The following is a 72,089-nucleotide window of genomic DNA, read 5'->3' on the forward strand; positions in this document are numbered from 1 at the left end:
TATTACTTGAGCCAAATTCTTTCACTCTCTAAGGAGAAACCCAGGACCATTCTTATCTTTGTAAATAGCCTCTTGATGAATCAGCCTTTTTCACATTAACTTAGCTTGAAAGTTGTTGCTTTCCTTTTGAACTTCAACTGAGACAGAAGGCAAATATGTTGATTAAGTTATGCTTTGCAAAGTTAAAGATGAAAAACTAAATGGTAGCAGTAAAAATAAACAGGATGATCAACCCACAAAGAAAAGGAAAACAAAGTAGATTAAAAGATAAAACTCAATCCAATAAAATACTGGAAAAGAGAGGCAAAAAATATAAGCAAAAAGTTCAAAATAACTTTGTAGAAAATAAGCAAGAATCTCAGAGCTAATCATGGTGGAGTAGCCTATACTAGACTCATTGTTTATAGATGAAAACTATAAGAATTAAGTAAAAAATAAATACAAAGAAAACCTGCCACAACACAACGAATAGAACCCTTGATTCTTTGAAGACATTAGAGAACATCCAAAGTTGGCAGAAACTGTAGGAAATACAGTTATGAGAGAAGGGAAGTTAACTAGGTGATGTCCATGTTTACCTGGGCTCCCTTTTGAGGGTACTTCCCAGTTCTCTCTGGGTCAGGGAGGCGTCTTACTGCACTAAAAACATCAGGGATTTGGGGCTGCCAGAGAGTCTTGAAATAAACAGGGAGAAAACCATGGAAAGGAGAGAATAGCAGGAGAGAGATTTGAACCAGTTCTAATGAGATGGATGAAACTGGAGCCCATTATACAGAGTGAAGTAAGCCAGAAAGATAAAGAACATTACAGCATACTAACACATATATATGGAATTTAGAAAGATGGTAACGACAACCCTATATGCAAAACAGAAAAAGAGACACAGAAGTACAGAACAGACTTTTGAACTCTGTGGGAGAAGATGAGGGTGGGATGTTGCGAAAAAACAGCATGTATATTATCTATGGTGAAACAGGTCACCAGCCCAGGTGGGATGCATGAGACAAGTGCTCGAGCCTGGTGCACTGGGAAGACCCAGAGGAATCGGGTGGAGAGGGAGGTGGGAGGGGGGATCGGGATGGGGAATACGTGTAAATCTATTGTTGGTTCGTGTCAATGTATGACAAAACCCACTGAAAAAATAAATTAAAAAAAAAAAACAAAAACAAAAAACTGCATACAAATGCCCTCAAATTGTAGGCTGAGTCCTAACCTGTGTTAAGGCCAATTGCAGGAGCTGAACGGGAATCATTATCCGAGAGGTTAAAGGGACTGAAGAGAGCAGCTAGGGAGAGAGCTTCAAATTCAAGTCCCAATGACCATTGCAACCATCTCCAGCTTTTTACGGGGGTTCCAAAAGGCCATGCACCAGAAATAAGGGAAAAATTAGAATACACAAAATATTTTAAATCCTCTACAGCAAGATTTGCAAACTATGTCTGTTTTTGTAAAAAAGGTTTTATTGGATCACAGTCACACATGGCCACTGCTTATACCTTGTCTATGGCTACTTTTGGGCTACCCTCATGGCTTAGAAGGTAAACTTTCATGCTACAGCAGCAGAATTGAGTACCTGTAGCTTCTTCCCCACAATAAACCCTAAAAGATTTGCTATCTGAATGTTTTATTGACCACTTCTGTGTGTGTGTGTGTGTGTGTGTGTCTGACTCACTGCCACCCCATGAACTGGGACCCACCAGGCTCCTCTGTCCATGAGATTTTCTGGGCAAGAATACTGGAGTGGGTTGCCATTTCCTCCTCCAGGGGAATCTTCCAGATGAAAGCTAACAGATCCACTGGGCTACATTTACCTGAAAAGGAATTACTTACACTGGAAGAAAATGGCGTCTGCTAGAACCTGCTAAAGCTGAAGCTCCAATACCTTAGCCACCTGATGTGAAGAGCCAACTCATTGGAAAAGACCCTGATGCTGGGAAAAAAATTGAAGGCAGGACGAGAAGGGGATGATAGAGGAAGAGATAGTTGGATGGCATCACTGAATCAATGGACATGAGCTTGAGCAAGCTCCAGGAAATGGTGAAGGACAGGGAAGCCTGGCATGCTGTGGACCCTAGGGTCGCAAAGAGTTGGATACGATTGAGTGACTAAACAACAAAGAGCCTTAATGATTTTTCATGCATGTGGATGCAACATCAAAAAATCCTGAGGCACGCTAAAACAGTGCACATTGACTGGAAATCAAGACAATTTACAACAGAAACAAATATTGTTTTTGTCATGGTTTAGATATTCAAAGTTGAAGTACTTAATTCTCAAAATTATTTTATTTTGCAGTATTATATAGACAAAAATTTGCAAAAATAGTATATCAGTTTTTTCTTTTCTTCACTCCTTTTCTTCAATGTTACCATGTCATCTTATATAATCACTGTATAATTTTCAAAACAAAAAATTAGCATTAAAGTAATATTATTAACTCTGGACCTTATTTGAATTTCATTAGCTGTTTCACTAATTCTTGATTCAGGATCCAATCCAGGACTCCACATTGCATTTATTTTTCATGTCTCAATTTCTTCTAATCACGAGTGCATTTTCAGTATTTTTGCCTTTTATGACCATGATACTTTTGAAGTATACTGGCTAGATTATTTTGTAAAATGTTCCCCAGGTCATGTTTGTATAATATCTTCTCATGATTAGATTGAGGTCATATTTTTTGGACAGTAATATCACTGAAGTTGTTTTACACCCTTTGCTGTGAATAATATCAGTATGCACATGATGTCAATATGCCTTATTACTGCTGATGTAAACTTTGCTTGATTAAAGGAGTGCCTGCCAGATTTCTCCACTGTAAAGTTTTTATTTTCCCTTTGTAATTAATAAGTATCATGTGGAGAAATACTTTGAGACCAAGCAAACATCCTGATTCTCATCAGACTTTCACCTACAAATCTCATCAGCCATTGAGGATTTTTATCTACAAAAATTATTATTATTTTGTTTGCCAAATTGGGATTTTATTTCTATTGCAATCATTCCTTTTGCACTAATTAACTGGAATTTTACTGCCTGGAACAGTTATCCATTTCATCATTTATTTATTGATTTAGTGATTTATGTATATCAGTATGAACTCATGGATATGTATTTTATTTTATGAGTTATTATTCATCACTATCATTATTATTTCGTTGTAGGAATTTTCTCATATTTAGCCACTGGCAGCTATTGTGACATTTTAAAGTGCTTGAAAATTTTTTGAACACTTTCTTACTTTCTGGCCCATAAACTGTTGCAAGGTCATCTAAATCCAGGGAAAGATAAAATGTCTAATTGAAAGACAACAATATTAAAATTCAGATCAGAGTTTAAAAAACATGTAGAATATGGACAAATGACTTAAAATTTATGGAACTGGAATTCCAGAAGGAGAACACAGAAAATGGAGTGGAAGAAATATTTGAAACAATAATGGTGGAGAATTTCCTAAAACAGGTTACAGAAATCAACCAACAAATTCAACAGTCAGGGTAACCTAAGCAATATAATTAGAAAGAGAATTACACTTAAACACATCATAGGCAAATTACTAAAAACCAAATAAAACAATAAAAATGTAAAAGCATTAAAAAAGATATATTACTTTTCAATCAACAAAAATTAACATCCAAATTCACAACAGAAACAATGAAAGCCATTAAACAATGGGATGACATTTAAGGCAAGTCTTGACAAATTTAAAATATTGACATATTTGAATATGTTCCGTGATACCTATTGAAATAAATTAGAAACAATTTGTAAAAAAGATATGTAAAAAATCCACACATGTTTTAAATTAAAACAGCACACTAAAAATAACCCATGAATTAGAGAAGAAATAACAATAGAAAGTAGAAAATATTTTGATCTGAACAATAATAAAAATAGAAAAATCAAAATATGAAATTATAAATGACTGCTTATAAAATGTAAAGTTAAATATAAATATTTGAATAAAATAAAGAAGCTCAATGATATAAATTCCTATCTTGATTGAGAGAAATAACATCAGATTAAACCCGAAAGAAACTAGAAGGAAGTAACCAATACGAGAACAGAAATAATTAAGCTTAAACAACAGTTATAAGAGAGAAAATGAACAAAGTTAAATGCATGTTTGGTGAAAAATATGATATAAAGTAATAAATATAAATAATGTAAAAATAAACCTTTAAAAAAAGATATTTTACTACAACAAATAGAGAAGATATCAAATTATTAATCTCAGAAATCATATAGGAGATATCACTACCAATTCTGTAGATATTAGAAGTGATAACAGGCATATTATAAACAAATGTATGTCAATAAATTCAACAATTTAAATGAAATAAACATAATTTGAAATTCACAACTTCCTAAACTAGCAAGTGAAAAGAAAAAACTTGGGTGGGTGCCATATTGGTTAAAGAAATGAAATGTATAATTAAAAATCTCCCCACAAAGAAAAACTCAAGCCAAGATTTTTTTAAAATGAAATCTCACAAACATTTAAGGAGGAAATAATATCAATCTTACTCAAAGTTCTTCAGAATAAAGAAGGAGCACTTCCTAATTCATTTTATGAAACCTTGATGCTGATGACTGACATGAAATAGTAAAAAAGAAAATTACAGATCAATATTCTTTGTAAAGGTATATGCAAAAATGCCTCAATAAAATGTTTGAAAATTGACCACAGTGAATATATATAAAGCCTAGTACATCATGATCAAGGAGGTTTAATACAGATATTAAAGGTTGATTTAACATTAAAAAATCAATCATATAATTTGTCACATTAAAGTAATGAAGGAGAAAAAATTTTACACATAGAAATTATTGTTTCTATAGATACAGAAAAAAGCTTGATAAAATTTAATACATGTTCATGACAAATTTATCAGCAAACTAAGAATAAAAGGACCTTTCTTTAATCTGATAGTTTCTAATATTTAAATTACAGCTACACTATACTTAATGGTGAAATATTGAATTTCACCTTAAGACTGGAAAGAAGACAAGAATTTGTTTCTTTTCTTACTTCTGTTTCATGTTGCAGTAGAAGATCTACTCACATGTTACAGCATGAAATAAAAGGCATAAAGATTGGAACAAAGACATAAAATTATGATTTTACTTTCAACAGCAAATGTAAAATATTCTACAAACATCTGAAGAAACAAAATTAAATTAGATTTTCATATACTATTAACAAAAACAATAGAAAATAAAATTTTAACTAAGTACATTTATAATAGCATTGAAAAATTTAGATACTTAGAAGTAAGTTTAAATATCTATTTAAATTTTAAAACATAAATTTAAAAGCCTCCCTAATGAAAACAACAAAACTTAACGAAAAAAAAAACATAAAAGATATAACTAAATGGAGCAATATGCCATGTTCATGGATTGGTAGACTTAATATCAGTAAGTCTAGAACCTTTATAAGATCAAATCAAAATGCCAGATGTTTTAAGTGTGTATGTAAATTGATGAGTTGACTCTAAAATTTATATGGAAATGCAGAGGATCTGGAATGATGGCTAAAACAATCTTGGCATATTGAAGTGAAGTTTTAGATCTTATACACCATTTCAAGATTTATTACAAAGATTTACTATATTAGTATGGCAAAATGGTAGTGTTACAAAGTGAACAAACATTTTAATGGAATAGAATAGAGAGCTCAGAAACAGAACCATACTTGTGGCCACTTAATTTATGAGGGAAACACTAATAAAATTTATTGAGGAAAGGTTTGTCTCCCCAATAAATGATGCTGAAGTATAGAAACCATATGGAAAAAAGAAACCTTGACTCCTTCTTCATACTATTCACAAAAGTTAATTCAAGATGGACCATAACCATAAATGTAAAAGCAAAAATTATAAAGTTTCTAGAAGAAAGCATTAGAAAATATTTTCAGAAGCTTGGATTACCAAATATTTTTTGAATGCCACACAAAAAAGAACTAATTATAAAATTTAAAATGGTAAATTAGATTTTATAAACATTAACTTTTCTCATCAAAAGTTTCCAATGAGAAAGTGAAAAGGCAAACCAGAGGCTACAGGAAGGTATTAGCAAAAATGCATGTAATAAAGGACTAGACTTCAGAATATACAATTTCAATTAGAGAAGGACTGAATTTTTAAAAAGGAAAGGACTTGAACAAGCACTTTACAACAGACACTAAGAGGATATCCAAATGGCCGAGAGACATACAAAGATATTCTTTACACCATTACTCCTCAGAGACAAACAAAATAAATTCACAATGAGATAACATAACATATTCACCAAAATAACTAGAATATAAAAGTATTGGCAAGAAGTGAATCAACTGGAGCTCTACTGCATCACTGCTGAGACTGTAAAATGGCAAAATACTTCAGAAAATTTGCAGTTTTTACTAAATGTAACTATGTTTTTGATATGACTTGGCAACTCCAATTATAGCTATATTAAGAAATAATAAATTCATCAGAATACATGAAGAAGAATTTCCATGACAGTTTGATTCTGAATGGCATCAAATGGAACAAGCTCAAATTTGCATCAATAGGAAAATAGATAAATTGTGATATAGTCATTACAAACACCATCTTCCAACAACACAAGAGATGACTCTATACATGGACATCACCAGATGGTCAACACCAAAATCAGATTGATTATATTCTTTGCAGCTGAAGAACCTCTATACAGTAAGCAAAAACAAGACCGGGAGTTGACTGTGGCTCAGATCATGAACTTCTTATTGCAATATTCAGATTTAACTTGAAAAAAGTGGAGAAAACCACTAAGCCATTCAGGTATGACCCTAAATCAAATCCCTTATGATTATACAGTGGAAATGACAAATAGATTCAAGGGATTAGATCTGATAGAGTGCCTGAAGAACTATGGACGGAGGTTTGTGACATTGTACAGGAGGCAGTGATCAAGACCATCCCCAGAAAAAACAAATGCAAAAAGGCAAAATGGTTGTCTGAGGAGGACTTACAAATAGCTGAGAAAAGAAGAGAAGCTAAAGGCAAAGGGGAAAGGAAAGATATACCCATCTGAATGCAGAGTTCCAAAGAAGAGCAAGGAGAGATAAGAAAGGCTTCCTAAGTGAACAATGGAAAAAAATAGAGGAAAGCAATAGAATGGGAAAGACTAGAGATCTCAGGAAAATTAGATACACCATGGCAACATTACATGCAAAGATGGATACAGTAAAGGACAGAAATATTATGGACCTAACAGAAGCAGAAGATATTAAGAAGAGGCAGCAAGAATACACAGAAGAATTATACAAAAAAAGATCTTAATGAACCTGATAACCACGATGGTGTGATCACTCACCTAGAGTCAGATCTTGGAGTGTGAAGTCAAGTGGGTATTAGGAAGCATCACTAAAAATCTAGTGGAGGTGATGGAATTTCAGCTGAGTTATTTCAAATCCTAAAAGATGATGCTGTGAAAGTGTGCACTTGATATACCAACAAATTTGGAAAACTCAGCAGTGACCACAGGACTGGAAAACGTCAGTTTTCATTCCAGTCCCTAAGAAAGGCAATGCCAAAGAATATTCAAACTACCACACTATTGCACCCATTTCATGTGCTAGCAAAGTAATCCTCAAATATTTCCAAGCTGATTTGCAACAGTATGTGAACCTAGAACATCCAGATGTTCAAGCTGGATTTAGAAAAGGCAGAGGAACCAGAGATCAAAATGTCAACATCTGTTGGCTCATAGAAAAAGCAAGAGACTCTAAAAAACAACCATCTACTTCTGCTTCATTGACTACACTAAAGTCTTTGACTGTGAGGATTACAACAAACTGGAAAATTCTTGAAGAAAATTCTTAAAGGCAGACCACCTCACTTGCCTCCTGAGAAACCTGTATGCAGATCAATAAGCAACAGTCAGAACCAGACATGGAATAATGGACTGGTTCAATATTGGGAAAGGAGTACATCAAGGCTGTATTTGGTCACCTTGCTTATTTAACTTATATGCAGAATACATCATGTGAAATGCTAGGCTGCATGAAACACAAGCTGGAGTCAAGACTGCTGGGAGAAATATCAATAACTTCAGACACATGAATGATGCCATTCTTATGGCAGAAAATGAAGAGGAATTAAACAGCCTCTTGAAGAAGCTGAAAGAGAAGAGTGAAAAAGCTGGCTTTAGACTCAACATTCAAAAAACAAAGAACATGGCATCCAGTCCCATCACTTCATGGCAAACATATGGGGAAACAATGGAAACAGTGACAGACCTTATTTTTCGGGCTCCAAAATCACTGCAGATGGTGACTGCAGCCATGAAATTAAAAGATGCTTACTCCTGGGAAGAAAAGCTATGACCAACATAGACAGCATATTAAAAAGCAGAGATATTACTTTGCTGACAAAGGTCTGTCTGGTCAAAGCTTGGAGTGTCAAGCTTTCCAGTAGTCATGTACAGATGTGAGAGTTGGACCATAAAGAAAGCTGAGCACTGAAGAATTGATGCTTTTGAATTGTAGTGTTGGAGAAGACTCTTGAGAGTCCCTTGGACTGCAAGGAGATCCAACCAGTCCATCCTGAAGGAAATCAATCTTAAATATTCATTGGAAGGACTGATCCTGAAGCTGAAACTCCAATACTTTGGCCACCTGATGTGAAGAGCTGACTCATTAGAAAAGATCCTGATTCTGGGAAAGATTGAAGGCAGGGGGAGTATGGGGCAAAAGAGGACAAGATGGTTGGATGACATCACTAACTCAAGTGGACATCCCTCTCTCTGGGACAGTGAAGGACAGGGAGGCCTGGCATGCTGCAGTCGGTGTTGCGAAGAGTTGGACACAACTGAGCAACTGAACAAGAATAACATACAAAGACATACTAAAAAGCAATAAAAAATCAACAGATTTTAATAAACCCAACCAAAAAATTACTGGTATATGGCACAATGGGAGTAAATCTGACAGGAATAATAAAGAACAAAAGGCACAGAAGAATATCTATTTTATCATTCTTTTTATAGAAAATTATGAATAGGCAAGGGCTTTCCAGGTGGCGCTAGTGGTAAAGAAGCTGCTTACCAATGCAGGTGATGTAAGAGTTACAGGTTCGATCCTTGAGTTGGGATTATCCCTTGGAGGAGGGCATGTATCCCACCCCAGCATCCTTGCCTGGAGAATCCCAAGAACAGAGCAGTCTGCTAGGCTATGTTCAATAGGGTCTCGGAGTCAGATACCACTGAAGTGACTTAGCACACATGCATGCATGCATGAATAGGCAAAACTCATTGATAATCATAATCAGATTAGTAGTTAGCATTGCAGGGAAGTATAGGCTTAGATAAGACAAGAAAGAGTCTTTTGGGGTTCTGGGTATGTCCCATATCTTATAGCTGTAACTTCATAAGATATATATTTAAAAATCAAACCTTAAACTTAAAATTACATGTTGTATCTGATACTTTTAAATGAAAAGTATAAAGATAATCACAATAAGTGTACCTGGACAAAATTCATATGTAAAAATATATTCTTGAAATATAAAACAATCCATCTATGTGCTATTTACAAGATAGTCTGAAGCATAAAGTCATTCAAATGTTGATAACAAACAGGATTAAAACTCACAGAGTCTGAGTAAACAAAGGCAATCTTGAAGAAAAAATGGAGAAGACAAGGATGGTGAAAGGAGGATTTGACTTACTACATATGAAGATTATTATAAAGCTATAGTAATTAAGATACTATGGTGTTGGTAACTAAAAAAGATTCATACAATTGAATAGAATCAGTAGCTCACATACATATAGGATAATGTATTTATGAGTACTTGTTATATGACTGAGAGGAAAAGTATTTTGTATACGAATCGTCCATAACTAAAAACAAAAAAAAATGCCATTTCTAGTTTGTAATATATATATATTTCTAAGCAAATAAAGCAGCAAAATTTGAAAAGCAGAACTGTAAATATGTTAGAATAATACATGGAAAAATATCTTATACATTTTTAAACAAGATGAACAGCAGAAACCATAAGGAAAAAATTATAAATGAGTACCTTAAAATGCAGTATGATTAAATACACAATATAAGTGAAAGTCAGCTTTACTTGTCACCATTGGGACTACTTTAGCCACAGTGGGGAAAAAATATTTTCAAGTATTATAACAAAGGATTCATTTCTAAGTTACATGCTTAAAAACTCCTAAAACCTTTATCAAAAGGGACAGACTACATATACTAAAATGGTAAGGCAAAGAACATGAAAGGAAATAAAAGAAACTTACATGTGCATACCTAATCAAAATAAAAATGATGACAAACCTCACTTAGCAGTCAAAAAACATGCAAACTGAAATAATGAGAATTCATTTACATGTATCAACTGGGCAAAATTATACATCCTTTTAACACAAAATGTGTGGAAAGAGTGAAATTCATCTAATTTTAGGGTGAGAATATTTAGAACAACCAATTTGTAAAGAAAGTTGGCAATAGCTAGTAAAGTTGGATGTGTACATATGTTACCAACTATGTGTGAGGTATGATAATGGTACATCAAAGAGGTCCACATCCTAATTTCTGGAACCTGTGAATATGTTACTCTCCATGGCAAGAGACTTCGTAGATGTGGTTAAGGATCTTGTCATAGGAAGACTATCCTGGATTATCTAGGTGGACTCATAATCAAAAAGGTCCTTGTAGGTGAAAGAGAGGACAGGAGAAACAAGAGATATGATGACAAAAGCGAGTTCAGAGTTATTAAATTGCTGGCTTTAGAGATGAAAGGGGGCTCCAAGCTAAGGAATGTGAGCTGCCTCTAAAAGCTGGAAAAGTAAGAAAATAGATTTTTCCCTGAAGCCTTTCCTCTAAAAGGAACACAGCCCTACCAATACATCAATTAAGCCCAGAGAAACTAATTTCAGACTTCTGACCTCAAAAATTGTATGATAAAAATTTTGTGTATCTCTGAACCATGAAGTTTGTGGTATTTTGTTACACAGCAATCGAAAACCAATACATTCTAGCATTTCCATGTCTAGATATCCACCTCAAAGTACCTGAAGATATATGTAAGAGATCCTTGGAAGAAAACTATCTAAGTTGGAAAATGAACTACAGTTCATTTATATTGGCACTATTGGATGACAGTTCAAAAGAATTAATCAGGTGTGAATTTGAGCAAACTCTGGGAGATGGTGAAGGACAGGGAAGCTTGGCATGCTGCTGGCCATGTGGTTGCAGAGTCGGACATGACTTGGCAACTGAACAACAATAAATATACTCAAAATGAAGACATTTCAAAAATACATTCTTGAGTAGAAAAGGAAGTACAGAAGATGATATAACTATCTTTGTAACAATTTACTACAAATATAGTGGGTTAAACTGACACAAATTTATTCTCTTGCAGTTCTTTAGGTCAGGAACCCAAAATGAGTCTTATATGGTCAACACAAAACTGTAGTCAGGGCTAGTTCCTCAGGAATCTCTAGGGCAGGATCCATTCCCTTGTCTTTTCTAGCTTCTGGTTCACGTCCTATTCAACACATCACTTCTCTTCTTCTCCCTCTGCTTCCACTGTCACACTGCCTTCTTCTGTAGTCAAATTTCTCACAGCTTTCCTTTTCTAAGGACACTTGTGATTACATTTAGAGTCTGCCTGGATAATTCAAATACTTTCCTGTCTCAAGATATATAACTTGATCACACTTGCAAAGTCTCTTTTGCTATGGAGGGGAACTTTCGCAAATACAAGGGATTAGGACCACACTATTTTTATATTCCATTTAGTCCTTCAATGTATGATAAAAATGAGCTATTTTTAAGGCCCAAAAGTTCAAGATACACACACACACACACACACACACACACATATATATATATATACACACGCATACACACACACAAACACAGTTAATAGATGTGAATATATTCAGTGAAAACAACAAAATAAAGGACTTTCTGACTAAAATGGCACAAAAATATCATCACTAGTTTTCTGAAAATGTTTTTCAACTTTCCTAATGTTTTAATATTAGTGGGCTAAAAGCAAACGGCAATCAAATCAGCTGCTCCACTACTGTATTACAAGAATCACCAACACCCCAGTCTAGAATACTAGAGCCCTTACACTATCTTCTAACTCTTCCATCAATCAGTTCTTCACATGTCACTTGTAACATATCCATGTGTAGTTTTAATCTTTCATATTGAAGTTCATTGATTAACCAGAAAATGATTTTTTTTTTTCAAATTGTACCTTATCAACTTGGCACATGAAGAATCAGATTTAGAAAAGAACAGAAACCAGAGCAATTTCAGAGAGCGAAGTAGAAGGACTGTGTGTATTAGTCATTCAGTCTTGTCCAGCTTTTTATGACCTCATGGACTATAGCCCACTAGGCTCCTCTGTCCATGGGATTCTCCAGGCAAGAATACTGGAATGGGTTGCTATACCCTTCTCCAGGAAATATTCCTGAACACAGGGCTCTAACCGGAGTCTCCTGCACTACAGGCAGATTCTATACCAACTATACCATCTGAGCCACCAGGGAATTCCAGGCGACTGCAATGCAGGAGACCTAGGTTTGATCCCTGGGTCAGGAAAACCCCCTGGAGAAGGGAATGCCTACCCACTCCAGTATTCCTGCCTGAAGAATCCCATGGACAGAGGAGCCTAGCAGGCTATCGTCTATGGCATGGAAAATAGTCAGACATGACTAAAGAGACTTAGCATGCACACAATTAGAAGGACCAAGCTGTTTTAGGGAAGCTTCCATCTGGATAAGCGAGAGGTTTGAGGAAAGTGAAAAGCTACAAGAATGGAAATATGATCATACCAACAAAATTGCAACATCACCTAGTAATACTGAATATTTAGTTCAGGCTAGCAGCCGTGAATTTGTGAGCGATATCAATTTGTTGTGTTGTACTTCTTTTTCCTAACAACACTCAGTCTTAAGATGAAGATACATAGAAACTTAATAGCTCTGTTCATTCAGGGCTAAGTTTTTTCCAAGGAAAACAACAAAAAGAAGGGTCAAGAGCATGGAGAACATGTGCAAAAGTGGTTTTACTAATATTTCATTAGAATTAAGTCCAGTAATGTGGGTTGTGAGGAGAAGAGAGGGCAGACAGATGGGATGAAAGTGATTAAGCTGATAAACTGGAGGCCTCAGTGATGTAAATTTTTGCCATACATAAGACGAGGATAGGACGATGTCGTGTTTGAATAATGATTTTCAGAGGTGGAGCAATTTTACTGATGCCAATGACAGAATATGAAAATGGAAGTAGGTGAGTTCTCAGAATTGAAGGAAAAATCCATGGAAGATGAAAAAGCAAGAATTCGTGCAAAGATATAGTATTAACAGGTCATCAGCACAGGCATTTGGTTAATTCTGATAATGTCAAAAATTTGGATGGAAAATAAAATATTACCATCTTCAACAAATCAGGTTAAGTACCAAGCAATATCTTGTGCAATTAATTAGACTGTGGTATATTCACTGAGGAAGGGATTATAAGACAGAAAGGGATATCTTTGGAGAATAAGACTATGAGTCCAGTTTTGAATACATTGAATTTGAACTTCTTATGTGGTAGCAAAAAAAAAAAAACAAACATTCTGTCCAGTAGGCAGCTGGCCATAGAGATTAGAAAGTTAGGAGAATAACCTGTATATTTCAAATTCAAAGATAGTAATTTAATTAGGGAAACTAGAATAAGATAAACCAAGTTTATACAGGCTGTTTAAATTCTATCGAAAAAGTTACTTGTTATGTGTCACTGATTATACTATTTCAATATCTGAAAATTTGCTTATAATCGCATGTGGGGTTATAATTTATGTATCCCTTACATACCCAGTTTCATCGACTTGATCAAAAGGTTTTTAATTGCCACACATGTTTCATATCTGCTTTTGTTTCTACAGTGCTAAATAGAGGAGAGTGGATATAATAGATAATATATATTTGTCTTTGTCTTAAATATGCAAATATTCAGTCTAGCTTTGAAACAAGCTTTTGAGATTTTTTAATGCAGATAGCACAGTTTACATTGCTGTATTTTGATGATATTAATGTATTTCATCTCTATTCACTCTCTTTAGGAAATAGGCTCTGATGAAGTTAATATTTAATTCTTATCTATAGGTATCCTGTGTTTTCACCTCTTGCTAGTGTAACATAGATATATTCTGTTCAGAATGGATCACATGCTGGTAGAAGAATAGCATTAAGAAGTTGGGCAGTGTCAATAACAAGGAAATATAGCTTCTATTTAGAAATTTATTCTCAAACTAATTACATTTTTATGTAAGAGACTAAGTCCTGACCATAGATTGAGAACAAATTTAAATCGCTAAAGCATGATGGAATTAATATAATCCATTTTCACAATGTATCACAAAGCCATGTACTTGGAGAGAGCAATGGACTTAAAATCAGAAAAATCTACTTTCAAGTTTTACTGCCTCTTATTTACCTGTTTCTCTGAACTTCAGGTTTTTTTTCCTCTGAAAAATGAAGATAATGAATTGAAAGATATTAAACTATATTGCTCATAAAGTCTTTCTACAGGAGTGTTGGGTTTTCCAAGGGGCGCAGTGGTAAAGAATCCTCTGGCCAACTTAGAAGAGGCAAGAGACGCTTGACCCCTTGGTTGTGAAGATCCCCTGGAAGAGGAAATGCCAACCTACTCCAGTATTCTTGTCTGGAAAATTCCATGAACAGAGGAGCCTGGCGGGCTACAATCCATGGGGTCATAAAGAGTCAGACATGACTGAGTGCACATGCACACACACAGGAGTGTTAAATATAATTAGAGCTAGTATAGAACTATAAGTTCATTCAGTATAACCACATTGTTCGGCAGTCTCTGCTGAGGTACCAGTACAGTTTAAGGAAGATCTAAATTCCTCTCAAGGGTGCTATAGAATGGGATACATGTGAGTTAATTCACTCAAAAATTGTATTCATTTATTTGACAGTAAACTAAGAGAAAAATAAATTAGATGTGAAAACTTGAGGATGCAAATAATGTAAGGGAAAGCATGATTCATGGCATTGCTCTTTGTGGTTATAGTGATTAGCTTACATTTGGTTTTTGGTTGTCACATTTTTCAAAAGTCTCAAGGAGTTGCACAAGTGTCAGTGAAGACCCTAAAATTCTTAATAAGGAAGTTCAGCTAAAAGAAAAAAAAAATCAGCTCATTCAAGAAAAGGAAGATGAGAGATCAATAAACCTCTCCCTTGATTACAAGTGTTTAAAATAAGACCAGTGCTGCTCAGTCCTGGGCACTCAATGGTTGCTGCCAGTGACAGAAGTAATTGTTGAGTTGGTTGTTCTTACAAAATACTGCTTTACCATCTGCCCTAATTATTAGTCCTGTTCTTTCTACACTCTTAGGCCAAGACTTGGTCTGTTCTTAATTTAGGGTCTGCTGCATGTGAGTACTTAGCATTGCTAATTTTGGAATAAATTACTTGAAACAGAACCTTTGACAGAAACTAAATATCAAAACCTGAATTCCTAGGTCAATTATCTAAAGTTTGTTACACCTATGTTTTTCAAAATGAAGACATTTTTGCAGGCATGCTGGGGTCCTGAATTCTGTGTCAAAAGAGATAGCTCAGCTATGCTTCATACAATTAAGTGTCAACTGTTATATATAGTAGTGACCTTTACTCTGACATTAAGGATCTTCCCTGGTCACTTAGAGGTAAAGAATATGCCTGCAGTGTCAGAGACCTGGGTTCTATCCCTAGGTCAGGAAGATCCCCTGGAGAAGGGAATGGCAACCCACGGCAGTATTCTTGCCTGGAGAATTCCATGGACAGAGGAGCCTGGTGGTCTACAGATCATGGGATCACAAAGAATTGGACATGACTGAGCAACTAACACTTTACTTCACAGTGTTAATACTTAGGAAAAGTATGTGAAAGTGAGACTGAAACTGAAACTCAAGACATTCAGCCTTCAGAATATGAATCTGCAATGGAAAATCTGTGATTTTATTCAAACTTTGACCTAGTAAGCTTCCCATAAGTGGCAGAGGTTTTGTTCTTCCTGTTTGGATGATGGGAAGCAAATCTGCTTTTTACCTGTTGATGTAATTAATACTTTGCCTACAGTAGGTGTTCTGTTCTGGAGGGGTTGAGGGCAGGGTAGAGGAAGCCCAGCTGAGCCTTCTAACTGTGTACATTTAATTAGGCCATATGTTGTTTAGTGGTTGCAGCAGTACAAATAGTTTCTTTGCTAGCCTTTAATTACAGGGTGCTGGCATCCAAACAGAGAAAGAAAAATATATGTATTTTTTTTCCATTTAAAAATCAATGTTATTCATTAAATTGGAAAAAAATGTACAAGAGTCCTATAGATCAGCCATTTGATATAAAACATTACTCTCTGATTGACTTCAAGGATTATCTACATTGTAGTTTATAACTGACAGTTTCTGGGTTACTAAAAGATTTACCAGTTGAGACCTCAGACTCCAGAATTTTCACATTTTCGATCCAGTTCAGTTGTAGGAACCATCTACTTCTTAGGCTAGGCAAGGTGTGAACTAATAGAAGCAGTACTGGGTAGAAACTCAAAGGGCCGGGGTGCTATTCCCAGTTCGTCTAACTAATCATGTGAGCAAAGACCACACTGGTAACCACATGAGATTGAATTCCTTGTTTATAGAATCCCAAGTGCAGGCCGGGAGCTCTGCCAATGGCCAGATAAGGGTCTCTGGACAAGTCACTTGACCTTCCTAAGCTTGTACTCATAAAGTGAAAATCATCAATACCAACCTTCATGAGTTGTGTGAGGTTTAAGTGAGAAAATCTACACAAAGGATCTCTCAGAAAAACCCACAACAGAGTATCTACCATTATGAAGTAGATAGTAATTAATCATAAAGATAGATAATGCAATTAAGTTTAATTTTCATAAGGTTCATGTGTTCATAGCTATTTCATATTTGCTTTAAAGTATTTGCAGTTCCCAGAAACATTTACATTAAAATGTTACTTTGGGATGGGTCTTCCTAAATTAATTCTCTACTGGATTTGACTTTTCTTTCTCAAATTAAAGCTGTTAAAGTAAGTTGGATGGAGAGAAATAGAAAATACAAATGCAAAGTGATTATGGCATCTCTGTTAACACACTTTCTTTTCAGCACAAGTTCTAGGTAGAGCATGGAACCAAGGAATGTGTTACCAACGGGATTTAATTAAATATTTCATTGAGTGTCTACAGACAGTTTTTTTTTTCACTTTTCCTGTTGCATTTTGAGAGAAAATCTGGTATTAGAGAGAACATGCTCTTTGGGGGATATACTAAAAATGTGGACACTCTTATTTTTAAGTTAAAAGCACACATCAGTCAGTTAAGAGATAATTTTGGATCTCCCCACCCCTCCCATTTCTTGGCCTTGAGTACTTTATTTTTTCAGGTAGTTGCTTTTTTTTTTTTTCTTTTCTTTCATCAGCTGTATTTTGGCACATGAAAGGGAAGGATACAGATAGAAAAGCATTTACATTCTCTAAAGCCGAGAAGCTATATGTCTTTAGGGTAATTAAATTATGATTTTGTGACTCTTTCAATATGGAATATCAAACCTGATGTCTTTAGAGCCTGCAGTAGATCCTTTGAAAGCCATGACTAACATTTCACCATTTTCCCACCTGGAGACCTACCTATCTCAGAAAAGAAAAATATGCTTTTCTACTTCAACTGTTGAATAGCACCTTCATATGTTACATCCGGAAAACAAAACATACACATTGTGGAAAGGACAAAACATGCAGTGTGAAATGGAAGCATGTAGCTTACATAGGCACATATTTTTACATATTTGTTTCTAAATGTACAAACAGGATCTGCTCTACAAAATGCTCCAGGATCGTATTTGTTTCAAATTTATGTAATCAGCCATGTTGCAAGATGGTATTCAAAAAGAAGCTGAAAGATGTGTTATCCTTGTTTCATATCTAACATCCTCTCTCTCTCTATGGACCAATAAAAAGCAGAGACAAAAAAATACTGAATGTCAAACAATACAATAAAATGCGGAAATGCCTCAGAGTTTAAAGCACATAATCATAACTACAAGATAAGCTGTAGCTGGGAGAAAACCTTTTGTGTTAGAGGAGAGAGTTCAGTTAAAGTTGAGGGGTTTCTGGCTAGTTTGTAGATCTTGACGTTTATAAGCAGATTCCAGATGTTATATTATCAAATGATAACTCAAGTTCAGCTCATTAAAATACAGCTGTTGATCAGGATCTCAATCGAATTCCCAACATTATCTCTCTTTTGGATATGTGTTTGAATGGTCCTTCGGCAGGCTGGATCTTGCAATTATAGTTTTAATAATAGGCCTCACTCTTTAACACGATTATCTGAATCCTGAACCAGTGCAGGCAAAACAAGACAAATATGTTTCTGGAAAACCAGGCCTCACCAAAGAGTGGCTGGCATAGTCTTCCACCAACAATCCAAGCCAAGAATCATTTAATTATGAAATATAGCTGGGGGAAAAAGGGCAAAAGAAAAGAAAAGAAAAAGATATCCTAGAAAACTAGGTTCTTACTGCACTCCAGTCTTATTGGTGTATCGCAAAAGGTTCCAGCAATGCTTATTCTAAATATAAATGTGTCTCTTAAATATGATTTAGAGTTTTCCAAAGACAGCGATTATTCTAAAATAAGGCCACCCCTTGATCTGACTGAGGAAGACTGATACTTCTTTTACTAAAAGAAGCCTAAAATCTTCTTTTACTAGGAAACTTTATTTTTTCTTGGGTTACTGAAGTTGTTATATAAAGTCACAATTAGCACATTGACTGACCCTGATCTCAGAGAGAGAAGATCAAATGCCTGATATAGCAACATAGAGGGTGTATATTGATAGAAAAAGTATTCTCCAGTGAGTTTATAGCTATGGTAGGAATGCTATCTGTGCTGACCAATGGTTTTAGTAGACCTCATTCCAGTTTAAATAGGCTTCATGCTCAAGTTTTGGAATAGCCTGCTTGCCAGTATGTCTACTGGATGAAATTACAAATATTTCTTCAAATCAGAGTCCAAGGCAATGTAGATAATCTTTCAAAAAGAGAAAAAAAACCAAAAACCCCCAAACCTGAATTTGCTATGTGACTCGGGGAACTCAAAATAGGGCTCTGTAATGACCTAGAGGGGTGGGATGGGGAGGGAGGTGGGATGGAGGTTTTTTTTCTTGAGGGGGTGGGGATGGAGGTTTAAGAAGAGGGAATATAGGTATACCTATGGCTGATTCATGTTGATGCTTGGCATAAACCAGCACAATGTTATACAGCAATTATCCTTAAATTGAAAAGAAATTAAAAAAAGAAATTAAAGCTATATATTAAAGCCAAGCAAAGAGTTGAACACCACTGAGCAACAGAAAACATGTACACACATTAAAACCAAATACAAAAGAAGTTTAAACCATTATCTGACACATTTGGATAATGAAGATAATCTTTAAAATGTCTATTAAAAGATTAACTCAAATGCCAGAAAGACTCATATGTGTTGTGAACTAGGAGGTATTATGTTAGATATCTTAATTGGTTCTCTTTATATTCTGAAATAAAATTCATTTTGTAAATAAAAAGATTGATATAATAAGTAGGAGAGGGACTAGTTAATAGGATAAATAGATTAAATACCCTACTCTTTTTCAATCAGTTTCATGACTTATGGAAATTTGGATCTATTCTTGTCTGCTTTCTGATTACATCTTATTTCACAAATCTTATTAGAATATACAATATAACTTTAGAAGTTAGGTACCTTTTTCACACTGGTTAGCTTATAAAATCTTATCTGAGTTAAGTCTATGAAATAGGAATATGCATTTTATTTACTCTTCATAAACTTGTATTTGAAAAAAGAATAAAGCCAATTTTAGTTGGATTAGAGAAAGAGAAAGCATATAATAGCCCTTCTATGGGAAAATATGTAAATAGGTAGCATTTTAAAACTGGGTTTGGTAAAATATAGGCACTGCCTTTTGCATACAGCCCTTGAGCTGAAAGTAGTATTTTTTTTAATGATTATTAGAGAGAGAGAATATGAAATGAAGACTATGTACTCACAAGTCCTAAAACATTTGTCCTTTTACAGACAAAATCTGTCAACACCTGCTCTACATCAAATGGTATTCCAAGATACAGTTTTTAAATTATTTTCCACCTACGTTACATAATTGTAAATATATGAATCATAAAACTGAAAACCAAGGAAAACAGAATCATTTTTCAAAAAATAACAGTAATACCTTACATATATACTGTGTGAAATTCAAACACAGGCAAAACTAATCTACGATGATACCAGTCAGATTACTGGTAACCTCTATATGGTACTACCAAAGAAGCTACATGAATGAACTTCTTGGGTGATGGAAATGTTCTATACCTTAGTTGGGGTAGTGGTTATAAAAGGGTATTATGGACTTAAAATTTCATTGAATTGTTCAGACTACAGTACAGTTTACTGAATATGTTATAACTCAATAAAAAACAAAGCAAAAATAAAAATATACATATGTTAATACTAATTACACATCTACACATTTTGTAGTATAACATAAATGATAGAAAAGGGGAGAAAATTTAACAATACCCACAAAAAGAAAAACAAAACAAATTGTGAAAAGTAACATAATTAGACTGACAACAGATTTATCAACAACAGTAGAGGCCAAAATACAGTGGAATAATTTCTTATAAATGCTGACAGAATATAAATGTCAGGCTAAAATTCTCTGACTAGATATGCTCTCATTCAAAAATATAAGCAAAATTAAGCCTTTTTCTAGAAATACAATAAGAAAACTTTGGACATACGGGTCTTCCATTAAATAACTACTCAAGAATATACTTTAGGAAGAAGACAGTAGAATCTAAGAAGAAATGGAATTAAACAATCAGTAAAACTAGGAAAGAAATATATAGGGTATAGATATAAATAAGAATTTATTATTAAAAATAACCCTAATAAAAATCATTAATTTTAAAAAGCAAGCTGAAATGCTATATAGCTCATATATAAATTCATTGAGCTATATATTTAATATTTGCACATTCTGCTGTATATATTACACTAAATTTTTTAAATGATCCTAAATAATACCTTCCCATCCTACCATATTTACCCCAAAATAAGGATAATTATTGTTTTAATGACCTCTATCCAATTATTGGTGAAAAACAGATTTCTACTCTTGGATTATGGGAAGGCCTGAACACCTAACCCCTAACACTGGACAGATGAGATCAAAAGCTTTTTAGTCATGTACCCACAGTCCAGAAAAGGCAGATACTGTTCACCATGCAGGACCACACAGGGGTTGTGTTTTGGAGACTTCTCCTTTGTAGACAAGTTTGAAATAAATCTTTGATATGTACTCACAATTAATTCACTTGAGACTTTGCTTTAAAAAGAGACAAATGAAAATTTAATTTTCATTATAAAGAAATTCGATGGTAGAATTTATGACTGTGACCACTTTCCTATGGTCAAATAAAACCCTCTTAGCAGAGAACTCTGGAGAAGTAGGAGGGATAAACTGTTAAGCTTAAAACTGCTTAAGATTAGATTTTAATTTGGGTAGCTGATCCTTGCAGAGAGGTATAATAGCATATAAATAGCATGTCCATTTGTATACATATGCAGAGAATCTTGTGTCTGCTTTGGTGACTGAAATCTTCATATGGACCTCAGAAAATGAGAAAAGCCAGTAAGGAATTTGAAAAGCTGCTAGCAGACAATCCATAGCCACCTGGGACATTTTCTCTTGGTGTATCAAACGGAGTTCCTCAACCACAAGGGTTTTCAACTGGAAGTAACTGCCCTCCTTCTCTGAACCTGAGGACATTTGGCAATGTCTGGAGACATTTTTGATAGTCAAGACGGGAAGTATGGTGGGAGTTGTCACTGATACTTTGCTGGTGAAGAGAAAGGATGCTGCTAAATATCCCCTGATTCACAGGACAGTCCCAAATGCCAGTACTGCCAAGGTGAAGACCCCAGGATCTAAAACATCAGTGGTAGTGCTTAATTATGATTGTGTCAAATGTGGCCTGGGTAGGTGTGTGAAGCAGGTAAAAGAGGCTAGGAAAAGTGATGACCAAAGAAGAACTAACAGGTATTTTTCAATAAGAAAAGTCTTATGCAAATGATGTTATCCAAACTCAGACTGAACTTTGCTGTTGTTGTTTAGTGATTAAGTCAGGTCTGACTCTCTGTGACCCCTGAACTTAAAGTACACCGGTCTTCCCTGTCCTTCACTATCCCCCACAGGTTGCTCAAATTCATGTCCATAGCATCACTGAATCAATGAACATGAATTTGAGCAAGCAGTAAATAAGATAAGAGTAGGTCAAACAAAAAGTCTTTTCTATTTTATGGAGTTAATGAATTTCAAAAGATAAATTTGAATAGGAATAAGACTGCTTAAGTTTGAAGGAGAGGGAAGGAGAAGGTAGAGAAAGAAAGAGAAAAAGGGAAAGAAGTGTTTCTAGCAATTAATAATATCCAGTGGAGAAGAGTTAGCTGGTTTCAGATTTTGGCTGCTGCTGCCTGGGGAAAAGGCTTTTCTCTCTGGGAAGAAACCAGTGACCACATTCAGGATAGTGTCAAATTAAGGTTTTATTCCAATAGAGGGGTTATGAGTGGGAGCCAGGGAAACAGATTATTGGGGAAGTTGGGGGAGGGGTGCCAAGATAATCAGCTGAGTGCAAAAAAATTAGAAGTGAAGCCAAGAGAAGCAGAAAGTCACATGAAACACAGCACAAGAACTGAGTGGTAAATTTGGCAGCAGGTTTGAGAATCCCAGGAGAAACTGTGGATAAGTCTGTGGGCACAGCCGCATTATGAAGCTTGTGCCCAAGGCCTTAATCGCACTCCTCTGGCTCATCAGACCCAGTCTAATTTTATCCCAATGAAAACTAAAAGATCTCATCTGACATTTCCTTGGATGTCCTTGTGTAATGTGTAATGAACCCGGACAGGAATAAACCTTGTTAAGGTTCAATTCTCAATGGAGGCAGCTACCTGCTCTATTCATTCCAAATCCCCAAATCTTGATGTAAAAGTGTGGTGGGTCATATGACGCAGACATTTTTTCTAAAGTAATATATTGAGAGTCATTTTATTCTGATAGTTATTAAGGCAACAAGACGACTCACTGAATGTGACTGAACCATAAGATTTTACTCTTTAATGATTTTACTACCAGAAACATCTGGGTTACCCTTGCAACAAAAAGGAAGAGAGACTTTTCCAAGAGACTTTTATAAAATAACTTTGCCAAAAGTAAATAGGAAAAATAAACAGGATTATAGAAATTGTGAGTGTAATGGCCCTTGACAAATAAATAATAATAATGAATTGAACCAGTGAAATAGATATTGTGTTATGCACAATATAGACCTTTGCTATTTTATTCAATTTTCACAACCTGTAAGGTCAGTGTTGCTTTATTGTATATACGAGAAAGTGAAGTGAAGTCGCTCAGTCATGTCCGACTCTTTGTGACCACATGGACTGTAGCCCACCAGGCTCCTCCGTCCATGGGGATTTCCCAGGCAAGAATACTGGAGTGGGGTGCCATTGCCTTCTCCGGGAGATCTTCCTGACCCAAGGATTGAACCCACGTCTCCCGCATTGTAGGCAGACACTTTACCATCTGAACCACCAGGGCAGTTCATATATGAGAAAACTGACCTACAAATCATGTAGGTGGGCATGAGAACAATAAAATACATGGGAGCAATATTTGATGTACACTGGATTGTTTGATTTCGGTCAATGAAAGACCTACAGGTGGATTTTAGATTTTTAAGAGGATAAGTGTTTCACTGTTATAGTGAGAGAACCAACCGGTGAGTAGAAATACACTCCTACCTCAGCACAAAAAGACACACTCACTAAGTAGCTGTCTGCTTAACACAGTGACCACATGTCTTGATTCCAGGATGAGAGAGTGATTCCATTCATGCAGGGGTGGAAAATGGTAAGTACCAAGGGCAATGTATACACAGTGTCGATAGGCAAAAATCAGATCTAGGCAGGCTTTTATTTCATTAAAGAATAAGAAATAGCAAAACTGAAAACTAAGTGACATGAGAAATTTGAACTACACATAGAAAAAGATATCTAAAGACACAGAAGATGAAAATATTTCTGAGAATTGTTAATTACATGAATTATGATACAGGGACAAAATATTAGTCAACATAATCTAGATTATGTGAAGTGAAAAATAGATCACCAAATATGAGTAGTTTATAACAAATCAGGGCAGTATTTGCTCATACTACATGTCAATCACAGGTCACCTTGAAGGCTCTGGTTATTTTTATGTCTTGAAGGACCTAGGCTGAGAGAACTTCCTCTTATCCTTATGCTTCCTTGATTGCAAAATCAGGAGAAGGGAGCATGGAAAACTAAACATTGACTCAAAGCTTTTACCCAGAAATGGCATGAATCACTTCCACTCATACTGCACTTTCTAAAGCAAGTCACAGAGCCAGGCCTGAGATCAAGTTAGTAGAAAACAGTTCTACTTTGTGTTTGAAATGACAGAAATGATATTTGTTAAAAATTTTTCCTAACAACTACCACAATCAACTCTTCTGGTCACAAATATATGGTTGACTTTTCTTTTAAATAACAAATTATATTTGTCCCTTCCCATGACCAATCCCATCACGAGAATGGGCTAACATTCTATAAGAAGCTCTTCTTGGTCTAGAAATCTGTAAGCCAAAATGGCGATTTGTCCTGTTGTGAAACTGCAGAAAACATCGGGTTATCTAAATAAAAATTCTAATTTAGAATGGGGAAATACTCTGTAGTCCCTGCCCAAGGAAGTTCTGAAATTCCATTAGACTGTTATTTCAAGGTCACTCTAGTCTAGAGGTGGGGAATGCTCTGTTGTTAGCACTTGATTCCATTCCAAAAATAGTTCCCAGGTCCTTCACTCCAGGATGACCCCTTGGTGATATTTTTGTTTTTACATTATCATCCTTGGACGCATGTGAAGGGATTTTGGAAACATCTCTTTTGAGACTGATCAGTTTTCTCACACTGCTTCCTAGATGTATAATTTGGGAAGAACCAATGGATATTGTTTATAACAACCACAAGTAGTAAAATAAGCAGTGACTAAACATAAATGTGCAAGATCTATCTACTTATCTATCTATCTACCTATCAATCTATCTATATCTTTGCTAGTTTAGATATAGTAATATATGAAAGAATGATATATGTATGTATGAAAGTAGGTAGGTAGATAGTTAGAGATACCTAGAGAGAGAATAAGACTCTAAAAAAAACTCAATAAATAGACTAAATAAATGCACTATTTATTTATTTATCTCCAGCTGAAATTCAGATTTTGTATATGTCGTTTCCAAATACTATAAACATATAAATACACTTCATAGTTTCCTATGAAAACAATATATATTCAAAAGTTTATGCTGATTTATTATGAAATTGAAAAGTTTAGAATAATATTCAGGTGGAAGGCAAGAACATAAGAACATCCATGGACTTTCTGAAAACAACATGACTCTGAAAAGAGGCACCCAGATATCAATATAAATAAAAGCATCATGTAGCATCATCCCAGGGATCAGTATATATTTTAAGAATAGAATAAATAACCCAGGAGGATGATTATATATAAATTTTAATTTTTTATTTAATTTTTTATTTAATTTTTTAATTTAATTGTTTAAGTGGAAAATGATCAACTATTCCAGAAATGTGGTTTGAAACAGTCTACTCATTCAAAATAATATTTGGACTTCCTATTGTACAACACATACAAAAATAACTTTTGATAGGTTAAAGAGATAAAAAAAGAATATCGTATAACTTTTAGAAGAAAACATAAGCAACTACTTTTGCAGAGTCAAATTTCTGAAGGCCTTCAAAGGGAACATTACAAATCTGGAAGATATAAGGTAAATTGAAGGATTTTATATCAGTAGATTTATAACCTTCTATATGAAAGAAAAGATTGCATTAACTAATTGAAAAAAAAACTGTTGGAACATTTAACAGAAGACAAAGAAATAATATCAAAGACTTTATACTCTCTCGAACAAATCACTAAGAAAAAATGATAATGCAATGCAAAATGGAGAGAAGATAGAGAGTTTAGAATAAAGAAATTCAAATAGACTTTCAACATTACTGGTAACCAGGAAAAGAAAAATACAAACAACTATTAACATCACTTTTATCTTTTATATTGGCAAAAATCAATGTTTAGAAATAATCAATGATGAGGATGCAATGAAATGGGCACTTTGATAGATTGTTATTTGGGTATAAATGTTTAAACATTTTTTAGGAGGCAATTTAATAAACTAATAATTTTATATTAATAAAAATTAATAGTAATTAATTTTAACAATATTAATAAAATTAGTATGAATGAATCCTTTGGTAGAAAATCAGAGAAATAACACTCATAAATATTTTATAAGTCTGTATCATTTTATATATATCTCAATGTCTTTGTACCTCTCTTTGTGTATGCATTACAATTTGGTTTCTCATATCAAAATATTACAATCAATTAATCAACAGGTCAAGTTTATAAAATACATAGAGTATATCTATAATATATAATAGTTGGCTATTTGGGGAATAGTTTTTAAAATAAATATTATTATAGAAAGATTCCTGACATATTGTTTAGTAAAAATATAAAGTAATTATCTCACTCAGAAAGTGAAAGAAAACTTAAATTTTACAAAATGTCTGTATATGTGATAGAAAAGGAAGTAGAAGGACACTTCCTGAATTCCTAACAGAAGAGATTGTGAGGAGAGTTGGTATGTTAAGAAGACAGTCATGATGGACATATTTCTGATTTTACCTTATATATTATGAATATTTTATAATAAAAGTTAAAACAAATTGACAGGGACTTCTACTCCTGTTCAAGATGGAATTTCAACAGTTACATTCCATCCTGAAACAAAAAAAATGAACAAAATATATGAAGTAGTGGCTTCAAGATATTAGACCTCATGCAATCACTGATATCAGTCCTGAGAGAGACTGATGAGAGAGAGGAAACCAGTGAGACAAGCACTGTAACTGTCCTCCAGCACCGCCTTGGAGGGATTCCGGGCCACAGTGGAGGATGGCAAGTGGAGGCTAGCGGACTCCCTGAGTTGAGAAGATGGAGCTGACAGTCCAGGCAGACTTTGTGTCTAGCGTTTGCAGGACAAAATGCTGGAGAAGAGAAAGCTGCAGAGGGACCAGCTCTAGCCCTCTGAGAAGGAGCCCTTTCAAGTATTCAGCTGAGCACTCTTAAATGTAAGTAAGTGAGAAAACTGTCAGAGTTTGGGGAAAGATCCACTCAAAAGATGAACAGTAACAGTTGTTAGTTCTCATATAAGACTGAAATAGTACCTGTTCTCACATACCAGTGTGGAAAGTGTCAAGATTCATAGGGAATTTGGTAAAGTACACATAAGGGTCTTGCCTGGGTTGGTGGGAATAACTAGCCCTAGAGTGAGCACTACTGTGCCCACTCCTAATAGATTATTAAAGCAAGGCTGAAAAGAATAAACCAGTTTTCAAGGAACATAACTACACCCTTGGACAAAACTGAGGAATATTTATGAGACTATTCCACACTGCTAAATAAAATTCACAAGATCTAGCATTTAATCAAATATTACCAGACATTTTAAAAAGCAGGGAAATACAACCCACAATGAGAAGTAGCAATTAATCAAATCCAACAGAGAACTGACACAGATGTTAGAACTGACAAAGAAATTGAAACAGTAATTATAACTGTATTCAATATATTCAAAACTTTAAGCATAAATATGAAAACAGACCCAAAGAGAAATTGTTGAGATGAAAACTACAATTTGTGATTTTTTAAATATAGTGGAAAATATTAATAAACTTGGATACATACCATAGAAACTACCAAAAAAGGATCACAGAAGGAAAAAAAGAACAAGAAAAATGGCAAAACTGTAAGCTGTGGGAAATTTTTATGCAGTTTAATATATATGGTATTGGCGTCCCTGAAAAGGGAAAGAGTAGTGACAGAAAAATATATTTGAATGAATAATGAGCAAAGTTTTCCAACTATGATAAAAATGATAAATTCATAGATCTAGGAAGGTCCATAAATTCCAAGCACAAGAAACATATTCTATATCAAGGCAAACCATATAACATTGTTCAAAACCAGTGGTAAAGAGAAAACCTTAAAAGCAGCCAAAGTAAAGGGGAAAAATATATATACAGGGAACCAAGACAAGAATGATTTCAGGATTTTCTTTCCAGAAAAAATGTCAATGAGTTGACAGTGGCGTAACATCAATCAGGTAGTTAAAAAAAAAAGTCAACCTAGAATTCCATGTTTAGCAAAAAGATCTTTCCGAAAAGAAGTCAGGAAAAGACTCTTTTCTGACTTGACCACCAGAAGACTCACCCTAGAAAAACATTTTGAAGGAGGTCTGTTAGGCAAAAGGAAAACAATACCAGATGGAAATTTAGGTCTACACAAAGAGATTAAGATCACTGGAAATGTTAACAACATAGGTTAACAACATAAACTTTTTTCCAAGTTATTTCAATCTCCTTAAAAGATAATTGACTTTTAAAGCAAAAACTAACAATTTAGTGAGGAGTTTATAGTATATAATATACAATAATATGTAAAAGTAAATATATAACAACAACACAGAAAGATCAGGAAGGGAGAAATGAAAGTCTAATGTAAGTCTCTTACACAACATGGAAAGTGATACAATACTACTTGAAAGATACTGTAATAAAATAAAGATGTATAGTATAAACCACTAAAATGACAGAGTTATAGATAATAAGCTGCAAAGGAGATATAACAGAATTATAAAAATATGAATAAACTTTTAAAAGGCAGAAAATGAGGAGACTTGGAGCACAGAACAAATGAGACATATAGAAAACAAATAAGATGATACTTGACTAATATATTAACAGTCACATTAAATGTAAATGGTATAAATACCTCAATTAAAAGGCAGAAGTTAACAGATTGGACAAAAATTACTAGAATAGTGAGACCCAATTATATCCTGCCTATAATAAATGCACTTTAAAATAAAGACAAAAATAATTTACAAATAAGAGGACGGAGAAACACAAACCATATCCTAACACTAAGTAAATCAAATCTGGAGTAGCTGTGTTAATATCAGACAAAGCAGATTTCAGAACAAAAAATATATAAAGAAAATAATTTCATAATTAAAAAGGGCACAGTAAGACACAATAATCCTAAAACTGTATTCACCTAATAATAGAGCTTCAAAATAAATAGAGCCAAAGTAATAGGACTGGATGGAGAAACAGGCAAATCTCCAACTACAGTCTAAATTTAAATATCCCTGTTACAGTAGAGAGAACAAGGAGATAGAAACTGAGTAAGGACACTCAAGTTGTGAACAATACTATTAACCAACTTGAGCTTTGACAGTTATAGGACATTCCACTGACAAGAGCAGAATGTTCATTGTTTTAAAATGCACAGAAATTTTTTTACCAATATAAACCATATTTTGTGCCACAAAATAAGTATCAATAAATTTAAATGATTCAAGTATACAAAATAGTTCACTAAACACAGCAGAATTAAATCAGGATTCAAAACAGAAAGATACCTGGTAAATGCCCAAGTATTTGTAAACTAAAAATAGATAAATTATTTATATAGTCAAAAATCATTTAAAATATTTGAAAGAAATTAAGTATCAGAGCGTTATTTACATTGCTGAAACTTTGAAAGAGTAAAGAATAGAATGAAAATCAGCTGATAACAAGAAACAAGGTCTCTAGTTCTCAAAGAACACAGAGGAAAAAAGAAAATGAAAAGAAATAGTGATAGATAAATATAGCATGATTATGAGCTAAGTTCCAATTCAAAAATAGTATTTGTGGAGAAAAAAAATTGTACATGTCTAGAAATAAGTTTTTTTAAATTTTTTTTTCATTTATTTTTAGTTGGAGGCTAATTACTTTACAATATTGTAGTGGTTTTTGCCATACATTGACATGAATCAGCCATGGATTTACATGTGTTCCCCATCCCGATCCCCCCTCCTGCCTCCCTCTCCATCCCATCCCTCTGGGTCTTCCCAGTGCACCAGCCCCGAGCACTTGTCTCATGCATCCAACCTGGGCTGGTGATCTGTTTCACCCTTGATAGTATACTTGTTTCAGTGCTATTCTCTCAGAACATCCCACCCTCACCTTCTCCCACAGAGTCTCAAAGTCTGTTCTGTACATCTGTGTCTCTTTTTCTGTTTTGCATATAGGGGTATCATTACCATCTTTTTAAATTCCATATATATGTGTTAGTATACTGTATTGGTGTTTATCTTTCTGGCTTACTTCACTCTATATAATGGGCTCCAGTTTCATCCATCTCATTAGAACTGATTCAAATGAATTCTTTTTAATGGCTGAGTAATATTCCATTGTGTATATGTACCATAGCTTCCTTATCCATTCATCTGCTGATGGGCATCTAGGTTGCTTCCATGTCCTGGCTATTATGAACAGCAAAAATATACAAATGGGACCTAATGAAACTTAAAAGCTTTTGCACAACAAAGGAAACTATAAGCAAGGTGAAAAGACAGCCCTCAGAATGGGAGAAAATAATAGCAAATGAAGCAACCAACAAAGGATTAATCTCAAAAATATACAAGCAACTCCTGAAGCTCAATTCCAGAAAAATAAATGACCCAATCAAAAAATGGGCCAAAGAACTAAACAGATATTTCTCCAAAGAAGACATACAGATGGCTAACAAACACATGAAAAGATGCTCAACACACTCATTATCAGAGAAATGCAAATCAAAACCACAATGAGGTACCATTACACGCCAGTCAGGATGGCTGCTATCCAAAAGTCTACAAGCAATAAATGCTGGAGAGGGTGTGGAGAAAAGGGAACCCTCTTACACTGTTGGTGGGAATGCAAACTAGTACAGCCACTGTAGAGAACAGTGTGGAGATTCCTTAAAAAACTGGAAATAGAACTGCCATATGACCCAGCAATCCCACTTCTGGGCATACACACCGAGGAAACCAGATCTGAAAGAGACATGTGCACCCCAATGTTCATCACAGCACTGTTTATAGAAATAAGTTTTTAAAAATTTTCTTAGTAGAAAATATTAAGGGGTGACAAAATTAGAAAAACTCTGTTCGAAAATGTTGCCAACCGGCCATAACGAGGCTTTCAAAACCTGTGGAATCTATTAAAATCGCCTCAAATGAAGTAATGAAAGTCTGAAATGAAAGCATCATGGCAAATTACCTTCACAACAGAGATGGTATACATAGGTCAGATCACGTCCCCCATGTAGAGCAGAAACCTATCCATTGGAAAACTTGTTATTATCTCTCAAAGTGATGCTGAGACATGTGACAAATAATTCATCTCTTAAGCTGTACATTAAAACTCATATAGTTAAATCTGAATGTTTTAATATATAGTGTTTTGAGCAAAAGATAAAAGATCAACAGAAAAATCACCTTTGACTAGTCTTTGGGTTTCTTAGAGGATTTCAACATTGGCCTCACTGTTAAAAGAATTACTGTCAGTCTGACCTAGAGAAGAGAGCCACCTCCAAGATATCAGAAATTGCAAATAGCATGATGTACAGAATGGTTTTCAGTCAGGGCTGTTTTGTCCCAAAGATGACATTTTGCAACGTCTAGAGATATTTTTAGTTGTCACAGCTGGCGTGAAGGAGTCCTACTGAAATCTAATAGGTAATAGCCAAAGATGCTACAAAGAACTACTTCTTACAAGAAGAATTATACACCACCAAATGTTAATAATGCTACTATTGAGAAACCCTGTGCTAAGTATTTCATTTGAAATAAACACAGTCATGAGATACTTTTTGTGGAAGTTAATAACTATAGACAAATAACTGTAATTAAATATGCTTTATAATCTAATGTATGTATTTATTACATAGTATATGTGTGTATATATTTTGCATATATATGGTATATATACATGATTATAGTTATCATTTTTTTTGTTTGTTTAAATAGAGCTTATGCACTTAGGGATAAAGCAATATCACACACAGTACAGAAAGTTAACGGCAGACAAAAGTAAATAGCCAAAAGATAAATATAGAAAGCAAAAAGTAAGAACAAATACACTGGTTAAGAAAAAAAGACAAGTATAAAACAAGTAAAACTGTTAAATAAAAAAGAAGCTGACTACTTGAAGACAACTGTGAAATATACAAAAACCCAGCAGACTTATAATAGTTTCTAAATGAAGGAAGGAATATAAAAAGAGAAAAAAAAAAAAAAACCTTAGGAATGAAAAAACATCAATCCACAGGCATGGAAGAAATTAAAAATCATAAGTGAATGCAATGTACAAATATATAACAATGATACCAATCAGGAAAGATTTGTAACACACAGAATGATACTATATAGTTTTGCAGACACCTATATACATAAGCAAATATAAAACAATGTTACACACAACTTCAGAATAGTGAGTATCCCTAGGGAATGAGAGAGGGGAAAGATAGAGGTGAAAATTTAGCTCCATGTACAATATTTTATTTTTATCCTTAAAAATAGGATCTGAAGCAAACTCAATAAAATGTTAACATCTGTTAAATCTGGGTGGTCAGTGTTTGGGTGTCTGTTATCTGAAGTTCTGACCTTTTCAGGATGTATGAAATGTTTCATAATTCAAAATAGAGAAAAAATTTAAAATAGTTCTTGCTCATAGAATTTTGGCAAAGGTCTTCTAAACAGCTAAATAAATTAAATTTGCTGATTCTTCTCAGGCCTATTTTCTCAGTCAAATAATTCAAAGGGATTAATCAGTGATGATTTCTATTTTTAAAGATATTCCCACTTGATTTCACTTTGATAAGTTGTAGGAGTAGGTTAAGCATTTTCCGGGAATACTCATACACAATAAATGTCATATATCTAAATTCTGAATCCCACTCTAGATAGTTGAAGCATTTGATCTTAATGATTATTGGACAACCAAAAACAGAGGCATTAGCCAAGCTGTTAGTTCATGGAAATTACCACCAGTGCCATTCCTTTTCTGATTAACTGGTGTTTCTGCCAAGCCTGCCCTTGCTTCAGGTGTGACATTCTGTGTCAGAACAGAGTTATCAATCCTCGTGGTCTGATTTGCCAACCCCAGATCTAATCACTGAAATCTTCACGACTATTCACAACACCTCACGATTCAACAGCTAACCTACATAGTACCCTGTAATTATCTCCCCTCTCTTCCCACTCCAGGTCCTGTCTGCCATTTGTGAAAACCACCTAAGCCCTCTTGTTTCTCTGGAGTCTTGGAGAATCTTTACCAACCTTCAGCAGATCATATATATATATATATATTTATATATATATGTATGTATGTATGTATGTATGTATTTTTTTTCTTTCTCTTACCTTCAGCTTTCATTTCCTTTTTCCTAAGGACTATTCAGTTTAACCCACACCCAGTGATCTTAGACTCTCCCCAAAGAGAATTTTGTATAGTTGTCATGGTTTGAGTTAAACTTATATTTCTTTCTGACTTGCAGAAACTGTTAATGACTACTTGGAATGGAAAACTGAGAATTCAAAGCATAAAACTTGGCTACTCTCTTGTAAAATCTGGGAGAAAGAAACAACACCTTCTATATACCAATCTATGATAGCAGCTTGAACAAAAATCTCAATCAGTAACTCGATCATATCTTATATAAATATCACATGATCCCACTCTTTTACATAGTTTCTGCCAATGTTCAGATGTAAAATCAAATGCCCTCTGAGATGAGTCCTCTATTACAGGAGAGTCTTTTACACATTTCATTTGGGAAGAGCTCTTCTTATCCTTCAGTTTCTTCAAAATACCAGGTTGGCAATGTACAAATGATCTACCTTCAGTTTGCCAATTCATTTCAGCATACCTTTGCTTTTAGCAATATTTGTTCTCTTACCTCTGACCTGATGCTGTCAAAAGACAATTTCAGAGTGGGAAACTCTGTAAGATCTTCCTCAGGAATGATTACAGCCAAGAATTAATTGAGTCTCTGTTATCTTCTCTCCCATTTCTTTGATAGACTTTTTGCACTGTATCCATCCCACTGTTTCTGGCTGACTTCCTCCCTCAAATTTATTCAAAGAACTGCATATTATGGACTTTACTGTTGCTTGTAGAAAACTGTTAATTTAGGGGGCTCTATTTACTTTTTAGTTTGTGTCTGATTGCCCATATATCCTGGGCTCCCTTATTGCTTCTCTTGGGCAGTCTTTCTTACTTTTTAAAAGATGCTTTCCCCCAGAATAGCCTCTTAGATATTTATTGCCAGTAAAGCAGGAAGCATTTTGTTTGAAATCTGAGATTTAAATATATAACACACATCTTTCCTGGACTTTTAATCAATAATTGCTATTTTTATAGTTACCAAGCTTTGCTAGGTATTTGAATTATTTATTAATTATATTCCTTTTAGTCCCCCAAACTAATGCCTACAGTTGTATTATAGTTTGCTTTTCTAAAATCGAGTAATCTAGTGATCTAAAAAATTTTCTCTTTGAAATGCTAAATTTCTTTTCTCGTGATCACCATTGAAAACATAACAGAGTGTTCCTGAATTAGTCCCCATGCATTGCTTAGAAACTAATCTAGCTGATATACCAGTTATTTCTTGCTGTGCCAGAAGCAAACCCCAACCTCATTGGATTCAAACAACAAGTGCGTATGACTGCTCACGAGTCTAAGGGTCGGTCGAGCAGTTATTCTGGTGTTGGCTGGGCTTACCCATGGATCTAGGGTCAACTGGAGGTTACGAAGGCAGCTCTAGGCTGGGTTCTTTACCATATTTTGAGGCTGGTTGGCTGTAAACTGGTCTGGGATGAATGACCTCAGCTGGGATAGCTGGATTTTCCTTACATGACCTCTCACTTTCCAGCTGGTGAGTTCTAATTTACTTAAATGATGGTGGCAGAGTTCCAAGGAAGTATGGACACAGGAAAGGCCTCTCAAAGTCAAGGCTCACAAGTGGCATATCGTCACTTTGGCCTCTTTGTATCAGTCAAAGCAAATCATACGGCCAACCCAGATTCCATGGGAAAGGACACAGACTCCAATTCTTGAAGGAGGAGCTGCAGGGTCATGTTATAAGTGGTGTAGATACAGGGAGGAGACAAATTGGAGCCATTTTTTGTATTCAACTGCCTGCCACAGTTGATTTCCTTTCCTTTCTAATTGTAAAAATCAAAGTAAACCAAAAAAGATTTACCAGGTACTCCTGTGAACAGAGTACCTTATTAGTCACTGATAGGACCCCATTTGGAAGAAATTTAAAATCTCAGATAGGACATAAGAAGGTGAAAGTTAAGCACTCCTAGCAATCTTGATTTATGACTAGGCCGTGATACAATTTCTTTTTCTGAGTTGATTATTTAAAATCTGGAATGCATTTTCCCATAGAAATATAAATGGTAATTTGGAATGCAGACAAATCCATTTTTAAGCCATAATTTATGGTATACCACATAGTACTCAATTATACCATAAATATTACATAAAATAATTACCTGTGTGAGAGGTTTATATTTAAACATTTGTTCCTTAATTAGTGCTGAGGAAACACTATTAAGTCTATTACTAGCATCCTTTCCACCCCCTAATTTGGGGGATGAAGTCAGAAAATGACTCACTCTGAAGGCAGAAAATCTACATTGCACACCTTTATATGTTACTCCCTTTTAGGTACCTTATCTGTTTAATTTTTATGATAGCCCACTGAAGACAGCTTTAGTTTACCCCTTTTCATATTTGAGAAAATTAAGACCAATAATGCTACATGACTTGCTCAAGACCACAAAGCAGGAAATAGTTGTTATGAGTATCAATATAATGCCAAAGGTCTTGCTTTCCCCACAATCCCATTGCCCCGCTGAAACAAGTATTGTAGACAAAGTAATATCAAATACATTATCTGAAGTGAAATGAAACTCATGGGATAAAACTGAAGATATATACCAAATGTAAATAAAATGTTTTCAGAGATGGCTTGTAAATATGCCACCAATATGGACATTTTGCTTCCCAAGCATCTATTAGAAAATGTGATACTCTCCCAAATAGAATTGATGGATCAGAGTTTCCTTCATTTTAATCACTGTAAACAATGTATAACATTATGCAAGGAGCATCAACCAGACTACAGAGCAATTGATGTAACCACAGAAGGAATGTTGTTAGTATGGATTATTAAAAAAAAAAAAAAGGAAGTTTGAAGAATAAGAATCTGCCAAGGAATGATCAGCCTGAAAACTACTGAGGCTAATGAAGGTGAGTTTTCTGGTCACTGACATTGGGAAAGATTGAAGGCAGGAGGAGAAGGGGTCGACAGAGGATAAGATGGTTGGATGACATCACCGACTCAATGAACATGAGTTTGAGCAAGCTCCGGGAGTTGGTGATGGACAGGGAAGCCTGGTGTGCTACAGTCCCTGGGGTCACAAAGAGTCGGACATGACTGAGCAACTGAACTGAACTGATGTGGCATATGGTGTTGCAGAATTGGGATAACTGATCAAGTTTCACAGGCAAAAATTTTCTTTTTTATAACCTAATATTCTTGTTCAAAATACTTGTTCAGCTTCCTTAAGAAACCTTGTTAAACCTACTGTGGCTTTTAAGTACTTTGGGAAGGAGAAACCCTACCTCACTTGTACTAAATCTTGAAACTCTCTCTCCTGAATCTTAATATCCAGTTTCCTGTGTGTTTTATTGGCATGTCTTAAAAATCCCTAATTGTCTTATGGTTGTGAAAGTTTGTAAGTTCATTTGTTTGAACGTGGATTTGATTTGTTTTTGTTGCAACAACATTATAAGCCAAGAGTCACAAATTTTAGTACCTATAGGAAAATAGGCAGGTTACATAAGTGACTGAGGCAGGGCCAAATCTCAGACAATAGAGGGTATGTGGAGAGTGGTGAATAGGAGAGAGCAGATCTCCATGGAAGGCACTCTAATTCTCATTAACAAGAACAACAACATTGCAAGCCAAACTTTAAATAAGACTGCAGATCAGATTTCTGCCAACATGCCATCTTAATTATTAATGCCATGTGATTGGTAGAGTAGCCCTCAAAGCCTTTCTACCCTTTAGCCATTTTAAAATAAAAGACTACTTTACTGCACCTTTAATAACCTAGATTTTGAAGTTCTCCTCTTGCAAAGTCAAGCTTTATACTCAAAACTAAAATGATCTCAACAGAATACTGTCCCCTCAGAGTTGATGTCTGAGTAGCTCCCAAACCTCCAACTTTAGACACAGATGCATTTCTTAGTTCCTCATTTTATGGGGAAAGAATTCAGTCTTTCACTACTAAGTATCAATATAAAGTTAGCTATAGGACTTTTGTAGATGTGCTTTATGACATTGAATAAGTTCTCTAGAATTAATTTTTTACATTTATAACTGAATGGATGTTGAATTTTGTCAAATGCTTTTCCTGCATCAATGGATATGATCATGTGATATTTATTCCTTATTCTATTAATATAGAGGGTGACATCAAATGATATTGAACCAGCCTTGCATTCTTGGAATAAACCCCACTTGGTTGAGGTGCATAAATCTTTGTGTATGTTTCTGAGTTTCATTTTCTAATGTTCTGTTAAAGATTTTTTTAAAATCTATAATCAATAGGAATAGCAGTGTGTAACTGTCTTTTGTTGTTTTCTTAGTATTAGGGTAATACTAGCTTCATTTGGAGAAGGAATGGCAACCCGCTCCAGTATTCTTGCCTGGAGAATCCTGTGGACAGAGGACCCTGGTGGGCTGCTGTCCATGGGGTCGCACAGAGTTGGACATGACTGAAGCAACTTAGCCTGCATGCATGCATTGGAGAAGGAAATGGAAACCCACTCCAGTATTCTTGCCTGGAGAATCCCAGGGATGGAGGAGCCTGGTGGGCTGCCATCTATGGGGTTGTGCAGAGTCGGACATGACTGAAGTGACTTAGCAGCAGCAGCTTCATGAAACAAATTGGAACCTGTATCTTTATCTTCTGTTTTCCATAGGGTTTTCAGTCTGTTTGGGCTGCTATCACAGATTGGCTGGCTTATAAACAACAGAACTTTATATCTAACAGTTCTGAAGGCTGGAAATCTGAGATCAGGGTGCTAGAACAGTTGGGTGAGCACTCTCTTCTCATTGCAGGCTTCTTGCATCTTCACAGGGTGGATGGGGCTGGGGAGCTCCATGGGATCTCTTTTGTAAGAGTATTAATCTCATCGTGAGGGTTCTGCCTTCATGACCTAATCTCATTTCAAAGAACCTGCCTCCTAACACAATCACGCTGGGCATTATGATTGCAGCATGTGAAGTATGGGAGGACACCCTGAGACCAGAGCAAGTAAAGATTGTGGAGATTAAAGAATCTAATTCTTTAAAGTTTGGCGGAATTCTCCAGTAAAACCACTTGGGCCTGGGGATTTCTATTTTGGGAAATTTTAAAATCACCAGTTCAATATTCAATAGTTAAAGGACTATTCAAATGATCTATTTACTATTATGTGAGTTTTGGTAACTTGAGTTTTCCAAGGGATTGTTACATTTTATCTAAATTGTCAAATTTATGTGCAGAGATTTGTTTGTGATATCCCTTTACTATCTATGATGTCTGCATGGTCTGTAGTGATATTTCTGTTTCATTAGTAATTTATGTCTTCTCTTTTTCTCTTGGTTAGTCTTGCTAGAGGACTGCCAATTTTATTAACTTCTTCAAAGAATCAACTTGTTGTTTCATTGATTTTCTCTACTGCTTCAGTTTTCAATTTCATGGATTACTGCTCTTGTCTTATTTCTCTGCTTCCATTGGCATTACTTTTGCTTACCTTTCTTTTTAACTTTTTTAAGTTCTTTAGATGAACGCTTAGATCATTGATTTGAAATTTTTCCTCCTTTCTAATGTATGTATGTTTTTGAGGCTATAAATTCCCTTCTGAGCATGATTTTAGCTGTGCCTCACAAAATTTTTATACTTCCATTTTCATTCACTTAAGTGTATTTTTCACAATTTCCTTTGAGACTCTTCTTGGGGCTATTTACAAGTGTATTTTTACGTGTTTGGAGATTTTCTGCTTTCTTTTTATTGTTGTTTTTTTTAGTTTGATTCTATCAATCTAATTGATTTCAGTGTACATCCATGTAGATAAGATATGCTATAGAGTTTAATTTTTAAAAAATTGTTGAGGCTTGATTTATGGCCCTGGGTATTGACTATTTTGGTGTATGTGCATTGAACACTTGAAAGGAATGCATATCATGCTCTTTTGGGGTGGCATGTTCTATAAACATAAATTTGATTCTGTTGGTAAAGATATTTAGGAATTCCTCCATATCCTTGCTACTTTTCTGTATACTTGTTCTGCTAATTGTTGATAAAGGGTTTTTTCCTTTTCTATTATAGTTTATTACTTGATAGTGAATGTAATTCCCTTTGGTATATGTAGAATCTTGTTGTTTATCTTTTTTAAATATTTGAGTATAGTTTATTAACAATTTTGTGATAGTTTCAAGTATAAAGAAAAGTGATTCAGCTATACCTTCTTCCCATATAGGATGTTACATAACATTGAGCAGAGTTCCCTGTCCTATATAGTAGGTCCTTGCTGGTTATCTATTTTAAATATATCAGTGTGTACATGCCAACCTCAAACTCCCTAACTATCCCTTCTCCCCATACTTCCCTCTGGTAACCATAAGTTCATTCTCTAAGTTTGTGAGTCTGTTTCTGTTTTGTAAATAAGTTTATTTGTAGCATTTCTTTTTAGATTATGCATATAAGTCTATTATATGATATTTCTCTTTCTCTGATTCATTTCACTCATTATGACAATCTCTAGGTGCACCCATGTTGCTGCGAATGGCATTGTCTCATTCTTGTTAATGGCTGAATAATATTCTGTTGTGTGTGTGTGTACCACATCTTCTTTATCCATTTCTCTGGTGATAGGCAATTTAGGTTGTTGCCATGTCTTGTTTATTGTAAACAGTGCTGCAGTGAACACTGGGGTGCATGTATCCTTTTGGACCATGTTTTTCTCTGCATATAACCCGGGAGTAGAATTGCAGGATCATATGGTAGCTATTTTTAGTTTTTTAAGGACCCTCCACACTGTTCTTCACAGTGGCACTACCAAGACTGTAGGAGGGTTCCCTTCTCTACACACCCTCTCTAGCATTTATTGTTTGTGGATTTTTTGATGAAAGCCATTCTGACTATTATGAGAAAATCTCTTATAGTTTTAACTTGCATTTCTCTAATAATTGGTGATATTGAACATCTTTTCATGTGCCTCTTGGCCATATGTATGTATTCTTTGGAGAAATATCTATTTAAGTCATCTGTCCATTTTTCAATTGGCTGAGAGAAGTGTTTTGATATTCTCATACATAATTGTAAATTTTATTATTTCTCATTCCAGTTCTATTTCACATATCTTACAGCTTTGTTATTTGGTACAAACACACTTAGGATTTCTGTATTTTCTTGGTGGATTGACTGATTTATCACATAATATCTTCATCTGTCTCTGGTAATTTCCTTTGTTCTAATGACTCTTTCATTCAATATTAATATATTGTTTTCCTTTGTTTAATGTTCACATGATATAAAATGTCCCCTAGTCAATTCTAAAGGAAATATATCCTGAATAATCATTGAAAGGACTGATGCTGAAGCTGAAGCTCCAATACTCTGGCCACCTGATGCGAGGGGCTGACTCATTAGAAAAGATCCTGATGCTGGGAAAGACTGAAGACAGAAGGGGATGACAGAGGATGAGATAGTTGGATGGTATCACCGACTCAATGGACATGAGCTTGAGCAATCTCCAGGAGATGGTGAAGAACAGGGAAGCCTGGTGTGCTGCAGTCCATGGGGTTGCAGAGTTGGACATGACTGAGCAACTGAACAACAACATATTGTTATACTGAGGATTTTGAAGATAACACATACGTGGGTCATGTCTTAATACACTCTACCAATCTCTGTCTTTTAATTGGTATACTTATACCATTTCATTTAATGTAATTATTGATGTCTAAGGTTCAAGTGTGCATTCTAATTGTTGTTTTCTACTTATGTCCCTGTTTTTTGTTTTTCTGATTTTCCCCCTAATTTCTTATAGGTTAAAAAATTTTAGATTCCAATTTTTGATATATTTATAGTGTTTTTGAGTGTGTCTCTTTTCATATCTTTTTGTGGTGGTTGCTTGATGCATTTTATAATATATACATAACTTACACAGTCTACTAGTGTCATCATTTTACCAGCTCAGCTGAAATATGGAAAACTAATCTCCCAACACCCTCCTGCATTTTTAACATGATTATTATAAATATTTCCTCTACATACCACAATGACAATATTATATTTTTGTTTCAGCTATCAAACATAACCTAGAAAACACAATATGAAAAAGAAAGTTGATTTTATTTACCCATAGTTTGCTTATTATGTACTTTCTTCCTAATATTTAAAGATAGCATCTTTTATCATTTCTATTTAGAAAATTTCTTTTAGGGCAGATCTTGATGGAAAATTCTCTTGCTTTTTCTTTATCTAAAGATATATTCATTTCCACCCTCATTTCTGAAGGATATTTTTACTGGACATAAAATTTTGTACTGACAGTTCTTTTCTTTCTGCATATGAAAAATTTCTGACCTCCAAATTATTGTGATGGAACTTAACTATAATTCAGATCTTCTTTTTTTTTATCAGTGGATAAGCTGTGAAAGAGAAATTATATCTTTTAAGACTTTCTTCCTAGCTTTTAGTTGTCATAAGTTTGATGTTTCTTTGTGTGGAATTCTTTGTGTTTGTGATTTCGGGTGTTTACTCGGCCTATTGAATTCACAGGTTTGTGTCATTTGCTAAATATGAGAAGCTTCGGTTGCAATTATTCAAGTCTTTTCAGTCCTGCTCTCTTTTTTTTCCTGCATCTAGGACTCTAATGACACAAATGTTTAATCTTTTGTTATAGTATCACAGGTTCTTGAGGCTATTTTTATTTTTTCAATGTTTTCTCTGTGTTATTTAGGTTGCATAAATTCTATCACTTATTTTCAAGTTTGCTGTTTTTTTCTTAAATGCCCTCCATTGTGGATTCATTCTGCTGTTGATTCTATCCAGTTTTTATTTTTCTAATTGTTATTATATTTTTCAGTTCAAAATTTCTCTTTGGTTCCTCTTTATATCTGCATATTTTTCCATTTCTTTGCTGAGATTATCTATTTTTCATGTTTTCAAGTATATTTCTAATTGCTTACTGAGGCATTCTTATCATAGATGCTTTAAATCTTTATTACAGAATTCAAGTCTCTTCCCTCATGGCTCAAATGCAAGAATTCATTCAGTTTAGAACTTCACTATGATGAGTGACTTTTACTGAAACAGAAATTTTACTATTCTGTTATAATACTCTAAATCTTACTCAAACATACTTTATCTGGCTGTCCATGATAATGCTATGCCAAAAGAAGGGAGGTGCTGCCTTATTATTGACTGTTGGAAGCTCAGGTTCCCCACTTAGCCTCTATTGACATAGAAAGGAGTGCTCCTTGTTATAAAGGGGTGGAAATGGGTGCAAAGACTTCTCATGTCATCTCCACCAACACAATTAAGGAGGATCAGGACTTTATTTTTCCAAGTGAAGATGACAAAAGTTCCAGCTGTATACTCAATGTTCTCTAATATCACCTGTGTGTGGATTTGTACAGGTTGGGAGGATTCTATTTACTTTTCATACTCTTTTTATTTTGCTTTATATATAATACCCAAGGCTTTGAATTGTACTTAGTAATAGGAATAGGGAAAAACTGGTCTACTCCATCTTCTGATGGAGGAAGCTCCTCTACTAGCTCCTTTAAGTCATGTTTTAGTCTATGTTTGTGAATTTAAACTTGTTTCTCATCTTTGTAATGATTTAATTTTGCTCTTGCAGGTCCATTATTCATTTCTCTGTTGATTTCTAATCTATATTTTGAAATATTCTGGTAATTTTCCTGGTAATGAATTCTCTTCTAATTTTGATTATGCTATCAATGTACTATTACATTTTTATTACTCAATGTTTTTATGTACAAGTTTAAGGGTCTATTATACCCACCATAATTGGTTATAATGCACATAATCCAGAACTGACAACTTGGGAGGAAGAAAAGGGGAAAAAAAGGCATCTCAACAGCAACACAATTGCTGTGAATGATAATATGTATCACCACAAGAATAAATTAAAACAGTAATAAGAATGTTAAAGAAGGTAGTGAGATCAGCAAGTTGGTGGAATAGAAAATCCCAGACATATCTTCTACCATGAGGAGACTAATTCAACACATATTGACCAATTTTCTTTGTGAGAAATCTTTAGGTCAGTTAAGAGTTTCCTTTATCCCCAGGTAAATATAAAACTGACTGTATAGAAGCTAATAGGAAAATTTCTGGTACACTTTCACCATAGTCCCTTCCTCTGGCACAGTGCCACATGATCATGGGGAAATTCCAAGTTTCTAGCTTATTCCTGGGGAGAGAAAGTGAAGACTGGACTCTTCCCCAAATGTTCTGACTCTATGGAGGTGAGGGGGGCTGCTTGAGAGACTAGGTTCTATCTCAGCTGTCCCAGAGTGTCCCAGCATACAGTGGACTGGGGGTTACTAAGAGCAAAAAATAAATAAATAAATAAATAAATAACTAGACAACTTGCTGCTACTTCAGAAAAAATAAGAAGATCACTGGTTGCCAGGAATAATGTGTAAGGGAGGGACAAACAGACGGAACACAGTGGAGTTTTACAGCAGGAGCTACTCTCTATGATACTATAATGATGGATACATGTCATTATACATTTGTCAAAACACATGGAATGTACCACATCAAGAGCAAATGTAAGCTACAGACTTTGGATGATTATATGTCAACGCAGATTCATCAATGGTAACAAATGTACCCCTCTGGTGGAAGATGTTGATAATGGTGTAGGCTGTGCATTTGTAGGGGCAGTGAATATAAGAGATATTTCTGCACCTTCCCCTAAACTTTTCTGTGAAACTTAAACAGCTGTAAAAAATTGTCTTTAAAAAGTGAAGGAGAGATACAGACTATTTCAGATAAATAAAAGCTCAAGGGAGATCATCACTACTATGATCTGCTTATAAGTGCTAACATGAGTCTTTCAAGTTGAAAGATAGTAGATAGCAACACAAAAGCATAGGAAAATATAAAGCTCACTGGCAAAGATAAGTATATAGACAAAAGATAATACTATAATGGTGATGCATAAATAACTTAATTCTGACACAGAATTTAAAAACTAAAAGTGTAAAAACAAACATAACTAAAAAAATATGTTACTGGATACATAATATGATGTAATTTGTGACACCAACAACATAAAATATGGGGGTGGGAGAAAAACAAAATGTTTTCATATGCAACTGAATTCAAGAATTTATCAGCTTAAAATAGATTGTTATGTTTTATGTAAGCATGAAAGCCCATGACAATCAGAAAATACCTATAGAAAATACAAAAAAGAGAATAAGAAAAGTATCAAAACATATCACTACAAAAAAATCAATGAAACACAAAGAAGGAAAGTGAAGAAAACAAGAACAAAAGAACTACATGACATACAGAAAACAATTGACAAATGGTAATAGTAAGTCTTTCTCTATCAATAATAACTTTAAATGTAAACAGATTGAACCCTTTCTTCTAAAGACGTAAAGTAACAGACTGGATTAAACAATAACAACAACATCCAATCATATGATATCTACAAGGACTCACTTTGGATTTAAGGATAAATCTTTACACTTTTAGTGTAAAAGTGAAAGGATGGAAAAATATTCCATGCAAATAGTAACAAAAAGAGAACTGGGGTGGACAAAATTATATCAGACAAATTTACTTTAAAAACTGTCTACATCGATCTGTTGTTGTATAGCAAAGACATGCACAAATTGTGACTTAAAAGAAAAATAAACATTTATTTGGCTCAAGGAAAAATAAATAAATAAATAAATAAATAAAAACTGTCATAAAAGATAAAAAAGGACATTTTATCATGATAAAAGGGTCAATTTACCAGGAAGATATAACAATTATAATTACATAAGTATCCAACACCAGAACAGCTATCTATGTGAAGCAAGCACTGACAGAATTAAAAGGGCTTAGACAACATAATGTTAGTAGATTTAAATATTCCACTTTCAATAATGGTTAGAATATCCAGACAGATCATTAAGAAAACAGAATAGTTAAATAACACTAGATTAAATGAACCAAACAGACATATACAGATCGTATACAGTCTTAGCTAGACCAAAAGAAAAAGAGAGGAGATTCAGATAATATGAAAAATTTTAAAAAGACCCAATACAACTAAAGTGACAGATAAGTAAAGGATCTTAAGTAACAACTATGAGCACCTATATATGTGAACAAATCATATAGAAGAAACAGATAAATTCCCAGAAACATACAACCTACCAACAAGAATCATAAAGAAGTACAAAATCTGAACAGACCTATAACTAATGGGAGAGTGAATCAGTACTCAATAATCTTTCAGCACAGAGAAGCCTAGGACCTAATGGCTTCACTGGTGAATTTTACCAAACATTTGGTGGAAGAATTAATACCAATCTTTCCCAATCTCTTCCAAAAATTTGAAGATCATGGAATGTTTCCAAATTCATTTTATGAGGACTTCATTATCTTGATAAAAAGACACTATTAGAAAAGAAAACTATAGGTTGATATCCCTAATGTATAGAGATGCAAAAACCCTCAATAAAGTGTTGATGCTAGTAAACTGAATTCAACAGCACATTAAAAGGATTATACACCATGGCCAAACAGGTGTATCCCTGGAGTGCAGATATGTTTCAACAAATCAATGTAATAAAGCACATCAATAGAATTAAGAATGAAAATCACATGATTATCTCAATAAATGCAGAAAAATCATTTGACAAAATCCAACAAACTTTCATTATAAAGAAACTCAACAAGCTAAAAATAGAAAGATGTTACCTCAATATAATGAAGACCATGTGCAGTTGATCCTTGAAATATGCAGGGGTTAAGGGGGCTAATTACCTGGACAATCAAAAATCCATATAGGTCATACCTTGGTAGCTGGGGGGAATCGGTTACAGGAACTGCTGCAGACACCAAAATCCTTAGATAGTCAAGTCCCACGGTCAGATCTCCATATCTGCAGTCCTGCATCTGTGGATTCAACCAACATTGATCATATAGTACTCTATTTATTGAAAAAGAATTCAGGTATATGTAGAACCATGCAGTTTAAATCCATGTGCTTCAAGGTGCAGCTGTATGTGAAAAGCCTATAGCTAGATCATACTTAGTGAAAAACTGACATCTCTTCCTCTAAATCAGGAAAGAGGCAAGGGTGTCCACTTTGACCACTTCTATTTATATAGTATTGGAAGTCCTAGCCAGAGCAATTAGGCAAGAAAAATAAATAAAAGCATTCTAATCATAAAGAAAGAAGTAAACTTAAACTTATGTTTGCAGATGAGATGCTGTTATATGTAGAAAAGCCTAAAGAGTCCACAAAAAGCTGTTAGAAATAATGTATCCAATAAAATTGTAGGGCACAAAATAGACATTAAAAATTTTGTTGTGCTTTTTACAAAGTACCAATAAGCAATCTGAAAATTAAACTAAGAAAATAATCTCATTTATAATAACATCAAAAAGAATAAAATACCTAGGAATAAACAAACCTAGGCAAATATTTGTACAAAGAGAACTATAAAACATTGCTGATAGAAATTAAAAACATAGATAAACAGTAAGATAGGCTGAATTTATGAATTGGAAAACTTAATATTGTTTAAATGTCCATAACCCAAAGTAAACTACAGTTTCAATGCAATTCCTATAAAAATCCCAAAAGCATTCTTTAACAAAAATAGGAAAAAAGTTCTTCAGATTCATATGGAACTACAAAAAATACCAAAGAGCAAAGCAATCTTGAGAAAGAACAGATTGACATCTCACACCTCTGATTCAAAGTATATTGTAACTTGTAAAAGGATGAAATAAGAATATTCTCTAACATCAGATACAAAAATAAACTCACATGGATTAAAGACCTAAATGTGAGATTAGATACTATAAAACTCCTAGAAGAAAACATAGACAAGACACTCTCTGACATAAACTATAGCACTATTCTTTTTGGACCCATCTCCTAGAGTAATGGAAACAAAAGCAAAAATAAACAAATGAGACCTAATTATACTTAAAAACTTTTACATAGCAAAGGAAACCAGAAACAAAAGAAAAAGATAATCTACAAAATAGAAGAAAATATTTGCAAATTATGTGACCAATAAGGGATTAATTTCCAAAATATACAAACTTCTCATATAGTTCAATATCAAAAGGACAACCCAATCACGAAATGAGCAGAAGACCTAAATAGACACTTATCCAAAGAAAACATACAGGTGGTCAAAAGGTGCATTAAAAGATGCTCAGCATGGTTAACTATTAGAGAAATGCCAGTCAAAATGGAAATGAGGTATCACCACACATCAGTCAGAATGAACATCATCAGAAAGTCTATGAATAATACATGCTGGAGAGAGTGTTTAGAAAAGGGTACCCTCTTACACTGTTGGTGGGACTGTAAATTAAGTGTTAGTTCAGTCGCTCAGTCATGTCCGACTCTTTGTGACACCATGAATCGCAGCACACCAGGCCTCCCTGTCCATCACAAACTCCCGGAGTTCACTCAAACTCATGCCCATCGAGTCAGTCATGCCATCCAACTATCTCATTCTCTGTCGTCCCCTTCTCCTCCTGCCCCCAATCCCTCCCAGCATCAGGGTCTTTTCCAATGAGTCAACTCTTCGCATGAGGTGGCCAAAGTATTGGAGTTCCAGCTTCAGCATCAGTCCCTACAATGAACACCCAGGACCTATCTCCTTCAGGATGAACCGGTTGGATCTCCTTGCAGTCCAAGGGACTCTCAAGAGTCTTCTCCAACACCACAGTTCAAAAGCATCAATTCTTTGGTGCTCAGCTTTCTTCACAGTCCAACTCTCACATCCATACATGACCACCAGAAAAACCATAGCCTTGACCCACGACCGGACCTTTGTTGGCCAAAGTAATGTGTCTGCTTTTTAATATGCTATCTAGGTTGGTCATAACTTTCCTTCCAAGGAGTAAGTGTCTTTTAATTTCATGGCTGCAATCACCATCTGCAGTGATTTTGGAGCCCAAAAAATTAAAGTCTGACACTGTTTCCACTGTCTCCCCATCTATTTCCCATGAAGTGATGGGACCAGATGCCATGATCTTAGTTTTCTGAATGTTGAGCTTTAAGCCAACTTTTTCACTCTCCTCTTTCACTTTCATCAAGAGGCTTTTTAGTTCCTCCTCACTTTCTGCCATAAGGTGGTGTCATCTGCATATCTAGGTTATTGATATTTCTCCCGGTAATCTTGATTCCAGCTTGTGCTTCTTCCAGACCAGCCGTTTCTCATGATGTACTCTGCATATAAGTTACTCAGCAAATTTGGTACTCAGCAAATGTGGAAAACTCAGCAGTGGCCACAGGACTGGAAAAGGTCCATTTTCATTTCCAATCCCTAAGAAAAGCAATCCCAAAGAATGCTCAAACTACCGCACAATTGTTACTCATCTCACACGCTGTAAAGTAATGCTCAAAATTCTCCAAGCCAGGCTTCAGCAATACGTGAACTGAGAACTTCCAGATGTTCAAGCTGGTTTTAGAAAAGGCAGATGAACCAGGGATCAAATTGCCAACATTCACTGGATCATCAAGAAAGCAAGAGAGTTACAGAAAAACTTCTATTTCTGGCTTTATTGACTATGCCACAAAACCTTTCGACTGTGTGGATCACAATAAACTGTGGAAAATTCTGAAGGAGATGGAATACCAGACCACCTGATCTGCTTCTTGAGAAACCTGTATGCAGGTCAAGAAGCAACAGTTAGAACTGGACATGGGACAACAGACTGGTTCCAAATAGGAAAAGGAGTACGTCAAGGCTGTATATTGTCACCCTGCTTATTTAACTTATATGCAGAGTACATCATGAGAAACGCTGGGCTGGAAGAAGCACAAGTTGGAATCTAGATTGCCGGGAGAAATATCAATAACCTAAGATATGCAGATGACACCACCCTTATGGCTTAAAGTGAAGAGGAACTAAAAAGCCTCTTGATGAAAGTAAATCAAGTGTAGTCACCATGAAAAACAGTATGGAGTTTCCTTAAGAAAAACTAAAAATAGAGTTATTGTATGATCCAGAAACCCCACTTTTGGGGATGTAACTAGATAAGTCAAAAGTCTAATTTGCAAATATTCATCCATCCCAATGTTCACTGCAGCACTGTTTACAGTAGCCAAAAAATGAAAGCAACCTAAATGTCCACCAAGGGATAAATGATAAAGACAATGTGGTGTGTGTGTGTGCATATATATGTAAATACACAAATATACCTACATATACCATTACATATATATGTGTGTGTGTATATATATACATGTAATGGTAGTAGTGGTGGTTTAGTCGCTGTCATGTCCAATTCTTGTGACCTCATGGACTGACTGCAGCCCACCAGTCTCCTCTGCCCATGGGATTTCCCAGGCAAGAATAATGGAGTGGGTTGCCATTCCCTTCTCCAGGGGATCTTCCCGAGCCAGGGATCAAACCCATGTCTCCTCATCACAGCAAATTCTTTATCATCTGAGCCACTAGAGAGGTCCCAGTGGAATACTGCTCAGCCATAAACAATGAAATAATGTCATTTGCAGCAATATGGGGAGAAGGCAATGGCAACCCACTCCAGTACTCTTGCCTGGAAAATCCCATGGACGGAGGAGCCTGGTAGGCTGCAGTCCCTGGGGTTGCTGTGGGTCAGACATGACTGAGCGGCTTCGCTTTCACTTTTCACTTTCATGCAATGGAGAAGGAAATGGCAACCCACTCCAGTGTTCTTGCCTGGAGATTCCCAGGGACCGGGGAGCCTGGTGGGCTGCCGTCTATGAGGTCGCACAGAGTTGGACACGACTGAAGTGATTTAGCAGCAGCATAGCAGAGATAATCATACTAAGTGAAATGAGTCAGACAAAGATAAATTTATATGATATCACTTATATATGGAATCTAAAACTATGATACAAGTGAACTTCTTTACAAAACAGAAATAGATTCACAGACATGGAAAACAAACTCATGGTGATCAAAGGGGAAGGGATAAATGAGAAGTTTGGGATTAACAGATGAACACTACTACATGCAAAATAGATGAACGAGCATTATGCACTGTATAGTATAGGACACTATATTCAATTTCTTATAATAGCCTATAATGAAAAATAGCCGGAAAAAGAATATACATACCCACACACACACTCATATACATATAAAACTGAATTATTCTGCTGTATACTGGAACTAACACATGGTAAACTGATTATATAACCATAAAGCTAAATTTAAAAAAAATTATAATTCATTGTGTGCTAATTTTTATATAGTTCAGAGTTCATATTTTTGCATAGGCATATCCAACTTTCCTACCACCAGATGTTGAAAAGACTATTTTTTCTCCAGTGAATTTTCAGTTGGGTGCATAAATAGGAATCAATTTCTAGATTCTATTATGTTCTATTAATCTATTGGTCTGTCTTTATGCAACATCCCACTGTTTTGATTATCATACAGTGACTTTAATATTTGGAGTTAGGAAGAAGTTCTCTAGCTTTGTTTTCCTTTTCAAAGTTATTTTGCCTATTCCAGACATCTTGCATTGCATTTCCACTATAATTTTAGAATCAGTTTAAAAATATCTACAGATAAATTGTGCTGATATTTTGACTGAGATCGCATTGACTCTACATGTTAATTTTAAATGGATGGACATCTGAAAAAATTGTATCATTTGACTCACAAACATCGCATATCTCTCAATTTGTTTCCATCTTCTTTAATTTCTCTCAGGGATGTCTTACAGTTTTCTATACATAGACCTTGCACAATCTTTGTCAGTTTGACCCCAAAGCATTTTATATTTGTTTTACAATCTTGAATGGTATTTTTAAAATTTTAATTTCCTATTGTTTTTTATTTATTTGTTGAATTTTGTAAGCTGACCTTATATTCCATAACCTTGCTAAATTCATGTTTTATTTCTAGTAGCTTTTTTGTAGGATTCATATTTTCTTTATAGAAGATCATGCTATTTGGGAATAAAGACTGTTCTCATCTGGTGGTTCAACTGGGAAAGAATTGCTTCCAAGTGCACTTAGGTTGTTGTAAGAATTCATTCAGAGGTCATCCTTAGCTGCAAGATGTCACTTCTAAATAAGTGGTTGCTCACTCGCTTAAGCCAACAAGCAGAATATCTAGAGCAAGTCTATCTTCATGGAAAACAGAGGCTTATATAGATAAGGTTTTTATAACTAGAGTGATGTCCTGTGACCTTTGTTAAAGTCAAGTCATTAGAAATAAGTCACAGGTTTTGCCTCACTCAAGAGGAGATTATACAAAAATGCAAATACTAGAAAGTAAGGATTACTGAGGATCATCTAGGGTCTGTCTACCACAGATTATGACATAAGATAGTAGTATTCTGGATTCTAAGTGTTTTGTGCTTAGGCATAGGAGCAAGTTTATGTATATCTTGCATGTGTCTATGCCTGTGTTTCTTAATTTCTTAAAGGGAAAATGATCAGTCCCTCTGGGTTGTAGCCATTTCTATTTGCAATTTTCATCTCCCTGCTTCATAAGTCACATTTGCAATGGCTAGCTTATGGTCAACTTGGCTAGGTTATCATACTTCATCATTTAATCAAATGCTAGTCTCAGTGATACTGAGAAAGTGTCTTGTAGATGTGGTTAAAACCTACAAATCAGCTGACATTAAATAAGTGAGATTCCACTCCATAATATGGGTGAACTTCATCCTATCAGTTGAAGGTCTTAAGAACAAAAACGGATTTCCCAAAGGAGACATTCTGCTTCAAACCAGCAGCATCAACCCCTGACTGATTTTCAACCTGCTGGTCTCTACAGATTTCAAACTTGCCAGAACCCACAACTGCATGAAACAATCCTTAAAATAAATCTCTTAATATGTAAAACATAATCATAAACATAAAACATATTGCAAAGTTTTAGTAATCAAAATAGTACAGCATTAGCATAAATAGGGACACAGGCCAGTAGAACTATATAAACAGCCCAGAAAGAAATTCATATTTACATGTAAGGTCAACTAATATTTGACAGGGGTGACAAGAATACATATGGAAAAAGAATAGTTCCTAATGGTGCTGGGAAAACTGTATACTCATATGCAAAAGAATGAAATTAGACTCATGTTACACCACACACAAAAATCAACTCAAAATGGATTAAAAACTTTAACTCAAGATCTCTTAGAAAAAAATATAAGGAAAAAGCTTTATGACATTTATCTTGGCAATGATTTCTTGGATATAGCATCAAAACACAAAAAATCAAAGCAAAAATAAACAAGTAGGAGTACATCAAACCAAAAGCTTATGCATAAGAAAGAAATCAGAGAGAAAAGCAGCGGAGTAAATGAGTGGCATGCATACTAAGTTGCTCAGTCATGTCCGACTCTTTGCAACTCCATGGACTATAGCCCACCAGGTTCCTCTGTCTGTGGAATTTTCCAGGCAAAAATACTGGAATGGGTTGCCATTTCCTTCTCCAAAATTAGTAGAGTGTAACTTCCCTGGTGGCTCAGAGGTTAAAGCATGTGCCTGCAATGCAGGAGACTTGGGTTCGATCCCTGGGTCAGGAAGATCCCCTGGAGAAGGAAATGGCAACCCACTCCCGTATTCTTGCCTGGAGAATCCCATGGATGGAGGAACCTGGTGGGCTACATTAGTCCATGGGGTCGCAAAGAGTAGGACACGACTGAGTGACTTCACTATCACTATCACTAAGGCAATTTACAGAATGTGAGAAAATATTTACAAATCATATATCTGATAATAGGCTAATATTCATAATATAAAAGGGAATCCTGCAACTCAATGGGGAGGTCCTTAGCAGAAAACAAGAAATCTAATTTAAAAAATAAACAAAAGTGTTGGACATTTCTGTGGTGAAAACATATAAATGACCAACAGGTATATGAAAGGATAGTCAACATTATAATTATCAGGGAAATGCAAATCAAAATTACAGTGAAATATTATCTCACACCTGTTAGAATAATAATTATTTAAAATGAAAATTATCTGTTGGGAAGGAAGTGGACAAACTTTAACCTGGAGCACTGTTGGTGGTGCATATGGAGAATAGTAAAGGGATTCTTCAAAATTTTAAAAATAGATTAATCCAGCAACCCTATTTCTAGGTATTTATCCAAAAGAATTGAAATCAGATTTCAAAAAGACATCTACACTTCCATGTTCATTGCAGCATGGCTCAAAAGAGTCAAAAGGTGGAAACAATCTAAATGTCCATTAACAGATGAATGGATAAAGAAAATATGGTGTTATTTATACACACACACACACGTACAGACACACATATACACAATGGACTATTATTCTGCCATAGAAGGAAAAAAATTTTGTCATATGGCCTAATGGGGATGAACCTTGGGGATATTAAACTCAGTAAAATGATTATGCTCAATCACATGATTCTACTTATATGAGATATATGAAGTAGTCAAATTCATTGAAGCAAAAAGGAGAATGTTGGTTGCCAGAAGCTGGAGGGGAGAGGGAAACGGAGAGTTGTTGTTCTAATGAGCATAAAGTTTCAATCATGCAAGATGAGAACAGTTGTAGAGATAGTCTCTAGAAGAATATAGTATAAGTAAGTCTATGCTAATTATAGTATCCATGTTAATACAAAAAGTACTGTATTGAGCCAAAGCTTGATATAATCCAGAAACACATAATTTTTTTCCTCAGTGATCTTTGCTTATACATATGTTCACAGAGAACTCTACATATACTTTTATTATTATATTTTTGTAGGAAAATGCCATTGTTGAAATGTGTGTATGACATTGCTGTCTCCCAGCTTTTCCTTCTCCCTTGGAAACACTTATTTTTTAAAACACAGTGTTTGTGTTCACAAATGTCTTTAGGACTTAGAATTTCCTGCCCCATTGTTGATCGAATGTATGGCTCAGGGAAAGTGTTTTCATCTCTCTATGCCTCAGAATGAAGTTTCCTCATATGGACACTAGAGTTAGTTTTCCATATTTTATGGGAGATTTTGGACAAATTTTATAAGACTAATCCATGTAAATGTATCAGAGAAGTGTATAGCCCGTAAAATGCACCCTGTAAATGACATTTCTAATTATGCTTCCCCAAAGTATAGTATGATAAAGTCAGCCTGCTCTGACCTCGGATGAGTACTACCAGAGAGCAGAGTGCTTGCTAAGCCAGCATCAAAGCATGAGTCATTTCATGCTTTTACTATAGATAACTTGACTGGCTCATGCTCTGATCAATACGTGGCCCAATCTATTGTGACTCAGTAACAAATGGCCTATCACTTAGAATGCTTTCACTTGCAAAAACCGTCTTTAAATATCAAGAAATGTATTGTATCACATAAAAAGATTTAAGAGGGCAGTTTGTGAGATTTATTTAGCAATTCAATGAAGTCAGCAAAGACATATGTCTTTCTGTCTTTGTATTTGACTGCGTTTTGTGCATAATCTTTGTCCTCATGTTGTTTCTCATAATCATCTCAAGATGACTGCCAGAAGCAGGGGAGCAGCAGACTTGATAGATATGTGATCCACAGGAGAGAGAGACGCTTATCTCCCAGGATGTACTTTTGTCTTTCCTTTCTGTTTGACTAGGCTCTTTTAGGGAAGGAATCCACTCTTGGATGACAGGAAAATTCAAATTGATTGACTTACTCCAATCAGAACTCCCTCTGATATTGGAGAATGATGAATATCAGAACAAAACTGGGATAGAGTCAAGCATGCAGGTTAGTCTGCCTACCATATTGGCGAAGCTCAATTTCCCTGAAAATACACAGCAAATGCTAAAGCAATGTATGTAGGAAAGAAACAGTTCAGGTTAACATCTTAGAAGGATCAATTTATCAGGTAATTATTTGAGGTTTCATTCACTTCTGACTTTGTAGTGTATATATCTCACAAGGATTTTGAAAAGATTTCTCCCCAAATTGTAGGTTAAGTTATATAAATATTAAACATAACATATATATAAGTCAAAATAATTTAATTTACTTATTAAACTTATTCCTTTCTTGTTCATTTGTTTTTTTCTCAGAGCTAACAATATATCTAGAATCTAGATGTTGGCAGGAAGTATTATAAATTGGGTTTATAGGTATTCTTATTTTAAAAATTATTAGTGAATTTGAAACTGCACTGACAATGATTTAAATTTTACAATATTTTTCTGTACTTTACAAAATACTAAAAGTATATTTAGAACTAGCTACATAGTCAGTTGGAAGAAAGTGTGAAGGAACAAGAGTGTAGGTGGTGAGCGAATGTCTTTTAGTACATGATAGGACTTTGAGTGTATTTTAATATACTGTGGGTGTATCAGTTAAAAGACTAATTGTTAGCATGAGAGAAGAAATGGAGACAAGTTTAAAAACAAAATCATGAGAATCATTGATCAGTTCTCTTTTTTTAATAAAAGAAGTGTGATTCAGATATTTAAATTTTGAAGTAGTTTTCAGGGACTTATTCAAAGTTCTCTGATATTCTTTTACCTATATTTAGTATAAAAGCAGTCACTAGTCTTAGCATAATTATTCCATTCTGCTCCATATAATTTCATTGCTCTTGGTCTGAACAGTGACAAACTAATTATTTCTGCCCAGATTTTCAAGGATTAACAACTCAGTCGATGACACTCTCGTGGGCTACACCTCAGAAGCCATTGTTCAGAATATAGACTCTGCAAGATCAAAGTACAAGCAAGATTATTTAGATTAAAAGAACATCTCTAAGCTTCATGAGCTTGTGGGTAAAAAATGGAATCAAATTAATCTCTTGACCTCTAGAGCTAAATATCATAGGCTCATTGAGGTCTATATTTGTAGTAATCCCAGGATCTTGATCACCCTCTGAAGTGTGCTATATTGGTTGTGTAGGGCTGCCATAACAAAGTACCATTAACTGGTGGCTTGGGACAACAACATGTATGATCTCATAGTGCTAGAGGCAAGAAGTTAAAAATCAAGGTTTCAGCAGGGCCATGCTTCTTCTGAAAGCAGCAGAAATGGATCAGTCCCTGGAATCTCTCCTAAGTTTTGGAAGCCTCACGCATTTCTTGCTCATAGATGACTTTCTTCCTGAATCTCTTCATATTAACTCTCTGTGTACATATTTCCCTTCTTATTAGGATACCAGTCCTACTGGATAAAAATCTATCCTAATGACCCCATTTTAACTACAGTACTCTTATAAAAATTCATTTTCCAAAAAAATCATATTCTGAGGTACTAGTGATGAAGACTTGGGGGAACAATTCAACTCATAGCATATGCTTTCTTGCCTTGGCATCAGTGGGTATCTCCCAGTCACATCTGACACAAGATGCCTAGAGTTACCACCCATCTGCTTTTCCACACATATTCTGGTTAAACCCACTGCTTAGTGGCAGATCTGTTCAACCACTATTCACTGCATGACTTCTATGTGATAACACTGGGAATGATTCAGAAAACAAAAATGAAATGGTTGTTGCCAATGAGTAAACAAATAATAGTATAATAAGAAATGAAGTTACCTATTTTGAAGACTATGGTAGTGTGTAGGGAAAGAGAATAAAGGTGGTAGGGGGAGCTCACATAGGGTCATCACAAAAAGTCACCCCGAGGTGACATTTTAACCAAGACTTAAAGGTCAAGAAAAGTCAGCAAAAGGTAAAAACCAGATAATTTCTTATGCTAGGCAGAGGAAATAGTGTATGCAAAGATCCCATGGTAGGAGAGAATTTGGTTTAGCTTAAGATGTGAAATGCAAATAAATACCTAGAATTTTGCTATATCCATTTTACAGAGTGATATAATAATATTCCCTAATTTACACAGCAAAGAAAAGCAGAATGGAAAATGAATTTTTATAAGAAAACGAATTTTTCCCTCATCAGTGTGTCCTCCGCCCCTGCGCTGATTGATGACTGACTCCCGCTGGGTATAGCTGTCTTTCCCTTGATCCCTACTCCTTGTCCCGATGATTGCCACTGAGCTATGAGAATCCTGCAGCAGGCTTCCCATCTCCAGTCCTCTCATTTAAAATTCACTCTTCATAATTCCAGCAAGAGAAACAGACAACGGAGTCTCAGCTTAATGCCCTCTGCCGAATCCACAACTTCTACAACATAACTATAGAAGGCTCCTTACTGTGATCTATATGAACTGCCATGCTGTAATTTCTGTTCCCAATGGTTAGCTGTCTGCCACTTCTGCCATCAACTTTGAACATCCCTGACACTTTCTGAAGTCCTTTCCATTACTTTCTCATTTGTACCTCTAGCCCATGCCCATACTGTTGCTGTAGCCTTGGTTATCTTTAGTGAACTCTCATTGATCCTTTAGGGGCTTCCCAGGTGGCGCCAGTGGTAAAGAACCCGCCTGCCAATGCAGGAGACGTGTGTTCGATCCCTGGGTTAGGAAGATCCCCTGGAGGCGGGCATGGCAACCCTCACTAGAATTCTTGCTTAGAGAATTTGCATGGACAGAGGAGCCTTGCGGGACAGGGGGTGGGCTACAGTCCATAAGGTCGCAGAGAGTCAGGTACACCTGAAGTAATTTAGTATGCACACACACAGGCACACATTAATCCTTTAACATCTAACTGATATGCTTCCTCCACCAGAAGGCTCTCCCAGAAATTCTTGACTAAACTACATGGCCTTCCTTGAGGTTTCCATGTGCAAATACCTATCTTTGGAGTCAGCACATAGCTATATTATAATCTGTTTTGGGGTATGCTCAATGAGAACAACTTTAGGGCAAATGCTTTCTTCATATTTGTATGTTTCCAAAACAGGTTCTGCAATGCAGTGGATGTTTATCAATTTTATGCGCTGAGTATGTGGATAAATGGTACTATCCACAATATAGTTAAGAAAGAAACTTCCTAAAGGTGAAGCTATGCCACAACCATTTTATTCTAACTCATTTCTTTTCTTCTTGCTTAAAACATCTTTCCTGGACTAGTAACTTCTGAGATTCAGGGACCTGACCACACTGATTCATCTTTCTGAAAATAGTAACTCTGGAAGTTTTGAATAGCAATTCTCATTGGAACTTGTTCCCATTACTTCAAACTCAACCTGAACCCAAGTACAACTTCCCATAGGGAAATCATAGCCTTTCCCTGCCTCTGGATGATGGTGTTTATACGCAATAGTATCGCAAAGATTTCTCCAAAGATGTGTGAGTACATCTTCCTGAATTGTCATAGTGAACTCCAGGTGTCTCCAGTTAGACTGTTCCAGGATTACAGTCCCTAAATCTATCTCCAATATTTAAAACAGGTGTTGCCTGTACATTGTACATCTCTGCATCTTCCTCTTTAGTTCAGAGCATGCAGTATCACAGGGAATATATAAATAGACTCAGTCAAACTTAAGGGCTCCAAGATCTATTAATGCTTGTGAAGCCTGTTAAAGAATATTTCTCTTCAGCACAGCATATGCACAAGATTATGTACTTGGAGAGGAGAAGCAGCCCTTAGGCAAAACTGTAAGGCCTTGCAGCTCATTCATTTTGAGACAGCACCCAGCAAGGTGTGCCCATTGCTGTGCTACATTCCGTGGATATTTTGGGGACAGGTGTCAGAATATTTCATGAGCACAGGTGTATTCTATTTGTGACAGCATCTGCAGAATAAAGGAGGGCATTGAAAGAAAAAAGAACAGACTCTTTTACTAACTTCAGTGAGGCTACCACTCAGAGAGGCTTATATTGGCCCGTCCCTGAATGCAGCCCAGTAATGCTCCCAAGAGTAATATCCTGAGAATAAGTGATTTCAAATCCAGAACAACCCTATTCTAGCCCTTGCTTAAATTGGATTGATGTTGCAAAAGCAGTTAGTCTTAAGGGTATCTATTCAATTGGTGGCTCAGCTGGTAAAGAATCTGCCTGCAATGTGGGAGACCTGGGTTCAATCCCTGGGTTAGGAAGATCCCCTGGAGAAGGGAAAGGCTACCCACTCCAGTATTCTGGCCTAGAGAATTCCATGGACTGTATAGCCCATGGGGTCACAAAGAGTCAGACACGACTGAGCGACTTTCACTCACTCACTCACAGATGGAAACTTGCTCACCAAGGCCACAGCAACTAGGATTAGAGGTGGAGGGGAGGTGGTGGTAGCATTCCAAGTATGTGAGAAGACAACCATTGTGTGGACAACAGTCTTTGGCTCTGATTTCTACCCCATGGATTACAGGAATATTTCCTTTGCCAGGTAGAGCTTAGGGTGTTCTATCTTCTCCTTGGTGGATGCCAGTGCTGCCGCTTCAGTGGTTCTGAGACTCTCCCGTCCCTGTATCTCTATCTGCATCACGCTGCTGAGACAGTACGGCTCAGCACATCATTCTCACTGCTGCCTGCAAGGACCTCATGAGACACAAGGATGCCCACACTGGTCCAGTTCCTTGCAGTAAATTTTGAGGGATGCTTTGGATGAAATGGAGAAAGGCTTTGCTCCCAGGAAAGTGATAAATTTTAATTCTTTCTGGATTTAAAAAAAGAGTAGCCTTGATTGCCCAACTTCTTCATAGAGTTCCTGTTCCTAGGAATCTAAGATAAAATTTCCAAGTACTAGACTGGAGGACATATGAATTGTATTACAAAGTGTCTGAAGTGGAAACATCCTTCCCAGGCCTGAATCAACTCCTGTCCAAGAGTTGAGAACAAACATCATTTACTTTCTGCCTTCCAGTAAGTTGCCCAACCAGTTGTTATACGTTCAGAGGAATGGGTATTCTCTCTTGCTAAAAATATCTTAATCCTGAGTCCTAAGAATATCATTTTGATATTTTTGTTATAAGTTTCTGATGTAAGCTATTATTTTTTCTTCTGAAATCCTAAGTGTACATAATATCTTTCCATGTAACATAAATACCAAGTATATAATAAAGTAATTGATAATAACAGCAATTTTAAAAAGCTTTTAAAACTGTGGAAATAGTTTCAAACTTAAAGAATAGGTGCAAGTAGAATAGTATAAACAATACCCATATACCATTAAATATAGATTCATCTATTATTATCTTATTCCATTGACTTTATCAATTGCTACATAGATGGATGAATGGATGGAAGGTTGAACAGATACATAGGTAGATAGAATGTATATTAATTTTTCATAAACCATTTGTAGTTGTTAAATACACCTTTGCCCTTTACTCCTAAATACTTTGTGTGAATTTTTCTAAGAATAATCATAATATAGCAGTCAATCTCCCTTAATATAACAGGGATATATCAAATAAGTCTAAGATAAATCTAACTTGTCCTCTCTACTTCAACTTTTCATTTGAGCCAGTAATATCCGTCATCGTACTTTCCACTTCTCCACTACAGGATCTGGTCTAGATTCATGTAGTTTATGTGGCTGTCATGCACCTTTAGTCTCCCTTAATCTGGAATATTTCTGAAATTTTTATTCGTCTTCTATTACCCTAGCATTTTTGAAGAATACAATCCCTTTCTTATTTTTCTTATATAAAAGGATGTGTCTTCTCACTGTCGGTTTGTCTGATGTTTTTTCGTGACTAGGTTTACGTAACATAGTTTCAGCTGGACTACCACATAGGTGATATCATATTGGGAGATACACAATGAGTGGCATTCTGTCTCTCATTGGTGATATTCATTTTTATCCTCCAATCAAAATGTGGCCTGATTTCTCCACCATAAAAAAATATTCTTTTTCATTTGAAACTGATTAGCAGTTTGTGATGAGATGATTCACAATGATGCAAATATCCAGCTGCTCATCAAATTTAGCAGTCAGTAATGTTTACAAAATGCTAATTTTCCAACTCCTGCACACTTTCTGGATTTACCACTTGACTCTTAGCAACCTACTATGTGTAGGTTTCCTCCCTTCTTTCCCACTTATTGATTTATCTACTTATTATTTGTGTGGACTCAGGATTTCCTTTTTAAATGGGTTTTAAATTACTATGGTTCTAAGCAGTACTCATGATCAAATTGCCCCCGATTTGGCCAGAAGGAGCCTATTCATCAGATTCTCTATCCTTTTGGTATACCATTATCTCTCTCTCTCTCTCTTTTTTTTTTTAGCTCTTCCAAACTTCCCCAAAAAATAAGCTCTTCTATGCTGCTCATACCTACCCTGCCCAAGCCCTGGGATCAACCAACTCTCCCAGGAGTTAGAGTCCTTTTAGCAGTAAATATTTAGAGACCAAAATCTGGGTACTAGGTGTGCCCAACTGGAGTGTCTTTGCTTCTTGGCGCTTACAGAAGAAGACAGAACTAGGAAATATATGCATGTATGTAGAGAAATATGGGCTTCGTAGGTGCTGCTAGTGGTAAAGAACTGACCTGCGAAAGCAGGAGACACAAGAGATGTGGGTTCGATCCCTCGGTCAGGAAGATCCTCTGGAGGGGGGCAAGCAACCCACTCCAGTATTCTTGCGTGGAGAATCCCATGAACAGAGAAGCCTGGCAGGCTACAGTCCATAGTGCTACAAGAGTCAGATACAACTAAAGTGACTCAGCATACACATACACACACACACACATACATAACTAATTTACAAATATACAAATACACCTACATACATACATGCATACATGTATATATGCATACATATACATGTGAATATATTCAAGCATATGAACATATATATTCACATTGTAACAATTATGAGCTCATATCCACACTCCAGTATTCTTGGTTGGAGAATCCCATGGACAGAAGAGCCTGGCAGGCTACAGAGCATGGGGTCACAAGAGTTGGACATGACTGAGCAACTAAACACGCATCATATACATTCACACTCCAGCTCCAATCCATCAGTGCAAGGGACTCCATTGCCTTTTCTCATTTCATATTTTTAGGTTTCCTCTTCCTGAGTGTAAACTTGACTTATAACAATATCAACATATTTATTTGCTCATTTATGTATCCAAAATCATTTTAGAATTATTTATAACAAAACGGTTTTAATTAGAAAAAATGATACACTCCTTTTCCTGGTGCTGTTCCTCTCCTCTTTACTGTTGTATTTCCATAGCCATAGGAAGCAGAAAAAGTCTTTGATTCCATCAAGGTCCAACAGTATTATTGTAGAGTCTTGTATCTAGGAATATTTATCTTGTTACTAGGGAGGAAAGTGGAAATGACTGTGATCACCCTCTCTCCTATGCCTAGTATTAATTTTGAAGGGCAGAGGTTTTGAAATTGGTTTGAGAAAAATGGATTGTAGAGGAAGCATCTGTACCTCTCATAAGTCTAGAGGTGAGGTCCTAAGATGTGCCAACCAGTTTGTATTTTATATCTGTTTAAAGAATTCAATTTATTTGATTTTCCTTCTACCTAAATGTGTTTTGCTTAAGTTCTAAATGACTGGAGAGTGAAGGTCACACATAAACTTGGATGGAATAGTTTAAATGCTAATCCCCAGTCTTTGCACAAAGAAGGGGCATTTAATACATTTAATAGTATTGATATAACAAAGGAAGCTACCATGAAACAACACTTCCTAAAGCATGATTCTTAGAATACTAATTATACGGGAACATTATTATGACTACTTGAAAATAGGATTTGGAAATTTTGTGGTCAAACATACTATTTTTTCCTCCAAGAATTTGTAGGGTCCTTATTTTGATAATGTACACTATGAAATGTCAAGAGAAAACAGAACTCATCAGGTCCCTATACCATCTTAACGAGATGGATGAAACTGGAGCCCCTTATACAGAGTGAAGTAAGCCAGAAAGATAAAGAACATTACAGCATACTAACACATATATATGGAATTTAGAAAGATGGTAACGATAACCCTATATGCAAAACAGAAAAAGAGACACAGAAATACAAAACAGACTTTTGAACTCTGTGGGAGAATGTGAGGGAGGGATATTTCAAAAGAACAGCATGTATACTATCTATGGTGAAACAGATCACCAGCCCAGGTGGGATGCAGGAGACAAGTGCTCCGGCCTGGTGCACTGGGAAGACCCAGAGGAATCGGGTGGAGAGGGAGATGGGAGGGGGGATCGGGATGGGGAATAAGTGTAAATCTATGGCTGATTCATATCAATGTATGACAAAACCCACTGAAATGTTGTGAAGCAATTAGCCTCCAACTAATAAAAAAATTTAAAAAAAAAATAATAAAATAAAAGTAATTATTTGTCTGTGGATTATCTCACATAGAATCAATAGTCAAAAAGCACACTTTGGTGATGCTATAAGAGAGCACTGTGGGAAAATTCAATCAATTCTTTTCTTGGTAGGAAAGTAGGCTGTGATGCTGATTAAACTGACCCACATTTAAAAATTATTTTATACATAGTGAAGTAAGTCAGAAAGAGAAAAGCAATTATCATATATTAACACATATATATGGAATCTAGAAAGATGGTACTGATGAACCTATTTTCAGGGCAGCAATGGAAACGTAGACATAGAGAAAAGACTTGTGCATACAAGGGGGAAGAAGAGGGTGGGATGAATAAAGAGTAGCATGGAAACATATATACTACCATATGTAAAATAGATATCCACAGGGAATTTGCTGTATGGCTTAGGAAACTCACATCGGTGCTCTGTGACAACCTAGAGGGGTAGGATGGAATGGGAGGTGGGAGGGAGCTTCTAGAGGGAGGGGGCATATGTATATCTATGTCTGATTCATGTTAATGTACGGCAGAAACCAGTACAACACTGTAAAGCAATTAACCTTCAATTAAAAATAAGTAAATTTAAAAAGAAGCAAAAGATAACATAAAAAAATAAATTGAGATATTAAAAAAAAGAATTTTGGGGGCCCAGGTGACGTGGGCTGTTCATCTTGGGCATACAGACAGGAGACAGATCCCATCCAAGCTCAGTTCAGTTGCTCAGTTGTATCCAAGTCTTTGTGACCCCATGGACTACAGCACCCCAGGCTTCCCAAGAAGCAGGGCCAAAACTGAAAGTCAGAAAAGCTGAATATGTTCAAAGAGTGAGGACATGAAGTGAAAAAATAAAGAGTTAGTGAAAATAGAAAGAGAAGATAAGTAAGGCACAAAAGTGGAAATTAAATGACTAAGTCACAGGCTTCATTCATAAACAAGGAAAGAGGTACAGAGATTCCTTATATCAGGTCACAGTCACTCAGTACCTGAATTAAAGGGAACAAGGTCAAGGAAAGTATTTCCTGATATTTTATCAAACCAGAAGCTATGTTTTACTACTAATAAAAGTTATTTTCTACTCACCCAGATTCAGGGTGGGATATAAAACCCTAGCCACAGCAGCTTCACTGAGAGCAGAAGCTACCCTAGAGGATCAGCATGCAGCTTCCGTCAGTTGCTGGCAAAGAATCACATCTCCTTAAGTTCCAGAACACATAGGACTGAGCTCTAGCAATTAGGAACAGAAATAACCCAAATTACAACAACAGAAGTTGTACTTAAAAATCTGAACTTGAAGCAACTGCAGTCAGGGAGAATAGAACTCACTGCATCTGACTGAGCCAGATCATGGAAGACCAGAGATGGGAACCAAGACCCAGAAAGTGGCCTTTCCCTGGGCTGATCTTGGCTAGGCCTTGCACCACTTTCCAAGGAAGAGGCACTGGGGTTAACAAGAGAAGCGTTTTCTAGCCAGATGATTTTATGCTTCATTATTTATAAAGAGTATAGAGATTGTTCCAAATGTTGCACTCAGTCTTTACTAAAAAATCTTTCCGTTTTATAAGATCCAAAAAATGACCATGCCAAATGACTTCTTGGAAATGTCAAGCATTATCAACTGTCTTTAGGATTCTAGTGACCAGAAAAGAGAAGCCAAGCAAACCATTCTCCCTATACAGAGAAGCCTGAATGATGTTTCCTGCTCTCTATGCATCATGCATGCGTCATAGGCTTTTCTGAGAGAGATCCTTGCCTTAGCTGCAAAGGCTGACCCACTGGTAGAAGTATCCATTCTTACAATAGTGAAGCACACTGCAGCATCAGCGACTAAGACATCAGAAGGCATGCAGGTCTTCGGCTTCTAGAAGTTCTTCTTAGTCAACTCTGCCCAACCCACGGCTATACCTCCAGAAAGCTGGAGGTATGGATTGGCATGGAACTGGATTAACATTTCAAAGACTAAAATATTACAATGCCAAAATTAACAACAACCAAAAAGAATAGTTTGAACTAGTTTTCCTAGGTTTATATCAGGCAAATGAAATGGTACCCTTCAGTGGCTCTGCCACTTAAGAGGCGGGTGGGTGGTCATACAGATTTTATTTGACCTCTTTAAGCCTCTGATATCTGTCAGGGTCCACCTTCTTCCTCTCACTTACTGGACTTGCCACACAGGTGTCCTTTCAATGACTTAAATCCACTGTGTTCTTTCCCACCTTGTGGCCTTCACACATGCAGTTTCTTCTACCAGGAACACTCCTGTAGCTTGTCCTATGGCTGGTCCCTTCTTGACTTTCAGATCTTTGCTTTTCAAAGAGGACTCTCTTAACACTGGTCCTAGATCATCTCCTTCTATTGTAACACCCATTTTCTAATTTCTTTATAGGATAAATCACAATTTATAGTAATATATTATTTGTACTGATTGACTCCTTTCTAGTTTAACTTCCCCATGATCCTGTGAGTGTTCACAAAGGCAGGGACTTTATATTATTCACCACTGCACACCTCCTGCCCTGCATATTCTCTGCCACACATGGTGTTCAATATGTATTTGGTGAATACATGAGGATGATAAACTACTTTGCAGGCTTGTTTTGAGAGCAAAATGAATGAGACGTATATAAAGGGTCTAGCTCAATTATTGGCCCATAGTTAGTATCAATAAATATCATACCCTCCTCGAGTGCAGCGCTCGTAGAATGGAAACTTAGATGACACAGAATGTCCAGGAGTAAAATTTAACTCTAGTTTCTAAATATCACTGCTGATGTTTGGAGGCTCTGAAAGAAGATGAATATTATTTGCAAATACTTTATGATATCACAAAATACTCCAGTACCTCAAGCTGGTAGCATTACCTTTCCCCATCTGCCTTTTTTTTTTTTTAAAGCCGATTGGTAACAGAAAGCTAGAAATACAAGATATATTGTGTGAAGAAATATTAACCATGCTATTTGACAAGCTATAAATTGGAGCCAGACTTCTGAATCTCCAGCCTGAGCTAATTATTGTTTTTTTCCAGTGAAAATATACAATTCACTTTGCAAAGATTGAGCTGTATTTCAGTAGGGCTAAAAAGTATAAACTTTTCTTCTTTTGCCTCTTTTGAGGAAGTTTGTTACAAAAGGTTCTTTAACTCTCCACTAGCAAAAATTCTATCTTTAGAGAAAAATTCTGATTAAGATCATCAAATGAGACACAAACCTATTGGTACTCTGTCAGCTGAAAGAACTATAGAATTAGTAACAATACTTGCTTTTGGTCATTTCACACAAATAAAGGGAATTCTTTTTATTTTTGGACAAAAAAAATCAATGAAAGTAAACTCTGGTATTTGTTAATTACGTGGTTTTGATATCCTCAGAGAAATAAATACTGAACATAAAATCAGCGATTTTTTTTTTCTTCTGCAAAGTGAAAAGGGACCAAAGGGATTGCTTTACAGTCCTTCAATTTACAACTGAGGAAACAGACCTCAAGAAATTAGGTGAATGTCATGGGCTTCTCAGGTGGTGCTGTGGTAAAGAACCCGTCTGCCAACACAGGAGACATGAGAGAGACAGTTTCAATCCCTGGGTTAGGAAGATCGCCTGGAAGAGCGCATGGCAACCCACTTCAGTAGTCTTGCCTGGAGAATCCCATGGACAGAGGAGCCTGGCAGGCTACAGTCCATAAGTTCACAAAGAGTCAGACATGACTGAAGTGACTTAACAGGCATGAAATGGGCCACAGTCATCATTCAAGTCACCAAGTCCACTGGTCTTCTACTTCTATGATTTATTTTCTCTGCCTTGGCCTACTTTTCCATCAGAATAATTGTTCCTAACTTCCTTGCCATTCAGCTTTTGCTCTGGGACCAGATTCTTTACCAGATGGCCCAGAGATTGAAGTCTAAAATAAATTCACATTATTCTAGAAAAATTTGTATTGTTTATTTCCATTATTGCTAGTAATATGTGCTTGTTTTTTTTCTTCCCTTCACTCACTTGCTGTGAAAATACTCACTCCAAAATAAATTCTCAATCAAGACTATTCTCTTCTCAGTGTCCAGGAATAAGCAGTCTTCAGGCACATGGAGGAAAAGAATCTTGTCATCCCCCTCTACAGATTTCTCTTTGCAAAGCATTAAAGTTAGACAGAAAAGAAGGACTGGCAGGGCCTGGGGCTGTCAAATGAATACTCTTTATCCAGTGCAAATGCTTTCCCTGTGTTCCGAGATCCTTCCATATCAGAATCAAGGAGCAAATCATAAGGAGGAATTCTAAAGTGGGAAGGTGTGTAACTGTGCAGAGCTCATTAGCTCAAGTTGGCAGGTACTCTGTGGGGCACCCTGTTCTTTCCATTCATTTGGAAAGCAAGAAGGGAGAGCAGTGGTGTGCCATCCAAGGAAAATGCTCAGTGATATCATGGGAACATTTGCAGCCTGATTTCCAGAAGTAGGATACTCCGGCTCCTTCAAATGGAGACAGTGATAGATTTGAAAAGACTTCAGTTAAGAGTACGCACTTTAGGGTTTACAACGGGCCAGGCCCTGTGCCAGAGACTAGAGGCATGGGGACAAACAACACACCTTCACCTGGAGGCAGCGTATGATGTTCTGGACCTGCCCCAGGGTTTGGAGACCTCGCTCATTAGAAACAAGACCTTTATTTCATATCAATAACTATTAATATTTCTTGATTACCTACTCTGCCGAGGGAAATACAAAGAGTCTTTATTATCAAACTCTACATTACTTGGCCAACAAAGGTCCATCTATTCAAAGCTTTGGTTTTTCCAGTAGTCATGTATGGATGTGAGAGTTGGATTATAAAGAAAGCTGAATGCTAAAGAATTGATGCTTTTGAACTGTGGTATTGGAGAAGACTCTTGAGAGTCCCTTGGACTGCAAGGAGATCCAACCAGTCCACCCTAAAGGAAAGCAGTCCTGAATACTCATTGGAAGAACTGATGCTGAAATTGAAATTCCAATTCTTTGGCCAGCTGATGTGAAGAACTGACTCATTGGAAAAGACCCTGATACTGGAAAAGATTGAAGGTGAGAGGAGAAGGGGACAACAGAGGATGAGATGGTTGGATGGTGTCACCAACTCAATGAACATGAGGTTGAGTAAGCTCCAGGAGTTGGTGAGGGACAGGGAGGCCTGGCATGCTGCAGTCCATGGGTCACAAAGAGTCGGACACGACTGAGCGACTGAACTGAACTGAGCTAATGCAGTATAGGTGAGGAGCCAAGAAACCTAAACAGGCAGAAAAAGAGAAATTAATAATGAAAGTCAGTGGTAACTTCTGACATTGTAGAATGTTTTATATCTTGATCTAGGTGAGGGTTATGTAGGTGAATACCTATGTAAAATTTCATCAAGCTATGTAGTTATGCATACCATTTAAAGATTGAAAATATTGGAAGACTTTACTTGTTTTACATTTATATAAATCCTCACCAATTTCCATAAACTATTTGAATCTTTTCACAAAGATATACAAAATTACCAGAATATAAAATAAATAAGGGAGAAAGCTGAAGGAAAGAAAAATAAAGACAGAAATAAAAATAATAAGCTGAAGTTAAGGCTGTTACCCCCCTGTTACCCCCCAAATACATGCTGTTAAGTCTCATTACTTGTGGTGGGCTGAAATTCTGGCTCTGAGCCTATGAAAAGAGGGAGACATGACTCATGATGACCACAAGATAAAAACAAAACAGCAGCTCAGGAGAAGCCCAGCTAGTCCTGGTTTGGAGGACTGAGAGACCTTTTTCCCTTGGGCCTGCATGAAAATGACACCGTGAAATATACCGAACTATGTTCCCAACAATATCCATACCATAAATTTAATATTGCTTTTCACTGGGTATTGTCACATAGAATGTTTTTTTTTTTTTTTTTTTAATGTGAGCCAATGATATAACAACAGAGCACAGTTCATTAAAAGCAGCAACACGGGGGCTAAAATGAAAAACACCAGGCAAGGAAGTATTCTACAAGTAGAAACGATATTCTCGTAGTTTCAAAGCAGGGGAGCAATCATCTGAAGAAATTCAGAAAGGCTTCACAGAGAAGGGGATTTCAACTGCACCTTGAATAAAGATCAGAAGACATCAGAAAAGTTGACAGCAAAAAAGAAACCATTCCTAGTAGTAGGGGACCAGCATAAGCCGAAAGGTGAAAGAAAGAATGTAACAGGAAAATTTAAGGAAACAAGAAGGCCAGGGTGGTTTATTGTATAAGATGGTTAAGAAGACAAAAATTATATGTTGAGGGCAGAACTTGGAGGTACCAGAAGCTAGGCTAAAAGGTTAATTCTTTATCTGAAGGACAAAGGGCAGGATACTAACATTTCAAATTTCTGAAAGAGGAGTATTATAATAAAAGCTGTTTTTAGGAAGATTAATCTGTCTTTGGCTGGATAAATGAGAAAAGCAGAAGGAAACTAAATTAGAGGGCTCTTCCCCAAGGCTCTAGACAATACCTCTGTGACGAAACATGGACACATCCTCATTTTACCTGTAGACAAGGTTGAAGGATTGGCTGAAGGTCATTGTCTCCAAGGCAACAGTGAGGAACACACCCATAGCCATAAGTTAGTTCCCTCTCCTGGGCCATAATTTAAATTTAGGCTGTGGTTTGTAACAACAACATAAAGCAGCTAAGAAGAGCAGGAAGGGAAGTTTTGGATCTTTCTCATAGCAACATGGAAAAGAAGAGAGAGATGGAAAACAAAACATTTTAGAATGGAGTGGAAAAGATGACCCCCTCATGGCACGTAATGCATACAGGGAATGTTTATGCTTAAAATCCAAGAGCAGGACTGCCTTCCTGGCCTCCCCACTGAACAGAAAAGATGTTGTGCAGACCTGTACAAAGGGGGCATCACTCCCTCACACGGCTCTAGTTGCTATTTGCCAGGCAAACACTCAGGGGCTCCAACTGTCTTCTCTTTAAAGAGAAAGCCAGTTGCCTGCTGTTTCTGGATCCAATGCCTGCTGACAGCAGTGTGGAGGCGCATACCACCCTATGTGCTAGCCTTCCATTCCTTTCTGTGTTTGCAAAGCTGATATGCCTCACTGAACATATTCACTGTTCTCTGCCATGCACAAACCCCTCAGATTCCTTTCTGAAATGGCTTTGTGTCTCCGTATACTTGAACCTCTGGGTCACTGATCATGAGCCTCCCACTCATCACCTGAGGAAAGTTTAAACAAATGCAAAGGCATAAGAATCTTGCTCTACTCTGAGCTGGCTGACTAGTATTACACATATATATAGTTTTGTTTAAAAGTGGGGGAAAAAAATCTCTGTCTTGGAAATGAGCGTGGCAAGAGGCTCCACCTGCTGGCATAGGTGGCTTCTGAAAAGCTGAGACCCATCATTTCAAATTGGAAATTACATCCACTCCTAATCTTCCTGGGCACAAATTCTCCCATTGGGAACTTCAAAAGACAGCACAATGGCTATAATGCCCATGGACATGCCTTGGTTTCTCTAGTTTTCCACCTATTAAAACAGTCTACAGGTCAAATACTTCTGGTATCATAGAAAGAGCTCCTGACAGAGTTAGAATACTTGAACTCTAATTCCAACTCTACCACTTACTATTATTACAGTGACATTGGCTAAATATTTACTTTTCTTTAGTTTTCAGTTTTCAACTGTAAAATGGGAATTATTGTTCTTTTCTTGTCCATTTTATTTTTGACATCGATAATTGAATGGTGATTATTCAGGACATGAAAGACTTCAAAGTCATAAAGCCTTGTACAAACAAACTGGGAAGATTTTAGCTTAGTGGCTATTTGCTGGAGAGAAGAGGTTTTAGAAAACCTCTTGTTGGAGGGAAGCTTTTCTGTTAGGGTACTTTCTCTGGGGTCTTGGATCTTTGTTGACAAGAGGAGATTCTTCAAATTATAGCCTCACTGTGACATTGCTCCCACCTCATCCTGTGATTATCCTGATATTCTGTGAAAGAACTGGGGAATTTGCTAAAAAGCTAACCTCCTTCTGAACTTTACATCCTCTGTAAGGCAAATGATGAAAAGGGTCCTGTTCTCTTAAATTTATGCATTGTCTCTTTTCCACCCTGTTAGCCACATATTTGAGGACTGGAAGGGAACCTGGGGATTTCATATGGCAACCCTCACACCTAAAAGAGGAGTAAGAGGTAGCTGGGAGTGTGAGGGGCCTAGAGTTACACAGCTAGCCAATTGGGCTAACACAGTTCTCAAGCTCACAGATGGCTAGGTCTAAACTTACTGAATTTAGAAAACTGGGTAGCTCTGAGACAGTTACTCAGCTTCCTATGACTTTGCTTACTCATTTAAAAATAGAAATGGAAAATGATCCAATCTTAAAGCCCTCTAGGGTAGAACTGGCAAGAAGAGAACATGCTTTGTCAATTTACATCCTTGTTATAAATTATTATTTATGCTTATTATAATTTAAAATATTAAAAGCCAGAATTAAAGCCTAAGTTTTAGGATAGTTGCTGCTGCTAAGTTGCGTCAGTTGTGTCCAACTCTGTG

This window comes from Cervus canadensis, chromosome 14, assembly GCF_019320065.1.
Source record: "Cervus canadensis isolate Bull #8, Minnesota chromosome 14, ASM1932006v1, whole genome shotgun sequence".
In the NCBI taxonomy this organism is placed as follows: Eukaryota; Metazoa; Chordata; class Mammalia; order Artiodactyla; family Cervidae; genus Cervus; species Cervus canadensis.